This window comes from Callospermophilus lateralis, chromosome X (assembly GCF_048772815.1).
Source record: "Callospermophilus lateralis isolate mCalLat2 chromosome X, mCalLat2.hap1, whole genome shotgun sequence".
Lineage (NCBI taxonomy): Eukaryota > Metazoa > Chordata > Mammalia > Rodentia > Sciuridae > Callospermophilus > Callospermophilus lateralis.
In genome coordinates this window covers 109381071-109453159 of record NC_135325.1, presented here as the reverse complement: position 1 = coordinate 109453159, position 72089 = coordinate 109381071, and the positions used below count along the sequence as shown (strand labels likewise).

At 37.9% G+C, this 72089-nt stretch overlaps 1 protein-coding gene across 2 annotated transcripts; it reads right to left on the bottom strand.

Annotated features, from left to right (window-relative positions):
• Window positions 1-31058: 31058 nt before the first annotated feature.
• Window positions 31059-71856, bottom strand: Hprt1 (hypoxanthine phosphoribosyltransferase 1). Of its 2 annotated transcripts, XM_077106777.1 has the most exons (10): window positions 71668-71856; window positions 60444-60550; window positions 58655-58838; window positions 52967-53038; window positions 51370-51435; window positions 47571-47588; window positions 44331-44413; window positions 32792-32838; window positions 32538-32614; window positions 31059-31683 (listed from the first exon to the last, which is right to left on the bottom strand). In XM_077106777.1, exons 1-10 carry the CDS (start codon window positions 71692-71694, stop codon window positions 31636-31638), a joined length of 729 nt encoding a protein of 242 aa, XP_076962892.1. In that variant the 5' UTR covers window positions 71695-71856; the 3' UTR covers window positions 31059-31635. The 2 variants fall into 2 exon arrangements, with proteins under 2 accessions (XP_076962892.1, XP_076962893.1); XM_077106778.1 differs by lacking the exon at window positions 52967-53038.
• Window positions 71857-72089: the final 233 nt, after the last annotated feature.

The window sequence follows — 72089 nt, the reverse complement described above, 5'->3', positions numbered from 1 at the left end:
TTTTGAAAAGAAAAAAGTGGTATCTAATGAGTTAATCATTAAGGAGCATGCACAGTGCCGGCCATTTCAGGACGTGAGTTTCTGTGGAACTGCTTGAGACAGGAAGGAGTGATTTGACATCAAGAATTTAAACTTTTTGATTTGTGTTTTGATGGGTGACATTGATAGGTGTAAATCACTTATAAAAAGTTTGAGTCCCCAGTTTAAAAAATTATCTCTCATTCTTTGCCATTAAAAAATAACTCAAAGTAATTATCGCTTTTAAATCATCCGTGTTTATTTTCAATAAATTAAATTTATTAAATTTTCAATAAATTAAAATGGGGCTTTTTTAAAAATGAGGACAATTAATGAGAAATAATATGCAGCAGGAAGAAGTTTCATCAAGACCTTGAAACTGGCAAGAGTTAATGCAGATGTTGCCAAATTGTCTCGATTTATTTGATCTTATCTTTCGTGTATTTTTCAGAGGTAAGATTCTCTTCCATCCTAATTCCCATCACCCATCGCTCTGCATTTCAGCGCTGTATTCATCCTCCGCGGGTCGGGAGGGAATCGAGAGCCACACCCTTCACTCTGCCTGCAGATCCTGGAAATCAAACTGCGAAGTTATTAAAAGTACGTTAATTGGAGGGTCGTGTCTTAGTCTTTTACTTCATCCTCCCAATTGGGCGGGGCAGGGTGGGGCTTCTTTCCTGTCACCTATTTTTTCTTCACCTGCAGGTATCCCAGAGCAGTCCCCCTTCGTTGACTCCGAGGGGATGCAGCAGCAATTCATGTTTTGAAGTGCTCTAAATGGTTCAAAACGTGAGGCGCTGCTATACCCCCTCGCGGGGAAGGTTGAAGGTGGGGATCTGCTGGATATGACCAGGACCCGTTCCCTGCAAGGCAGCTTTCAAAACAGGTAGGTGGGGCTGGGGGGGTGGGTCTTCTGGTCTGCGCCCTTTGCTGCCCAGGCAGCACCGCCTTAGTCGCCTTAGTCGGGGGAGGACTACACTGTTCTGCCAGACTGGGAGGGGCAGCAGGTCGGGGGTCGCTTGTACGCAGGCAGTTCACGTTGAAAAGGAACCTGGTGCCCCGCACTCAGCACTCAGCCGTGCCCTAGCAGCGGGAACAGTACTGCAGTGATCCATTGGTGCCCTGGAGTATTGTTCCTGCTGCCAGGATAAGTCTGGGACTTTCTACGGGCCCACCACCCAGGTAAGTCGCCTGCAGCATCTGCCCTGGGAGCAGCGACGCACTCTCTTGGGACTAGCCAGTTTGTCCTCCAGGAAACGTTTGCCTGCCTGTCTTTGAATACATGACTGGGTGTGACAGGCTTTATTTTAGCAACCTTTTTGCCTGCCCAGGTAAAGAAAGCTGAAATGATGGGGGGGGGGCGGGAGAAAGCCCTTTCTGATGACCTATTAGAATGCCACCCACTGAACATCGAGGAAAGCTCATCTTAAGGCCCCAACAAGGAAACAGGTGGGGATGTGGGAAAGGAGTACGGGGAGGCAGAAAGAGTGACTGCCAGCTACCCCTAATTCTTTCAGCGGTTCCTGGTAAACTGGCTCATGTTCTTGTGTGGAAAGCATTTTTGACTTCAGGAAAGATTATGGGGCCCTATTCCCGCATCTCCCCTTCCTTACCTCTTTTGTGTTGCGGGGAGCTTTCCTGGACTTCAGGTATCCAAGAAGGATCAAGCGAGACCTTTCTGGAGGGCAGGTGAACCCAAGGCGATGTGGAGGGCAATGACCCTCCCCTAGGAATCTGAGTCTGCAGCCAGCAGCGACTGCAGTGACCTGAGGACATGACCCCGCAATGAGGCTCTGTGTTTCTAACTTCTTTTTTCCGCCTCTCCCCAAATCGGGCCCCAGATTTCTACCCCGAAGGTGTGACACCAACCACACCTTTGTCACCCTAGAAAAATCACTGGAGGTCCCACTGGAAAGGCATTAGCTTCACAGCTCAGGACAGCACCTGAACTGTCAATTCAGGGGCCCTTCGTGATTCCAAACTTGTGGGCAGGTGCTATCGCTAATTAATGCTGCACATCTGCACCTCTACCCCTCATTTGGCCCATTAAGCCTTAGTTGAGAAAACGGGGGAGGACGGTTTGTCACCTAGGAACTTCACAATTGACCTAGAAAAGAGGGCTATTCCTGTGAGAATCACTTTAGATCTGATTTTTTTTTTTTTTTTTTAATCTGAGGCCTGGTCAGGTAAATGACTATTGGCAAACAACGAAGGGAGGTGTGGAATCTTTTCCCACATCTTTTTGTCATCTTAAAGGACAAACCCAAAACTTGCACACGCACACACGTAACCCTCTTGTTGCTATGAGACACCTTGTACTAGTCTTCCCGAGGGGCTGGGCGTGGGACCCTAATTTCCAGTTTGGGGGGAGACCCGAGGTTCCGAGTAATCCAGAGCAAGTAGTCCAGAGCGGAGAGTCTGGCTCCAGCCCCGCGAAACATTTGCTCTCCCAGACTCCCTTGCGCCTGAGCAATGCAGTGCGCGAGGGAGGCTTGGGTCCCTTCCGGCCAGCGGGGTCCCTCAGGCTCCCAGGGGCGCTGAGACCTTGAGACCTGCAGGCTCTTGACTCCCTTGCCGCTGTGCTGCTATTCCCGCCCCCAATGGCCAGGACTCCTCCAGCCCGCAGTCCCCAGGCGCGAACGGCGAACAGGTCCGCCTTACATTGCACTGGGTTTTGGAATGGGGCCACCATGAGATTCCCCTTCTGCAGCTAACCAGCTTCCCTTTTTTTCCTTCCCGTTCTGTATGGTTCTCCTTCGAGCCAGGAGAGAGTGCCGCCCAAACTTCCTGGAGGACCTTGTCCACGCCATCCGGCTCCCTCCAGAGGGCGCCTGCAGGATCCAGGTGAGGCACCGGGGTCAATTGCGATTGATTGCGATTGCGGACCAGGAGGGGAGTAGGGCGGGGGAACAAGGGATCCTAATTTGGGGGCGTTACCTTCCAGAATCTGGGCGGCCTCTCTCAGGGCTCCCAAGAGGTGCCCAAATTGAGCTCGTCCACACAACCCCCTGATAGCATGGTGCCATTCTGACTTAAAACATTCCTTCCACCTTTAATTACACAAAGTTGCAGTATGCCTAGATTTTCCTCCAAGGACAAAATTCTGAATAAAACAATATTTTAGCCGAACATTTCTGTGTCAGTTAAGAAAATAGCAATTCATTCCAGATTATAAATTCTCTTTAACAACTCCCTAAAGTATTTTTTAAAATTGTTTTGTTTTTCAACATTGCTAAATGTGCAACATAATGTATGGGAGACATATAAAGTGAATCAGTGTATAGTCAGCTGATTAATTGATCCAGCTTTACCACCCTCAACTAGACACCTTTCCATTGTTTGCCCAATTTTTCCCAACACATGGTATTTGTTAGTGAGGAAGCTGCTGGACATAAGGCATTGTATAAAGTTTATTAGACAAACGTGCTTCTTAAAACAGGAAAAGTTTGGCCTAACTCTAAATCTACATAGACATTTCTATAAGTTGGGGGACAAGATATACAGGTTACTTTGATAAAGTAGAATTAAACATAATTTTATAAAAACTTTAATCACAAGAATATTTTTTGAAGACATCCAACATCTCCAGTTAGCAGTACTGATTTTTTTTTTCCAATCAAGGAACACTACATCAACACTCTTGGCGGGGATCTGGACATGGAAGACTCCTGTTTCAAGAAAATATAATCATCTTTCAGAGGCTGTAACTTATATGCATTTCTAACTCACTAGGTATTGAAAACCACCCAAGTGTCCCATTATAGGGGAGTAAAATAGAATCAATCACTCAGTGTAATATTATACATCTTTAAAAATGTTATTGGAAAATGTTATATGATCTGTAAGTCAAAAGAATCCTCTCCCCTCTTCTTGCTGTTCCCCCATACCCATGCTTCTTTGTAACAGTTGGCATGTAAATTTGTTTTTCCCACCAAATGAGTCAGTCACAATGGGAATGTCAATTGATTTGAACAGATGTGTGTCAATGTTATGTGGAAAAATAGATGCCAATAACCAGGGCCACAGGAAAATACAGTGGTTCCAACTCTGTAACAATTATACCTACACACAAACAAGGACAAATGTGGAACCCCAAACAGGAAAACATTTGCATATTCTCCAGTGTGGGGAGATGGAAGGATTGTATACTGCTTTTGATTTCAGTTAATACAGGCAATGTCCAATTAAAAAAACCCTAATAAGGACTCTGCATTGCAAATTATTTTGCTGAATGTTTTAAAAAACACCATGCCTGTCAACCCATCCAGGCAGAAGGAACCACAGGGGACTGGGTTTGTTCCATGAATCCTGGACTGTAGAGCTCAGGACAACATTGGAAAAAACATGATCCTATTAGATGGGAGTTAACAGGCAGCTTTCCTGAGAGACTGTGCAAGAGGAAAATAAAAATAGGTTCAAAAAGCATGCTTGAAGCCAGACACAGTGGCCCATGCTTGTAATCTCAGCAACTGGGGAGGCTAAGGCAGGAGAATGGCTCTTTCAAGGATAGTTTCAACAACTTAGTGAGACCCTGTCTCAAAATGAAAAATAAAAAGGGCTGGAGATGTAGCTTAGTGGTAAAGCACCTCTGGGTTCAATCCCAGTAAAACACACACAAACACACACAGCATGCTTGGGGAAGATCAATGAAAGTTTATTGACATAAGTTAAAGACTAGGACTATATCCAAGTTGGCATAAATTTCTAAAGATCTGTCTTTCCGTTGGCCTGCAGTATTAGTCTCATAACCCTAAAGCTTCATATACGCTTTTATACTTTAAGTTATTACATTATTCTCAAATGAAAAACAGTGTATATACACCAGTTGCAGAAAATGTGTATCTCCCTGCCCCTGTACCCCCACTCATGCCCACCCATTAGTTAGTTACTTCTTACTAAATGAAGAAGGATCTCTAGATTCTTTCCTGATAGCCACCTATCCCTGGCTCCACAATTGATCTCTTTAGCAAATTCAAAAGGGCTTAAAACCCATGAGAATAGTAAATTGAGTCATTAGGGAGGAGCCCAGAAAGAATTCTGCTTCCTGTGGTTGCTGCAGCCCTGGAGCACTCCCCTTAAACTATTGAGCTCTAGAAACTGAACAACTGGTCGGAGTGTGGGGTGGTGGCCCTGCCTTCAGCACTAGAGTCAGGAAGCCAAAAACAGTGCATGCAGCAGGCTGAGACTTGGTTACTTTGAACTCTAGCTCTCCTGAGGCAGCACCCTCACCTGTTCTCAGTCCCCAACTCCACTCCTGGCCAGACCCTTGTGGCAGAGATACAATCTTCAGATTCATCATAATTCCAACATCTTGCTTTGTATGGTACTTTTACCTACTTTTCCAGATGCTTTCCTATCTGTTATTTGCGGCAACCTTGAAAGATAAGTAGAGTAAGGTGGAGAAAAACAATTACAAACAGAAAACTAGGATTCCTGGAGGTTAAGGACACATCAGAAACTAGCTTCTAGGACCTTTTCCTCTAAATCTGTTAATCAGAACTGACTACACAGTAGTGACTGGAGTTGAAGTAGTTAGTATGTTTTGTTAGAAAAATTTCAGGTTAAGCTGATTAGTCCAGGTGAAACTGATGATCTGGACACTTTCTGGGTGAGGCCCATGATTAGCCTCAGTATCACTAACTAATGACTGTAAATTACGCAGCTGTGTATACAAGTCAATGGGCACAAGCCAAAAAAAAGTATGATTTAAATTCATTTGAAATCTTTAGCCCATATTTAATATTTTCTATAGATTCAGCCAAATTGAGGGAAAGCAAATGGAATGTCCAAACATAATTGTTAATTTAGTCCTCACTCAATAGTACCTTTTATGGCTGTGATAACTGTAAAAATGACCTAGAAGCCTGGAAAATGCTTACAAAACAAGTTTTAAAAATCAGGGCCAGAAAATCCCACAGACTCCATTAACTGAAAACTAGGAGCAAAAACTGGAGGGAACGTACAAAACAAATATTCTTGTTGCTTAATGGTTGTAGAATAGGACCAAAAGTTTCTTCTTTCTGTACTTTTCCATGTATTTTTTGTTGTTGTCATTGTTGTTGTTATGCTATGTTTTTTTTTACACTGTCAAACATAATTCTCTAAAAAGTCTTTAGGGGTCATGGGCATACAGCAATTTTGGGCCAACGATGCAGAGACCTCAGACATCTCGGGGATCATCATGTCACGAGATACCACTGTGCACTTGTGACAGATTGATAACTGAAAGGTCTGGGAGCCACTCATCTTCATAGCAATATGTATTGTAAGTATTACAAGATCAATCTATGAAAAGATCAGGAGGAAATTGGGTGCCATGCAGTGGGGGCCTGAATGGTATTCTCAAAGGAGTTTAGTGGAAGTGTCCTTATCTTTTAAATTTTTATTTAGTGAATTGAAATTTACACAGGGCATATGATTTTATATTCAGGCTAGGATGTTAAAACGAAGAATTTAGGCTCAAGAAAACAACTAGAAATACATTAGCTGTAAGTATTATAGACACAAGGTCATCTTTAATGTGTTGACTCCATACAAGTAGCCAAGAAAAACATGAAACTGGTGAACAGAAAGTCATAAAACCAGAAAAATATTTTCATTTCAGTATTTTTAAGGATGGAAATTGAGACCATCCTGAATGGCCAACAACAGAGGATTGACCAAATAAAATACAGTGTATTTAATACAATGGAATAGGGTGCTTTCATCTAAAATAATATTTCTGAAAATAACTTTTGTGACATTAAAAATGTACTCATGGGCTGGAGATATAGCTCAGTTGGTAGAGTGCTTGCCTCACATGTACACAAGGCCTGGGTTCAATCCCCAGCACCACAAAAAAAAAGAAGTACTTATGGTAAAATGTTTAGTGATAAAAGAAACACATTTTTTTAGTTTTTTCCCTTCTCTGAAATATAAGTACATACAGAGCATTCTATCTTCATAGTTTTGTATTAATCTCCAGATAAAAGGCTAGGGGGAAATACATCAACACTTCATAGTGGTTATCTCTGAGTTATGATCTAATGTGTGATCAAAGAAAGATGTGAGGGGCTGGGAGTGTAGCTCAGTGGTAGAGTGCATGTGTGAGGCCCTGAGTTCAATCCCTAGCATGGGGGAAAAAAAGATGCTGAACTATTTTTGCGATGTGTTCCTAATATGTAATAAGAATGTATTGGGAACATTTTGCATTTGTAGTTTTGTATCATAATATGGAAAAAAGGCCAGGAAGAAGTAAACCTAAAGTTTGAAGGTGGTTACCTCTGAATTGTAGCACTATAAGAGATCAAAGAAAGATGCTAAACTGTTTTTGCGATGTGTTCCTAATATGCACTATGAATATATTGGGAACATCTTGCATGTATAGTTTTGTATCAATATACAGGCAAAAGGATGGAGGGAAGAAACAAAAAATAAATCTAGCAGTAGTTATCTGTGGATTGCTTTCATACTAAAAGTAAGGTGCAGAATTATTTTTGCAATATGTTCCTGAATATGTAATATAAGTATATATTGGGGACATTTTGCATGCATAGTTTTGTATCTCTCTATGGAAAAAAGGCTGGGAAGAAATATAACAAAATGTGAACAGCAGTTATGCCTGAGTTTCTAGTATTATAAGTGATGCTTGTTTTTCTTTTTATACTTTTATATATTTTCCAAGTAATTCTTGTATAAACAAAATGTGTTACTTCTATAGCAATAATAAAGCTTATTTTATTTTTAAAAAGAGTTTGTATTTAAGTTCTCTTAAGAAGTCTGAATCCTTGACCTGGGGATGGGGGAAAATTCCTGTTTGAGCATCAGTGAACCTAGAATACATTTTCAACCCATCTTGGAAAACCTTGCAAAGCTTCAGTTGTATTTACAAGTACAAATGTGTCTTTCCATTTGCTCTTGGCAAAAGAAAAAGTCTACTTTAAAAATATAACCATGGGCTGGGGATGTGTCTCAAGCGGTAGCATGCTCACCTGGCATGCGTGCGGCCCGGGTTCGATCCTCAACACCACATACAAACAAAGATGTTGTGTCCGCCGAAAACTGAAAAATAAATATTAAAAATTCTCTCTCTCTCTCTCTCTCTCTCTCTCTCTCCCTCTCTCACTCTCTCTTTAAAAAAAAATATAACCATGAATAACAATAGTAATATTGCTAAACAGACTGCTATCTCTTGTCTAATCAAAGGAACACTTTAAGAAGTAAAGAAAGTTAAAACAAGCTCCTTTTCCTCTAGGAGCAATTCAGGAAGGCAGTGCTTGCATACTTGCCCAGGGCCTCATGACACACTTGCCAGTTTGGGACACGGCCTGCATGCCCCCTGCATTTCCCCACAAATTATGTCAAGCTCCATTAAACTGGGTTGGAGGGCACATGTGAACTCGCCCCCGCCCCACTTGCCCATTTTAAGCAGTCCTTGCTCTGGTAAGAGATGAGACAGAACTATTTGGTAACATACCCAGCCCATAATCTGACAAGGCACCTACCAAAGGTTTTAATAACCCTCAATTGCACCACATTAGAAGAGGAACTAGGGTTCCCCCCAGCCTTCTAAAATCACTCTGGAGGAACTGTTTTCCCCCAAAGAATCATTCCTGCTCTAGCAAGTCCATATCACTAGACATTGTTTTCAAAATATATCTGTCATGCTCCTTAAAGCCAAAGTCGCACTCGTGAGGCAAAACTATTCAATTAAAGAGATATTCAGGGGCTGGGGCTATAGCTCAGTTGGTAGAGTGTGTGCCTCACATGCACAAGGCCCTGGGTTCAATCCCCAGCACCAAAAAAAAAAAAAAAAAAAAATCAGACCATTCTTCCTGTGTCTTGATGCTATATGCCCTCATTCTGCTTAGCAATAAATAACTACAGCTCAACTTGTCCTTTTGCTGAAATGTGTACTCTTCTCTTTTAAGTTTTTCAAAAGCATTTTTCCCTATCACATTATATTAGAGCATATTGACTTGGTACCTAGCTCTGTACTCCTTAACTTGTGGGAAGAGAGAAGGATGGGAGAGAAGCAAGGGTTAAGGCAATCCTGAGCCAGAGAGGCCTTGAATAGTGGAATTCCTGCCACCTGGTACTGAGCAGGAATCTGCTGGGGCTTTGGCCTTCTGAGCCATGTCTGATCACACAGAAAACTTGCTTTGCTAAGCTCAGTGATCCAAGTGGCCTCCTCTCCCCTAGGCCTCATTTTGGTTACTGGTAAACAAAGTGTGTGAAACAGGGGTAGAGTATGGGTGGGACCCTTTCCTAAAGGACAGATCTCATTTCCAGGCCTGAGAAAGAGAGAAATCCCCTGACTTGAGCACTGATCTTAACCCTTCTCATTTACCAGTGGAAAAAAAGATCCAGCTCCTGAATTTCTGAATCAATAAAAATTTCTAGAATTTGGTCAGTGCAGAAATGCACTCCTCCTAGTTGGGAGTATTCCAAGAGAGGCTGGGGGTGGGGGAGGCAGGAAGGTAGGGAGAGCTTCCCTTTGCTAACAGATCAATCTGACCCTCATTTTACAGAAGAGGAAATCTAGTTACACAGAGGAAATAACTCACAGAGAGAAGTCATGCAGAGAATTGGTGGCAACGATAGAACGTGACCCTTGGTCTTCAGTATAATACACTGGGTCTAAAGGACAAAGGGAGCGACCCAAGACAAGGATGTGGGACTTGATGTGGGATGCGAAAAGCAGAGAGGACAGGGGAGAACAATCCAGGAAGGGGAGTATAACATGAATACAGCACAGGCAGGAATGGATGCTATCTGTCACCAGAGTAGTTAGAAGATAGCCTGGAGGAAACTTGTCAAGGTCAAGTCTTGCTTCTCGCAGTGGCCTTTGCATACTTTTAAGGGTATAACAGGGTTTCAAGGGGTACAACAGCCCCTCCTCCCCCAAATATGGCATGATTTCTTAGGGCACAGGTTTAATTCAGTAGTGAAAATTTTAAAGCATTACTTTTCTGTTAAAGTAAGCACAGATTTAAAAAGATAAGACTGAGACCTTAAAGTCATTTCAAGCTTGTTACAGGCTCCTCCAGACTGTCCTAGGACTCACACTCCAGTCTCATGCTGACGGAGCATTTATGCACTAGTCTCCAGACATTTGGCTTTTTGTTTTTCCTGCCAGTACCAGATTCTCCACGTCTTCCGATAACAGCACCCCTCCCGGGTTCTTTCCTTTTGGGGAACTGCCCCTCCTCCACTGCAATCAAGGGCTTTTGCAAGGGCTGCCAATCACAGGAAACGGTTGAGCCTCCCACCAGGCACGTGACCCAAGGTTGACCAATCATAATATTCCATCCTCCTTTCCCTGGTGATTGCCCTAGAGAAAATTCACGTGACCCCAGCCTAATCAATCAGAGTACTTGCCTGAGATTTATTTCCTTTTTTCAATACTGAAATGGATGGAGTCTCTCTTCTGAAGTTTCTAAACCTGGTGTTGTATCAAGCTAGGCCCTCCCTTACCCTGTTCTACCATGTCCACTATGGGAGGTCCCATACCAGGAGAGGGACAGAGACAGAAACACAGGATGATGTTGTTTGTGTCCCTGGACCCACACTGTTCTGTGTCCAGCATCTCTTCCTTCCCTCTGTTACCAGAGCACATGTTTTCCTTTTTAAAATTTAAGCCATTTTATTTAGTTATTCCACAAATACTTAACCAAAGTATTCTAAGTGCCAAGCACCATTGCTGGACCTAGAAATAGAGTGGTGAATGAAAGAGGTGTTTGAAGACCCTGCTGTCCTGGGTTCAGGTGCTAGATTGGGCCATGCTTCTGTCACTTGCAATTGAAACAATGCTGCCTGCCAGATCAGGGAAGACTTAACATGCTAGCTTAGAGACTATTACAAGCAACAGGAGTCTGAAAAACTTTTGAGCAGACGAATCACATGCTCTAGATTTGAGGCTGAGCCAGGTTGGAAGGAGTGACTACTGAAGGGTTGAAATGTGGTGGTGGTGGGGATTCTGATTTGCTCAATTATAAAAAAAATACTCTCATGAATCAAGGTATCTGGTGTGAAATCTAATTCTGAAGGAAAAGAAGCTCTCAGTAAGTGTTCCAGGCCCAGCTCCTGCCCTCCCTCCCCTCAGTGGGTCATTTGTTCCAGCCTTCCCTGGTTTGCTCCATTTTCTTGTCCTTTGCCAGTGCCCTGGACTGACACTGGGGTTTGGGGCCCACTTAGCACTGGATTCCCGCCCCCCCCCCACACCTACACCTATCTGCACGTGGAGTCCATGTGCCACTGACAGTAACTTGTTAGCTGAGGGGAAGGCTGTTGTCTCCCTGCCCCAATCTACTTACTTTTATGACCCAGTCCAAGTGCTTCCTTCTTCTGAACCTTCTTTTAACTCTTGCCAGTGTCCAGTGTCCAGGTATTTGCTCAGAGAATATGATTTTTTTCAGGTGTGCTTTCTGCAATTCAGTAGGGTTATTCATACTAGCCAAAAGGTAGAAGCAACCCAAATATCCACTGATGGATGAACAAATTATATCTACAATAGAATACCATTCAGTCTTAAAATGTGCTATGGTTTGGATAAGTGTCCCTCAAAGGCCCATGTGCTAAAGGCTTGGTTCCCAGCTTGTGGTACTATTGGGAGGTGGTGGAGACTTTCAGAGGGAGATTCTAGTGGGAGAAAGTTAAGTCATTGGTGGCATGCCCTCAAAGGGGATTGTGGGGCTCACAGTCTCTTCCTTCTTCTCTCTCTACTTCCTAACTGTTATGAGGCAAGCAGCTTCATCTGCCACCTAGTTCAGCTATGATGTGCTCCCTCACCACAGACCTCAAAACAATGGGGACAACCTACTGTGAACCGAAACTTCCCAAACTATTAGCCAACACAAACATTTCCTCTTTTTGAATATCTTAGGTATTTATTACAGAAGTGGAAACCTGACTAACACAAAAAGGAAGAAAAGTCTGACACATATACTACAAATGAACCTTAAAGACACTATGCTAAGTGAAATAAGCCAGATACAAAAGGACAAATATATAATTCTACCTATATGAGTTTTGTGGTTGTATGAGTATTCAAACTTTTACAGACAAAAAGTACAATGGTGTTTGCCATGGGGAGGGAGTAGGAGAGACAGGGGTGTTAGTCATTATGCCCAGAACTTCAGTTTTGGATGATGAAAAAGTTCTGGAAATGGATAGTGGTGATGATTGCACAACAGGGTAAATGGGTTTAAAGCCCCTGAACTGGACACTTAAAAATGATTAAAATGGTATTTTTTTCAGTGCTGGGGTTTGAACCTAAGGCTTCATGAATGCTAGGCAAACAAACACTCTACCACTGAGCTACATCACCAGCCTGAAAATAGTCACTTTTATGCTATGACGTGTATGTTACCACTATGTTTAAAAAGCGCAAGAAACTCTCTAAGATAATAATAACTAAAATTGGGGCAGGGAGGGCAGATGTGGCTTAGCAGTAGAATGCTTGCCTAACATGTATATAAATAAGGCCTTGGGTTCCATCTTTGCACTGCAAAAACAAATAATAATAATAACAATAATTTAAGAACTCATGTTTTCATGAATTTTTTTCTACGTATATGTGCACAGATAAATGTGTTTTTTTCTGATTTTTGTCCTATAGACGCCCTATTAATTTAAAAATATTTTAAGATATTTTGAACATAAAGCATATAAAATAATAATGCAGATGTGTACATAACTACTCAGCTTTAACAAATTTTAACTTTTTTCCACATTTGCTTGATATATTTCAAGTCTTTATTATGTAATATTTTGTATATATAATATTATTTAATTTGTATGTAACATTAAAATGCACACTTGAGAACCCTTCATAACACCCACTTCAAATGTAGGGTCCCATACCCATATTTTTGAATGTACCTGCGTCCTTCCCCAGGTTACTGCCTTTTGCTATTTGCATCTCCCTCCCCAAGAAACACTATCCTGACTTTTGTGTTACTCTTCCCTTGCTTAGAAAACATATTCAGCCACACTTGTATGTACCTCTATTCTGGCTACTTATTGCTACTTCAAAACAACCTCAAACCTCAAAGTCGCTTCAACAGCTATTTAATTATACCTCCCAACTTTCTGGGTTAGGAATTTAGGTAGTGTTCTCAGCTAGGTAATTCTGGTATTTCACAGGGCAGATGGGCTGGGCTGGATTGTCTCCCTAGAGCCCTCTTATAGGTCTGGAGCCTTAGTGGGGAGGGTGGAAGGTGAGACTGTTTCCTGGGTATAGCGCCCACAATGACTGGGTGGTACAACTTCTTTTTTTGGTAGCTCAAGACTTCCAGAGTGTTCTAAGAGAGCTAAATAGAAACACAGAGCTATTTATGACTTTACTCCAGAAGCTCTGGAACTTCACTTGTGCTATTATCTATTGGTCCAGCAAGATTCTTAGGCCAGGATGGATTTAAAGGGAGGGGACTTAGCTCTGCCTCTTAATGGGATGAAAGAATTTCTGGTCATCATTATTCTACCACAGTCCCACACAATAACTTTTTGATGCCAGATGGTGACAGGGGCCCTGTATAGGCTGAGCATTCTATGACAAATGCCACCTTATCCTGATATCTTCTTTTTAAGCTTATCCTGATATCTTCTTTTTCTTCTTGTTCTTTTTTTAAACGTTTTTTATTATGGAAAATCTCAAATATAAAAAGAAGAGTGTGTGAACCTCACATATCTCACATATACTCATCACTTCAAAAATTACCCATTGATGGTTCCTCTTGTTACAACCATATTCCCACCTACATCTCCCATTCCCATATTATTTTGAAACAAATCCCAGACATTAAGCCATTTTATAAATATATTTACTATGTGTCTTAAAAAGAAAAGGACACTTTAACAAAAACATAACCACAACACTACTATTATTATTCCATATTTTGTAAAACACAATAATTCCTTAATATCAGTGGAGATTCAACTAGTGTTCAAATTTCTAATCATCTCCCAAGTGTCACAGATGTGGTCATATTTTAATGTTTATTTGATTGGGATCCAAATGAAGTCTAGATATCACTACTAGTGGATATTTCTTTAAGTCTATCTTAAACTATAGGTTCCTCCTTTATGATATTTTTCCTTGCAATTTATTTGTTGAAGATATCAGGTTTTCTGTCCTGTAGAGTTCCCCCCTAGTCTGGAGTTGGCCATTTGCATCCCTGTGAAGTCATTTAACTTGTTATTCAGTCTCATTCATTGCCTGTAAATTTTTACTTGACTGTATGGGTTCGAATAAATTCCTGTTTGATTTTTTTTTTGTCAAGAATACTTCATAGGTAGAATATTCTGGGCTGAATACTCTCTCCAAAAGTCAAGTCCATCTGGAACCTGTGAATATGACCTTATTTGAAAATAGGACCCTTGTAGATAAAAATCAAATTAAAGATGAGGTCCTATTGGATTAGGTTTCCCCAAATCCAATGACTGCTGTCCTTATAAGATGAGGGGAATTTGGAAACAGACACATATGGAGAGAAGACCATCATGTGAAGATGGAGACAGAGATTGAAGTTATGATGCCATCAAGGAAATCAAAGATTGCCAGCAGTTGGGTTGAAAGTGTAGCTCAGTTGTCAAGTGCTTACCTGGCATGCACAAGGCCCCGGGTTCCATCCCCAGTGGAAGGAAGGAAGAGAGGGAGGGAAGATGAAGAGTTAAAGAAGGATCTTCCCCTAGAGACTTTGAAGGGGCATAGACTGTGAGCACCTCAATTTTGGATTTTTAGCTTCCAGAACTGTGAGAGAATAAACTTCTATTGTTTGAAGACACTCGGTTTTATGATACTTTGTTACAGCAGACACAGGAAATTCATACAGATGGTAGTTTCTTTGTCCATCCAGAAGCATATAATAGACAAGCATGGTGGTGCACACCTGCAATCCCAGTGACTCTGGAGGCTGAGGAAAAAAGATCTCGAGTTCAAGGCCAGCCTCAGCAACTTAGTGAGACTGTCTCAAAATAAAAATAAAAATGGCTGGAGGTATAGCTCAGTAGTAAAGCACCCTGGGTTCAATCCCCAGTACCAAAAAAAAAAAAAAAATGCACATAGTATCTGGTTACATCTCTTTTTGTGATGCTACCATTGATGGTTAATTCTATTATTATTTTCTTATTTATTAGTCAAAACATTTATATAAGGAGAAATATCTCCTCCTGTACAAACAGTGCCACTGACTATTCGAGTAGTCAGTGGTGCTGTTTGAATAGGAAAAACAGTACAAATGCTTGCTTTTCTTATTTTTCCTCTTTTAAACAATGAATTGCTTTTCTAGTATCCTCCAACAGTGAATGATAAACTGAGTTTGTTTTTATTTTATCCTTTTGGTACAACAAAATGTTCCATTCCAGTCTCTTTTGTATACTTCTTGACCCAGACCTTGAATTAGCAATTTCTCCAAGGAGCACTGTTTCTTGCAATGGGAACTGATATTTCAAGGTCACCATCTGACCCTTGCATACCATATTTCAAATTACAACCAGGCCCTTACATCTGCCTCTCAATCCCCTTTACCTTGCTGTTTTCCATAGTACTATTCTCCTCATGATACACTGGATAACATATATATCTTTTTAGTTGTTGTACACCCCACAAGAGTAGAGATTGTGAGCCAGGCTCGGTGGCATGGGCCTGTAATGCCAGTGTCTTGGAAGGCTGAGGCAGGAGGATTGCAAGTTCAAAACCAGCCTCAACAAAAGTGAGACACTAAGCAACTCAGTGAGACCCTGTCTCCAAATGAAATACAAAACAGGGCTGGGGATGTGGCTCAGTGGTTGAGTGCCCCTGAGTTCAATCCCTGGTACCTCCCCCCTAAAAAAAACCTATTTGCTATGGAATTTTTTTACAATGCATAATGAATCCCATGTATCCAGTACCAACAATTAATCATAATATCATAATCATAAACATAAGGGCACTGTAGTTTATTCTGTATCTATCCTATTCCTCCCATTTCATTGGATTATTTTCACAGAAATTTTAAATTTCAACACTTTATAATACATATTTAATATGGCCCTCCCTCATGTTTGCTTCATGAGGGCATGAAGGACTGTTTTCACTTCACTGCTGGATTCCCAATCTCTAACTGTGCCTTGCACACAGTAGGTTCGGTAAATACCCATGGAGTGAACAAATGAATTGGATATATAGAAACGTAAGTGAAGGGGAACAGGAAGGTATTCAAAATACAGTAAGATAAACCGAAATCTATTTCCATGCATGTATGAGCTTGTCAGAGTGAACAGAACTACTACATGTAACTATAAAGCTCCAATTTAAAAATGAGAAGCTGGTGAATAAAAAAAAAGAACAAACAAGTCAACAAATTTAAGAAACACCCAATAAGATTCCTTATTTTCAGATACAGACTGCAGAGGAAATATTTAACTGAATTTCCAACTTTTCTCTCAGGATTCAATATGAAAATATTGTATTTACTATGACACATATTTTTGAAGATTAGATTTCCCCCCCCAGTGCTAGTGATGGAATCCAGGGCCTTGTGTGCTAACAGATACTCTACCACTTGGCCACACCCTCAACCCCCAAAGGATGATTTTGGTTCCACCTTAAGAGGCTAACCCTAACAGCATTTCTGTGTGTGTGTGTGTGTGTGTGTGTGTGTGCGCGCACGCGCGCGCTGGGGTTTGAACCCAAGGCCTTGTGCATGAGAGGCAAGCACTCTATTAACTGAACTATATCTACAGCCCCTCTTTTCTCCTTGATTTTAATTAACAAATATTTGTCAATGAAATTAATGCAGGAAGGAACAAAGTAGGAAGTACAAGTCCTGTGTACCTGAGGTTAGGGACAGAAGAAGGGCAGGCACATTTTCACTGGGGCAGCTGTGGCACACCGATACATCATAACAGCTGAGTTAGTAGGGCTCCTCTAAATGTCCCCAGGGATATCTTGGCCACATCAAAGTGTCTCGCATCCTGTTTACGTCCTTTAGCCTATTATTTTTCTAGGAAAATACCTTTGCATATGCATTTTGTTTAATTTTTAAAGCTATTCATGGCTCAGCACAGTGATGCACACCCATAATCCCAGTGACTCAGAAGGCTGAGGCAGGAGGATCATAAGTTCATGGCCAGCCTCCACAACTTAGCAAGACCTTGTCTCAAAACAAATTAAAAGGGCTGAGGATATACCTCAGTGATAGAGTACCCCAGGTTTAATCTCCAGAACCACATAAATAAATAAGTAAATAAGTGCTCTTTGTGTATTAAATTTTCTTGCTTGTCAAATATGTGACTTTTTTTTCCTCCAAGTTATCGCTTGTGTTTCCAGTTTTGTGGTGATTTCTGCCATTCCGGAGTGATCTTTACTGTGGTCAGTTCTATCAATACTTTGCCTATGTTTCTGCCTTAGATATCATGCCGAGAAAGGTCTTCTTCACCCCAGGATTGTAAAAATGTTCACCTGCGTTTTCTTCTGGGCTGTTTTGGTTTGATTTTGTCATGTTTAAACTTTCAGGGCACTATCAACTTTTTTGGCAATAATACACATTTATTGAGTGATTATAATATGCCATATTCTGTTCTAAGCACCTTACTTTGAGCATCTCATCTGAAAGCGCAGTAGCTCCAGAGGTAGGGGCTGCGGGAGCCTGTTTCACAGGTGGAAAACGTAGGGACAAGGAGTTTGTGTACTTATCCAGAATTAAACTGCTGGGGAAACCCAGTCATGTAGTGTTGCAGCCTACAAGGGTTAATTGTAAAGGTTTAAGTCAGTATATGTAATGTATCTGGAGTAGGACAATCAATAGAAAGTAGCAGATTCAAAATTATTACTGCATTGTCCTCATAAACATGATTTCTGATGGCTACATTTATTTGAAAAAATGCATCTTTTAAAAGTTTATTTCTTTTTAAAAAATATTTTTAGTTGTATATACCTTTATTTTAGTTATTTATTTTTTATGTGGTGCTGAAGATCGAACCCAGTTTGTCCTCACATGTGCTAGGCAAGCACTCTACTACTGAGCCACAACCTGAGCCCATTAAAATTCATTTTTAAATTTGTGATTCCTTCACAAGCCAAAAAAAGCCTTTAGAATCCCATGGGAATACATAAAACCATTAAGAAAGAGTTATCAGTGAATTTTGGAAGGACATACACCAACATGTAAAAAATTTTGTTGGGTAGTGGAATTCCAGAGTATAAAACAACCTTTGTCTCCATTTTTAGTTTTCTAGAAAAAGTATGTCTTTATTTCCTGATGAGAAAAATAGCCACAGTAACTGCTATATGTATGTTTTTAAAAGTCTGTCAATGGGAGGAATCAGGCAGGATCTAGAGGGTGACACAAGGTTAGAAGAAAAATTTATTTTTCTTCCTTCTTTCTTTCTTCCCCCTTTGGTATTGGGGAGTAAACCCAGGGACACTTTACCACTGAGCTCTATCTCCTGTACTTTTTACTTTTTCAGACAGGGTCTCATTATGTTGCTGGGGTTGGCCTCAAACTTGTGATCCTCCTACCTCAGCCTCCTGAGCCACTGGGATTATAGGTGTGCGAAACCATGCCTGGCTCTTTTTCCTTTTTCTTTTGATAACCTGGGAAGAACACAAAGCTGATAGAAAGGGTCAATAGAGAGGGAGATTGTGGCTCTCAGGAGCAGCAAAGGAGAGTTGGGGAGGAAGCAAGGTCTGCCAGGAGGCAGCAGGTAAGATGAGATATACTCTGTATTCATACTATTATATGAAACAGAAAGATTAGAAATAAAGATGTAGAAATGTTAATACTAGTGTTGGCTGCATTTTAATTCTATTCTGTATTTTCTGTCTCCTTGATTTTTCTTTCTTTCTATATATTCCTTTGCTCTTGATATGTGATTTTTAAACCAGGAGGAAAATGTTTTTTAATATGAAAACAAAAGTAGAAAATCTGTTTCCTAGTGCAGAAGTGTCATAAGTTGGAGGTAGCTGATGGAGGCGTGAGGCACCAGATTCTAGGCCAGAGGCTGCCCTGGAAGAACATGTGACAGGAACACACATATAACACACAAATTCTGGGGCTTTCCACTCTCTAGTGTTCTATCTTTCCAGGTGAGAGGAAATACTCAACTAAACTCTTAACTTTTCTCTCAGGATTTGAATATGCAAATATTGTATTTAATATAACAAAAATTCTGTATAAAGATGATTTGGGTTCCTGCTTAGAGGCTCACTCTGTCCAACAGTTTTTCTTTTTTTCCCCTGATTTTAAGTAACATGGTTATAAAAGAAGATTAAACAGTGCAGAAAGGAAAAAAGTAGAAAGTAAGAGTCCTCCAGACTGGAGGCTGCTGCTACTTTCTGTCATGCCCACCATTGAATAATTTCATAATTTTATCCATTTCTTCTAAGAGGGACATTTCCATTTTAGTTTCTCAGATATTGGGATACCCATTACAATTAGTGGTGTGGTGTGGTAGATGATCTGCCCTGTCACCCACATATCCCCTTCTAGAAAGATCTTTTTTCCATGGTGGCTGAGAATGTTGCCAGAAAATGGCCCTCTGTGAGTGGCCAACTTTCTTCAGAATCACCTCTGTTGAAAAAAGCCACTTCAGCAGAAGAGATACCCCAGTCAACACAGGGTTATAATATGTCAAAAAAACATTCTACTGTCATGTATATTTAAAATGAATTTAAAAAGAACTTAAAAAAGAAGCAATGCACTCACAACAATGTAGAGCTATGCTGAAGGCATGTCATCCTAACTTCTGGACTTTGCTGAAGGGATGGGGGAAGTTTTTGGTGTGACTGCTTTGCAGCTCAACCCCTAGATGTGCCTCATCAACCCTACTTCCTTCTGCCCTCTCAAAAGGATCAATTTCAAAAGCACTTTTTTGGTACCAGTGATTGAACCCAGGGGCATTCAACCACTAAGCCACATCTCTAGCACTTTTTATTCCTATTTTTTAAAAATTGCTGAGTCCACCTTTAAACCCGCAATCCTCATGCCTCAGCCTCCCAAGCCACCAATGTGCCCAGCTCCAAGGGTACTTTCTTTATCTTTTTTTTTTTTTTTAATTTTTTTAGTTGTTGATGGACACAATACTTTTATTTTTTTTATTCATTTTTTATGTGGTACTGAGAATTGAACCCAGTGCCTCACACATGCTAGGTGAGCACTCTGCCACTGAGCCACATCCCCAGCCCTCCAAGAGCACTTTCTAATAAACTTCCGGCATCCTCACCTTCTCAGTGCTTCCTGCCCAGAGGACCTAACCTGCAACATATCCCAAATTAACCGGCAGCATTTTTCATTTTTTTATTGGTATATAAAATAATGATATACCATGTGATTGATAATATCTTAGATTTGATGAAACATAGAGATATTTATACTAAATATGTGAGTTTGTTAAAACTAAATTTCCCCCATGATCCTCACTTTTACCTTAACGAGCACAAAGCTTCACATTCTTGGCACCTGAGAGTAGACATTATATCTGGCTGCTTCCCCAGCATCAATTTCTCACTTCTTCCTTCCTCATTGAATCCTGATTTTGTTCCATGTGTTCCAGGGGAAATGGGCTCTAATCTTAGCTCTAGCAGTGGGTTGGACTGGGCAAAGGGCAGTCCAGCCCCAGTTGCCAGTGACAGCTTAAGAAATGGGCATGTGAGTCCATTCTGTCCAGTGAGACTGCAGAAGAGAGTTTCACCACTTACAATAGAGTTGACAGAACTGGGCATGGCAGTGCATCCCTGAAATCATAGCTGCCTTAGAGTCTAAAGCAGGAGGATCACAAGTTTGAGGCCAGTGCCAGCCTCAGCAACTCAGCAAGATTCTGTCTTAAAATTAAATAAAATAAAAGGGCTGGAAGTGTAGCTCAGTGGTAGAGCACCTACCTAGCATGCACAAAGCCATGGGTTTCATCCCCGGCACTGCAAAAAATAAATAAAACAGTTGACACAGAAAGCCTTTCTTGAGGAAACCTTACACACATTACTACTAGTTGTTCTCATCTAACCACAACAAGGACCACCCTTTGTTATTTCCTTTTTGCAGAGGTGGGCCTTTGTGCATGCTGTGCAAGCACTCTACCACTGAGCTGCACTCCCAGCCCAGGACCAGCCTTTAAAAGAAGAGGGCACTCTGGACAGCAGAGCCACAGGATGGCAAACACATGGGTCCTTGGCATCATATTGAAGCAGTGGATCAAACTGATCAGGACTGAGCTACCTCTGGACATCCTGCTTATGCAGCCAATAAACTCTCTATTGTCCAAGCCAGTTTGAGCTAGGTGACCTGACTGGAAGATCTGTAACATCCTAACTGGCAGAAAGATCCTTACAATAACCCCAATCTACCCATCTAGCTTTCTCCCTTATCACTACATCTCTGTCACAACCAAATGAGGCTACTCACCATTTACCCCATTGCCCTGTGATTTTTTTACACCTCTCTGTTGGCCCAAGTAGACCTGCTGGCTGAAAGCTTCCCCTTGCCTGCCTTCCTGTCAACCTTTCCTAAAGTCTCCCTTGGAATGTTGTTTCTTCCTGGATGCTCCAGTCTTCCCCTTCCTGTTCCCAGCAAGCACTAGCCATGCCTTTCTCTTCCAGGCCTGAACCTCAGCTTTGTCTTACATTAGAGTTACTTGTATACTTGACCCCAAGCCCCTTGAGGACAGGGACTGTGTGTACTCATCTTAAGCCTGAGACAACCAGCACAGAGCCTGAGACACAAAATTATCTACCAAATTTAGTCACTCCTTTAGCCCATATCACCCTAGGCAATTAGACAATCATTTTCTATTCATAGAATTGTTATCCCACATTTTGAAAATGGAGTCAGAAACTGACTGAAGGCTACATCTCCCCCCAAGTTCTAACCAAAGATCTGTTGGTCCCTTATGGACCTTTTGTAACCACACAGAACACCTGAATAGCTAAAACAAGGTTCCCACAGTTATCAGAATGCTTGCAGAGTGGTGACTTCAGAAGTGCTGAGCTTCAGAAAGACCCAGATTGAGGAGGGCTTTGACAATTTTAAGAAAGATGAGGGGGCTAGAAGTGTAGGTCAGTAGTATAGTGCATTTAGCAAGCACAAAGCCCTAAACTCAATTCTCAGCACCAAAAAAAGAAATAAGAAGAAGGAAGGAAGGAAAGGAGGGAGTGAAAGAAAGAGAAAGAAGGAAGGAGGGAAGGAAAGAAGGAAAAAGAAAGGAGAGGTGAACAACATGGTGGTTTACACACTGACCCTAGCATCAGAAAAATCTTAGACGGAGTACTGGTTGTCTACCAAATACATCTGTTCTCTGGGACTCAGCTTCTTTATCTAAACAATGGGGGTAATAACAGTACCTTTCTCAAGGGCTTGATGTGAACCCTGAATGAAGCAATACATACAAAGTGCCTATAGGAATATTTGGTCAAACTATAACTGCCATTCAAAATGAGCCTAGCAGCTACTGTGGTGTATGCCTGCAATCCTAGTGGCTCAGAAGGCTGAGAAAGGAGGATTGCAATTTTGATAGCCTCAGCAATTAGTGAAACATTGTCAAAAAATAAAAAATAAAAAGGTCTGGGGATATAGCTCAGTGGTTAAGTGTCCCTGAATTAAATACCCAGTATCAAAACAAAACAAAGAACCCCCCAAAAACCAATAACAAAACAAAAACAAAACAAGGAGAATGAAGCCCATAAAATGGATGGAAAAAAGACTGGAAAGTAGGGATAGTGAGGAGAGGATGGGAAGGATAAGGAGGGAACAAAACTCCTCTGGGTAGAACTTTCTGTATACCTCTTATTTATTATGCTTCACTGTAATAATGAATGAAAACTAGGATATGGAGAATTGGGGCCTAATTGAAATACAAATACTAACAAACCAAACTGCACCATAGTACCATAGCCACTTTAAAAGAGATAAAGAAGAAAACAACAATGATTTTGAAAAACAATGTGCTTGATTGGATACTGAAAGCTTAGGACCAAAAGATCTGTGTATAATGAATTCTGGCTAAGAAATCTGTTACAGGTAAATGTAACTACTTTATAATACTAGAGTTAAACAATAAGGGACAAATGTACATAATGAGAGCCACTTTTTCCACTATTGTAGAAAGAAATTCTTCAAGAAGAAATAAGGAAAAAGGGAAGGCTAGAATGAAACTGTTGGTGTGAATTAGAGTGGATGGCAGTATGAACTCATTTGTATGTTAATGTTTATGATAAATAGGCACAGAAACAGAGATGCATATATGCATGGCTTGGTATGCATGCTTTTATTTCCTAGCTTTATCCCCTGGGAGTATCTAGAAGCAATGACAACCCAATAGCAATGAGCACACTCAGTGCCCAGATCCTGGGTTCTAATACCATTCCCCAAGATTCAGGACAAGAAGTTCCAGGCAGAAGAATCCACATGCAAAATAACTGAACCTTTGATTTCAGCATTCTCAAATATTATATAATTAAAGAAAAGAAAAAAATTTAGGAAAGGAAGTTCTACTGAAAACTACCAAATTTGAAAGTCACTTTAGCCCTGAATCATAATAAGAAAGTCCATTAGGAAGTATGTCCTTATTGTACAAAGAGAAAACTTGAAACTTAATTTGACAGTTTATCAATAATGTTTGAAGTTACAAATAATAATGAAAAAACATTAAAATGTCATTATTTTAGCTGAATGCAGTAGTGCATACCTGTAATTCCGGTAACTTGGGAAGCTGAGGCAGAAGGATGGCAAGTTCAAGACCAACCTTGGCAATTTAGCAAGACCCTGTCTCAAAATAAAAAATGAAAAAGGAACTGGGGATGTAGCTCAGTGGTAGAGTGCTTATCTAGCATGCTTGAGGCCCTGGGTTCAATTCTCAGCACACTAAATGAGTAAATAAGGGCAAGAAATGTAGCCCAGTGGTAGAATACCTGTGGGTTCAATCCACAGTACCACAAGAAAAAAAAACTATTATTTTTTTTAAGTAGTTTGAAGGGTCTATAAAATTCACACTTTAAAATGGTAAAGAGTGCGACCACTCTGGAAAGCAGTACGGAGATTCCTCAGAAAACTTTGAAAGAACCACCATTTTACCAGTCATCCCACTCCTCGGTCTAAACCCAAAGGACTTAAAATCAGCATACTACAGGGTCATAGCCACGTCAATGTTTATAGCAGCTCAATTCATAATAGCTAAACTACGGAACTAACCTAGATGCCCTTCAGTACATGAATAGATAAAGAAAATATGGCATATACACACAATGGAATATTACTGAGTCATAAAAGAATGACTTTATGACTTTGCCAATAAAAGGATGGATCTAGAGACTTGTTCTAAGTGAAATAAGCCAATCCCCAAAACTCGGTCAAATGTTCTCTTGGATTTGCGGATGCTAACATACAACAAAGGGGGGAAAATAGAAGTCCAGTGGATTAGACAAAGGGGAATGAAGGGAAGGAAGGGAAATAGGAATACGAAAGACAGTGAAAACAGATTTTTAAAAAGGTAAAGAGTACACACAATCATTCATGCTAAAAAATCTTTTTTTTTTTTTTTTTTTTTTGTCTAAAGTTGCCCACAGGATTATAAAATAAGTCAGAAAAAAAAAAACCTGAAAAGCACATTGGAGAAACTCTGTAATAAGTCTTCGCAATGTTGTCTAGTGCCAGAGGAAGGCAATTTACATTCTTAAAGATCAGCTGTGACCTCAAAAAGCTGTGTTTAATATAAGTCATTTGGAATTATTACCTCCAATGAGCCTAGTGCTTTCCTCGATGTATCAGTGTATGACTTTCTACACAAGAGTTGCACATTATAGGTTAAGCAGAACTGAACTAAGAGGGCAGATTCTGGAATAAAATTGTCTCAATTCAAATTCCTCATCTGCCACTTATGAGCTGTATGATCTGGGAAAATTTTGCAACCTTCTGGACCTGCTTTTCTTAATCTATAAATATGGGACAATTGAAAAAAATAAAACAAAACTTCTTTATCAGAGTTCTCTTAAGGATTCAAGTGTTTAGTACAAGCCAGGCATGGTGATACACACCTGTAATCCTACTGATATTGAAAACTTTCCTTTCATCTATGTAGGTAGTTTTCAAACTTTCAAGTGTACAAGAATCAGTTGGGGGCTGGGGATTTAGCTCAGTTGGTACAGTGCTTGCCTCACATGCACAAGGCCCTGGGTTCAAGGATCAATCCCCAGCACCACACACACACACAAGTATCAGTTGGGTTGGGGGTGTGGCATACATCTATAATCCCAGTGACTTGGGAGGCTGAGTCAAGAGAGTCACAAGTTCCAAGGCCAGCCTCAGTAATTTGGCAAGGCCCTCAGCAATGCAGTGAGACCCTGTGTGAAAATTTAAAAAATATTAAAAGGGCTGGGGATGTAGTTCAGTGGAAAAGCCCCGGAATTCAAACTTCCGTACCTGCCCTCTCAAAAAAAAATTACATCTGTAGTAGATCTTTTTATCATTATTCCATAAACAATGCAATCCAACAACTGGTTGTGTGGCATTTCTGTTGAGCTAGAACTAGGCATTATAAGTAATCTGGAGATGATTAAAGTGCACAGGAGGATATGCCATGGATGTCTGCACATAGGCCTCGTAGATAAGGTCAAGTACAGCCTGGCTTGTCTTGGAGCAATGCCCCATGATCTTCACTGAAACATGATAACATGAACAATCTTGTGAGCAGCTGTCCCAAGGCCATTTGTCACCCACCTCCCTATCTTGTGGGGGCTGTCATGAGGCAGTTTCTCATCTGTCTCCCTGGTTCTTAAGGTATGGAACTTTTGATCTTGCCTTTCCACATAGGGTACAGCTGCAGGCCATAAAATCATTAAGCTGGAGTCTAGAGCTGACTCCCCCATGACAGAGCAACCCACCACTCTCGTGGTCCTCTGGGACTAGAGATATGGGGAATCGACACTTTGCTTTTCTTGGTCATACTAAGTAGTAAACCATCTGTATGTACTTGGGCTTGTTTCTTTCCCAACTGAATCTATGGCAGAATGGCAAGTCCAACTGAGGAGCTATAGATGTTGCTAAAGACCACTTGACGGTAATAAAGACTATTAGGAAAATTAAAGAGGCAATTAATGGAGAGAGACTTTGAGGCTGTTAGAGAGGGAGGTCTGAACAGGGTTCACCAAGGTGACATAACTGTGAGCCAGCCATGTTGATGGGGGGCAGGGAGGAGATTGGAAGGAGCAGTTACAGAGGCCCAAGGCAAGGGGGAGATTGCCAAGTTTAAGGCACTGAAAGGATGGCAGTGTGGTTGAAGTGAACAGGAGAAGGATAATTAGTTGAGGATTATAGAGAAGCAAGCAGGGGCTAATTAACACATGGGTCTGCAGGCCATATTTGTTTTTTCAGTTAGTAGTTTTCTTAGGTGATAAGCAAGTGATGTGATCACATTTATATTTTCAAAAGATTATGCTCCTCCCAAAAGAAAAAAAGTTATTAAAAATTAAAGATCACGACCACTGCAGGGCAGTCTGAATAGTAAGGAAGAGTGAAGGGGGGACCAGTTGAGAGTGCTCTGGCTAAAGCTGTGCAGTGAAAGAAAGGTAAGAGGAGGGATTACAGAGCCTGCTCAGCAGGCCTGTGGGGCAGTGATGTGACCAGGGTGAGAGGCAGGGAAGAGCAGATTCTCCATCAGTGAAAGGACTTTGGAGTTGGGCACGGTGGCACACACACCTGTAATCTCAGTGATTTGGGAATCTGAGGAAGGAGGATTACAAGTTCAAGGCCAGCTTGGGAAACTTTGCAAGACCCTATCTCAAAACAAAACAAAAAGGACTGATGATGTGGTTGAGATAATGTGCCTCTGGGTTTCATCACCAGGACTGGAAAACAAAAAAGACTTTCCTTGCAAAATGGGGAGCTATGAGAGCAATTCTAGCCAAAGAGTGATTCAAGTTTGACCATTTTTTTTTTATTTTTTAGTATTTTTTTAGTTTTCGGCGGACACAACATCTTTGTTTGTATGTGGTGCTGAGGATCGAACCCGGGCCGCATGTATGCCAGGCGAGCGTGCTACCACTTGAGCCGCATCCCCAGCCCTTGACCATTTTTTTTTGAGATGGACACTTGCTATGCTATCCATGCTATCCTTGAGCTCCTGGGTTCAAGAAATCCTACTGCTGGAGATCAGGACAGAGGCCACTATAACAATCCAGGTAAGAAACTATGGCCAATTTTTCATGGCAGCTTCGCTTCACTCAATCTCTTCTCTCCACTGATTTGGTCATCAAACATGTGAGATGGTCTCGACCTTCTCTGGGAAATGTGCTGTAAATAAATTAATGTGCATAAAGCACTTAGCATAACATGTGATATATATTAAACATATTAAATAATTATCACTGGTATTACTAATATTTCTGAAGCCCCTGCTTTCAGAAGAGCTCTTAGAGGTTCTTATGCCTTTAAAAATGCAAATAAAATCTGCTTAAAACCCCCAGGGCCTTCACATTGTGGAATGCAGAAAAGTCATACTCTGCCATAGCCTTCAAGGTCACCCATGGTCAGGATCTGGACTTCCTCTCTGGTCACAGGTTCTACCACTCTCCTGTCAAGTACCTCAGATGGCTTGTCACTATCTCAGCTTCTTTTGCTTGGCTATTCCTACTGCAAGGAACTCTTTTCTCCTAGCTTTTCCCTATAGCTGGTTTCTTCTCTAATCCCTTTTAGCCCAACCATGACCTTACCTAATCACTCTGTTTAAGGAAAGATGCCACTCTTCAGGACTTAGCACATTGTTTTTATAGTTTCTTTACAGCCTGTCACTATTTGAAATGCTTTTGTTTACTATTCCTTTCACCAACCAGACTTAATCTCCACAAAACCAAAAACTTGCTTGTCTTCTCTAGTACTTGGAACACAAAGGGGGCTGTGTGTTTCTAGAATCTCAGATGCAGGGAAGGACATCAGTTGACTTTACAAGCTAATGGTAGAGCAGTAGGTCAGGTTATCACAAATCATTTATACCTGGAATTAAAAAGGAACCCACCAGTATGTACTACAGGTCATCTTCTCTCTTTTGTTTTCTTTCTTTTGCAGTACTGGAGACTGAACCCAGGCATGTTTACCACTGAGCTACATTTCTACCTTGATGCAGGGTCTCACTAAGTTGCTGAGGCTGGCCTTGAACTTGAGATCCTTCTGAGTCTCCCAAATACCTGGAATTATGGGTGTGCACCACCTATGCCTTCCTACAGGAATGATTGGTAATATTCCTAAAATGTACAGTTTTCTATCTCCCTAAATAGACTTAAATGGAATTTCATTTTCCTTTATTTATGAACACTCCGTCTACAGGGTTGTAATGAAAGGGAAACCCTAAGGGATTACTAAGGTGTGATATTTTTTTTAAATATTTATTTTTTAAGTTTTTTAAGTGGACACAATATCTTTATTTTACATTTATGTGGTGCTGAGGGTGGAACCCAGTTCCTCGTGCATGCCAGGTGAGCACTCTACCGCTGAGCCACAACCCCAGCCCCAGGTGTGATATTTTTAAAGGGTTTATTTTACTTTATTTTGGTATTGAGGATTGAACCCAGGGGTGCTCAACCACTGAACCACATCCCCAAAACTTCTTTTATATTGTTTTAGAGACAGGGTCTCACTGAGCTGCTAAGTACCTCCCTTAGTTGCTGAGGCTGGCTTTGAATTTGCACTCCTCTTGTCTCAGCCTCCTGAGCCACTGGGATTACAGGCGTGCGCCACCGTACCTGACTCTAAGGTGTGATATTTATGACCATTTGCTCCTATATTAAATGGCCCTGGGAAAATAATTTTTTTCTAATTTTACTTTTTCTTTCCTCTGGACTATCAACCTGAAAATGACTCTGGCTCTTTTCAGCATGTCCTTTCCCCTAATTTATAAATTTGATCTGTTCAAAGTTGATTAAAGAAGCTGGGCATGATAGAGCATACCTGTAATTCTAGCAACTCAGAAACTGAGGCAGGAGGATTGCAAGTTGGAGGCCAGACTGGGCAACTATCAAGATAATCTTGAAATAAAATCAGCTGAGGATGGAGCTCAATGGTAGAGCTCCCCTGAGTATCCGTAGTACTGCAAAAAAGGTTAAAAAAATAAATTATTAAAATTGTATTCCTAAAATTCATGTTAAGAAAAGGTCTAAGGTGGACATGTGATGCATGCCTATAATCACAGTAGTTCAGGAGGCTGAGATAGGAGGATCACAAATTCAAAGCCAGCCTCAGCAATTTAGCAAAGCCCTAAGCAACTCAGTGAGATCCTGTCTCAAAATAGAAAATAAAAAGGGCTGGGGAGGTCACTCAGTGGTGGAGTGCCCCTGGGTTTAATTCTGGTATGAAGAAAAGAAAAAAAGAAAAGGAGGTCTGAGGAATGGTGTTTTGATAAAAAGGGAATTCATAACGGTTTGGTAAAGATGCTTTTCTTCCTGGTAGTTACATGCATTTTGGGTTGGATTGGATTGGGTCACCAGTTAATCATTATACTTAACTACAAACTAGAGTTTGAATCAGAAGGGGAAAGTTTAGCTTCTTCATGATATTGACCCAAGAATCAGGCAAATTTTTTTTTTTTTTTTTTGAATCAGGCAAATTGAGGTTTAAATCTTGGTGTTGCCACTTGCTAGCCATGTACCTAACATCCTGGAACACTCATTTGATTTCCAGCAATGATCAATGCTGATAAAGCATTTGCTATGTGAGGCCACTGTCCTGTTTTACCTGCACCGCAGCAACTAATTAATGATCAGTTATTCACTGTAGCAGATAATTAATCCTTTACTATTCACTCATTCAATAATCCATGAGCTTCTACTAGTCGCAAAGCTCTGATCAAGGCACTAAGTATACATTAATGAATAAGACATATGACAGTATCTGCATCTCCTATGGGATTTGCATTCTAATAGGGGTGAGAGTGGAGTATAGATAGTGAACAATAAATGCAAATGTAAATCATATGCCATATTATTGGGTTATACCACTCAAAACTGCCAATAGTTTTTTACCTACAAAGATGGTAACTTCATATGGTTCAACACAGTAGAAGGTAACAGTATGATCAAAAGGAGAGTAAGGAGGCTTAGCAGTGGGAGCGGGATGCACTATTAATGAGGTGACATTATTAATGAGTTGACACTATTAATGAGGTGACATTTGCAGGGGGAAGACATAAGTCAGAAGTTATTTTGTGTATTGCCATCACATTTCTTAGATTTTTTTTTTAAATTTTGATACCAGAGATTGAACCCAGGAGTGCTTAACCACTAAATTACATTCCCAACCCTTTTTGTTTTGAGACAGGGTCTCACTAAGTCTTTAGGGCCTCCCTCACTAAGTTGCTGAGGCTGGCTTTGAACTTGTGGTCCTCCTGTCTCAGCCTCCTGAGTCACTGGAATTTCAAGGTGTGCACCACCATGCCTGGTTGATTCATGTTTTAACATTGATCTCAACCTTAAAGGTTATAAAGGTCAAATAAGATAATAGAATTGAAATATTTTCTCAACAAGAAGTTCTAAGACTAGAGAAAATTGTTATTTAACATTATTTAAAGCTCCCTACTTTATTGCTGGGAATTACAGCAAATTTTGAAAGGAATAAATATAGCCAGATGGCTCACAAGGTTGCTAGTTCATACCTCACCTGCAATAGAAAAGCAAGTAGGAGTTCTGGTGTAAAACTATTCCCCTGCTCCTAGAAAACAAAGGAGATTTTGTTGTTGTTGTTCTCTAGTCAATGATTATGATTAGGTATATGATTAGGTTATAACAGGACATGTCTAAAAACAATCTGTTGAGATGTCGGTGAGATCACAGTCTGAACAACTTCAGAATTCCAAGAGAAAGGCATGTTCTGTTGGCAGAGTCAAATGTGTCTGAAATTTAGTCTCTGAAGGAGGTAGGAACTCTGCTAGCTCCACCAACCCATTCCATCATAATCAATCAATACTTGCTGTTTGGGAAAGATAACCATTAAACTAGCTACTAAAACTTAAAAAGGTAACTAATAGAAACTATATTAAGTTAATCTACAGAGAAAAGATAGGTATGTATAGGTTATCTTAAAGACAGTCCTTGAAAAATTAAAAAGTGGTACATTTTTAAATTCATTTATTTGCATTTAAAAGGAACTGTTGACAAAGATTCACCAGAAATAATCTGAACAGGCGGGAAGATGTAGTCAACACTACTGAAACAGGTTTATTAGACTGAACAAAGCCTCTTAGATGCTGTCATTGATGTGAAAACTGCTTCTTACTTTTCTAATATACATATGGTAGTATAATTAACAATATTCAATCACTTCTGTTCTTTCCTGAATATATAAAAATTAAAATACCAATTAAAAAACTAATATATCTTCTCTTTCAATGTTTCTTACAGATACAATTTCAATATTCTCATTTAATAGTGGTGTAGTTTAAGAGATTTTTTTCATTCACAAGTTAAACAACAATCCATCAACCGATAGTCTCTAAGCCCATAGTGCAAATTAAAAGTTCAGGAATGCAGCAACCAACATTTCTAAAATACAAAACAGATAAAATTCATAGAAGGTTCATGCAAAGAGCTTTACTAAGCAGATGGCCACAGAACTAGAACATTTGATGATTTTACTAGTGATGTCAATGGGACTCCCGATGTTTCTGGACCCAACTTGAACTCTCATCTTAGGCTTTGTATTTTGCTTTCCCAGTTTCACTAATGACACACACATGCTATAAAATAAAAATTCAGAACTTCACATTAGAAAAGTATTCTGAAATGAAAGGCAAGAAAAGCATGCTGGGTTCTTAGTAAACAAACAAAGGTAGTACTATTGTATGTTAGGCCAGTAACTTAGGAAGAGTGGCTTTTGGAAACAAAGCAGTAGTCTGTCCCCTTAGTTTGATTTATTTTTTCATCTTAATATGTAACTGAAAAACAAGCATGGAATTATAGGTATATTGATCTAGGGGCTAGGGCAAGTGGTGAAAAAAGATGAAATAAAAAACCTGCTCATTGGGGCTGGGGTTGTGGCTCAGTGGTAAGAGTGCTCATCTCGCACATATGGGACCCTGGGTTCGATCCTCAGCACCACGTAAAAAAATAAATGAGTGAAATAAAGGTATATATATATATATATATATATATATATATATATATATAACCTGCTCAAGATAGTGTCCTTGGAGCAGTCTTCCTAAATCTTTCTCAATCACGTTCATAAACAGATCCATGGGACATCTGCCTCCAGAGGTGGAGGCGGGTATATGAAGGAGAGTGAATTAAAAGACTTAAACTTGAACATTTATTTCTTATTTATAACTACATTTATCATCTGAAATAATAATGAGACAGTTATTGTATATTAAAGCTGTTCAACTATTTCAGCCAGCAAGAATTGTCACCCTAGCCTGGCCAAGTTCCAGTTTGAAGGACGTCTGTACTTGACTACAGCTTTATGTGACTAATGGGAAACATCAGTCTGTTCAAATTACAAGGTGCTGGAAGGAGAAAACAATTCTTCTCTTTCCTAAATTTTTATGTGGGTTTTGAAAAATGAGAGTGAGGGAAAAAAAGCATTACTTACATTCAAGTCCCTGAAGTATTCATTATAGTCAAGGGCATATCCAACAACAAACTTGTCTGGAATTTCAAATCCAACAACTAAAAAGAATCATAATTCATCATTTAGGTACAGAAAATATCACTTTCAAATTTAATGCTTGCAAATGTTCCTTGTCTAAAAATTTTCTCTAAAGCAACTCTAAGTCACTACATGTACAATTTTTTTTTTTAGGTTAAAGATAGCTAAATGTTTGATAAAAAAAGTGATCCACTTACAGTCAGGTCGATATCCAACACTTCTAGAGGTTCTTTTCACCAGCAAGCTGTTAAATACAAAGTGTGACATGTGGCATATGGAAACACTATAAAAGGGCACTACAAAAGAGGACATTAATGTTCCTAAATAGTGTTTAATTTGCATTTAGCATACCATGTTAGTTTTAACATATATATTAAAAAAAAAGACTATAAAATGCAGCTGTCCACCTGGCACCTCATAGGCAGTTCTGAGAGTTGCATCCTACCCACTCATGTGTCCAGTGAAGAACAGCTAATCAGGAGGACAAATGTGTGGGGAATGTCAATAAGCAAAGATAAAAAGGGCTCTGGGTCCTGAGTTCCTGGAAATATAATCCCCACAATGTAAAGGGTTTAGGAGAGCCAGATGCAGTGGCACATGCCTATAATCCCAGCATATCAGGAGGCTAAGACAGAAGGATAGTGAGTTCAAAGCCAGTGTCAGCAATTTAGCAAGGCCCTAAGCAATTTAGCAAGACTCTGTTTCAAAAATAAAACATAAAACGGCTGTACATATGGCTCAGTGGTTAAGCACCCCTGGGTTCAATTCCCGGTACCCCCCCCCCCCAAAAAAAATATTGGGCTTACAAAGAGGAACTTTAGGCCAATAACTAGCATGCTAAAGGAACCAATTCTGGGCAGGGAGAAGACAGTGTGGTGGATTGAACCCAGGGCCATGCTCATGCTAAGAATGCATTCTACCACTGAGCTATATACCATCAGTGTAGAAGTTAATTAATTTATTTTTGAGACATGGTCTCACTTAGTTGCCCAGGCTGGTCTGGAAATCCCCATCCTCTTGCCTCAGTCTCCCAAGTAGCTGAGAGCCATACCCATCTTAGAAGTAAAATTTTTTGGGGGGGCGGGGGGTACTGGGGATTGAAACCAGAGGCACTTTACCATTAAGCTATGTCACTATTCCTTTTTATTTTTTATTTTGAAGTAGGGTCTCACTAAGTTGCTAAGGCTGGCTTTGAATTTATGATCCTCTTGCCTCAGCCTCCTGAGTTGCTGGGATTATAGACATGTGCCACCACACCTGGAAAAGTAAATTTTTTAAGTAATTAAAACTTTAATTGTTTGAATCTTGCTGGAAACATAACAATTTTAAGTGATTTTTTAAAAAAAAATATTTGATTACACTGCTATTATTATTAGGTATTTATAGAAATTGCTAACCTATATATATGATTTGATACAATTTACAAAAATAAGCCATACTTGAAATGACTCAGCAAATATAAAGTTAAATGTTAATTGCTTTTCCAAAATTTTTTTATCTTCAGAGGAAGTTGCAAAAAAATACACAAGGGTGATCCCTAGGGCTGGGGATGTGGCTCAAGCGGTAGCGCGCTCGCCTGGCATGCGTGCGGCCCAGGTTCGATCCTCAGCACCACATACAAACAAAGATGTTGTGTCCGCCGAAAACTAAAAAATAAATATTAAAAATTTTTCTCTCTCTCTCTCTCTTAAAAAAAAAAATTTAAAAAAGGGTGATCCCTAGTATCCCTGATTCAGTTTCTTCTATTGTTGACATCTTTTTTAACTACAGAAGATTATTACAACAAGGACATGGATACTGGTGAACAAACTGAATCTGTCCAGATTTCACAGGTTTTCAGGTACCACTTGTATATAATTTTAAGGCAATTTTATCACATGTGTGGATTCAAGTAATTGTTACCAAAATCAAGGTAACACAAGATTCCTTCTTGTACTCCCTAATGCCTGACAATCACTAATCTGTTCTCCATTCCTATAATCTTGTCATTTCAAGAAAGTTGTGGAATCATAATATGCAACTTTGGTACTGGCTTTTATTGGCATAATTCTTTGGGGCTCATCTAGTTACTCTGTGTATCAATAGTTGATTTCTTTTTATTGCTGAGTATGATGGTATGGGTGCATTACAACTTTGTTTAACCATTTACCTTTCATTTTAATGATTTACCTATCACAGATGTTGCCACTATGAGCATTCATGTACAGGTTTTTATGTGCACATAGATTTTCATTTTCCTGGGATAAATGCTCACTAGCCCCCTTAGGTTCTTATGGTACTTATATGTTTAGTTTTTAAAGAAACTGCCAAACTATTTTCCAGACTGGACATGTTAGATTATATTCCTTATCAGGTAACTGCTTTTTACTTTCTAATTTAGGTTAAACAAATTAGTCATTCTTACCCCTGCACTGAATAAAAAGAATAAGCTTTATACTTACTCATTTTACATAAAGTAGATATGCATATAAAATGTAAACAGATATATAAAATATCTGTAATAATAAAATCTCCTGGTAGGAGAGGGATTAGAGAAAAAAGTTGAGAAACACTGATGTGGGCCACCTATGATCTAAGTATTCTTTGAGCACACAATATCTCCAGCAATGCAAAAATTCACTAACATATGCTTGTACCAGCAATTAGAAAACCTCTAAAGATAAACTGCTGGCATATGACTCATTAGTAGGCGTATTCTGATTCAGACACTCAACAGATATGTTGATCTTTCAAAACAGGTTTATAAAAACAAGTTATATCATTCAGGAAAAGAGAAAAAAGATCACTAGCTGACCCCATCACAAAAATTACATATTGGTTAAAGATTTAAAAATGAAAAAGGTAATTGTATAAGTTAACAAAAAACCAAAAATGGGCTGGGGATGTGGCTCAGTAGTAGAGCATTTGCCTGGTATGTGTAAGGTCCTGGGTTTCATCCTAAACACCACCAACATTACCACCACCACCCCTGCCGCCGCTGCTGCAAAAAAAAAAAAAAAAAAAAAAAAAAAAACAAAAGATGTTACTTCTAATAAAAACTTAAGTGGCTGGATGTGGTAAGAGCCTAAGGCAGGAGAATCACAAGTTTGAGGCTAGCCTTAGCAACCTAACAAGACTCTGTCTCAAAATAAAAAATAAAGGCATTGAAATGCAGCTCAATATAGAACGTCCCTGTGTTCAATCCCCAGTACCGCAAAAGAAAACAACAAACTGTACAATTTAAGGTAGTAAGAGCATTAATTGTGCCAGCCCTGGGTTTGAATCTCACCTCTATAGAATACTAGCTGTATCCCTGGGCAAATCATTACACCTCAGTCTCCTTATATATAAAGTAGAAGCAATGTTACCTCAGAGTTGTTGGAAGACGGAAACTATAAAGTAGGGATAGACAGAGAATCATAAAAGCGAAAGAAAATAGCATGGATATGGCCAAGAAGTGATGCTGGCTTAGAAAAATGAAGTAGGAACTGTAAAATTTCAATGTGGACTCCAAAACAAGATGCAGCATATATCACTCAATTTTAGAAGTTCCAGATCTCCAAGGCCCACTCCTTCTTACTACTTTCTCACTACTCTTTGGGATTCTTGGTCTCAATTTTGCAAGGAGGCCACAAAATTTCTACCTTGCTACTCAGGACAAGTTGATACAATTAGCATGTGGAAAAACCAAATGTTAATAATACAAACAGCCCTACATATCTATGGTTTCCAACAACAACAACAAAAAAAAAAAAACAGGAGGGTAGATGGCAGGTTAGAGGAAGTATGCATTTCCCAGGAGTTCCTCAGCACAAGATTTAAATGGTAGGAAAACTGCTCTTTACCTAAGGAAATTCACTGAAAATCAACACTGGATAGCAAAATAATCACAGAAATACAAAAGTTGGAAACTTTGAACAAAATATAAAAACTACACATTAGAGACATGCCAGCTCACTGCAGATGGGAAGGGGAATAGAGTAGATGGGAAAATAATATAGCAAAAAAAATGGGCTTGAGGAACCATTGAATAGAAAGCTAACCTTAACTAATCCAGAGATGGTGGGGAAAGATATTTTGAAAAATAATTAAAAGTCAGTTAGCAGGCTGGGGATGTGGCTCAAGCAGTAGCGCACTTGCCTGGCATGCGCGGGGCCCTGGTTCAATCCTCAACACCACATAAAAACAAGAATAAAGATATTGTGTCCACCAAAGTAAATAAATAAATAAATAAATAAATTTTTTTAAAAAGTCAGTTAGCTAAGATCCCCATAGTCCAGCTGGAATCAGTGCTGTGGCAGCATTTTTGAGTGGCTGTGTGGTATAAAGTAGAGGCTGGAGATTGGGAATTCATAGAGGAAGTTGACAGCCTGACCCAGAAGACACCCATTGTGAGGGTCATATTGTATCTGGACCAGCATGACTGAAACAGGTGCAGAGGTCTGTGCCTAGGACAGTACAGGCTGGGGATACTGAGTAAAACTCCCCTTGTTGCTAGAACATCTGGAACATCTGGAAAGATGGCAGTTAAACAAGTCTGTATTCCAGGTCTGACCCTGGGTAAATCACAACCATGGGGATGAAATATCTGAAGCCAGTCAAGGTTTAGACTCCTCATGCTAAAAGTGGAAATTCTGGGAGGGCTGAGACCCAGATGGTGCAGCCAAGATAGGCATTTGCCCAGCAAGAGGTAGGTGTGAACCAAATCTCAAATACCTACCAACAGAGTTCCAAGGGTAGGTCAAGATGAATCTCTAGCTACTGGAATTTACAATTTAGAACTCTAGACCAGCCCCACTATGGGAATACACAGTTTTCAGCACTCCCCAGTCTATCCCCTATCTTCTAAGGGAACAGGATGCTGAGAGCTACTACAACCAGCTTTGGAACCTAGCAAAAACAGCTGGCAGCCTGGGGGGAAACACAAAGATGTGAGACTTCACACTGTCCTAGACCTAAGGGTTAGTCTCCAAAACTAAATTTAAATATTGCACATTAGCATAAGAAAAATATATCCATCCTCACCATAAGTTTTGACGACCTCAGTGGAAATCCTTTTCTTTTCTCAGTAAGAATTCTTTTCCTATTCCCCCCTTTTCTGCTTTTTTTTCTAATTTTTAATTTTATTTTTATCCTATTTTTTAAAAAATTACTTTTCTATTCTTTTACTTTTTTCCATTCTGTGTGATTATGTTTGTGTGTTATCACCATATATGTGTGTGTGTGTGTTATCACTACACAGATAGGTTTGAATATATATGTATATTCATATAATTTCCTTTTTCATCCATTAATTATATGAATATGTATATTCATATAATTTCCTTTTTCATCCATTAGCTTTGATTTGACTTTGGTTGGGTAAAATTTTACATGGGTTTGTTTTAATCTTTTACTTGTTTGTTTGTATACTTGGGTTTTGTTCCTTATTAGCTCTTCTTCACTCATTTCCCCCATTAATAAATTTTCCCGATCCCCTTTCCTCTCTTTAGTTTATTACTTTTAGTTAGTTTTTTAATTCTCCATCTTTATAGCCATCATCTGCTACCTACCTTCTACTTCTCCTCTGTTCATTTTTAAATATTTCAAACATTTCTCTAAATTTCCTACCATATTTTCTTTTCACTTAAAGAACTTCAATTCCATTATCTGATAGAATTATGTAGTTTATAATTTCTGCCTTATTCCTGTTGTTATTTTTAACACAATGTATGACATAGAAGACACCTGTTGGTTAATGTCTGACCTAGTTCATGGCTGTTCATTGTTGGTGTAAATGTTAAATGCTGACTCTACCATTTCTCAACAGATGGTAATCAGTGTTATAGATCTCAAAGTAGACACTGGACATTTATTTTAAGGCTATACATCATTTGTTAACATTATTGCTAGTCCTTGCTCCCCCTTGCTCTGAGAGTTGAAAAGTGATTGGGATACTTCATGCCCACAGAGTAGAGATCCTGTTGATGAGCAACACTTACAACTCAGCCAATAACAGCAAACCTCACTCTGTAGACAAGCTAGCCCCACTCAAGCCTCAACAATACTTCAACATATAGAATAGGGGAAAGAAAAATCCTAAACCAACAATCAGATCCCAAATACAACAAATAGAAGGGGATCTCATTCCTACTCCAGGACATCTACTCATACAGAAAAAATAAAAAGAGAGAGAGAAGTCTCTAGACCAAAAAAAAAGAGATAACAACCAAAGGACACACGTATAAGAGAAATAGTAATCCAATACACCCGATGTGCAACTCCAAGACCTGTGAAAATATGAGGAAATAGGCAACCCCCCCACAAATTCAGTCCCCCCAAAAATGAACCCACTGAAAGAGAAGTGGATGAAATTGCAGAGAAAGTTGAAAAAAATATTAATTGTTAAAATGTTCAATGAACTAAAAGATCTAAGGAATGAATTAAGAGAGCAAATACAGGAGATGAAAAATCATTTTGAGGGCTGGGGTTGTGGCTCAGTGGTAGAGTGTTTGCCTAGCATGCATGAGGTACCGGGTTTGATCCTCAGCACCACATAAAAATAAAGATATTGTGTCCACCTAAAACTAAAAAATATATTTTAAAAAATCATTTTAATAAAGAAACAGAGATACTGAGAAGAAACCAATCATAACTTCTGGAAATTAAAGACATAATGAAATCAATTTAAAAATTCACTTGATAATATCACTAACACTATAGGTTGCATAGAACTTCAAGCCTCAAAGACTGAACTTCAGATCTAAAAGAGTGTACGAACTTGAATACTTCATATTCAATAAAGAAAAAAAAAGATCATGTGACTCTGGGACAACATCAAGAGATTAACCTGAATCACTGGGACAGAAGAGAACATGGCTAAAGGCATTAAGAACCTCTTCAAGGGGCTGGGGTTGTGGCTCAATGGTAGAGTGTTCGCCTAGTAGGCATAAGGCACTGGGTTCGATCCTCAGCACCACATAAATATAAAATAAAGGTATTGTGTCAACCTAAAACTAAAAAAAAAAAAAAAAAAAAAAAAAGAACGTCTTCAATGAGATAGTAGCAGAAAAATTCCCCCACCTTAGAAATAAGACATCCACATACAGGAGACATATGGGACCGCAATATATAAGATCAAAAAAGACATATATATAATCAAAATGCCTAACATAGAAAAAAAGGACATATTAAAAGCTGCAAAAAAAAAATCAAGTCACATTCAGAGGCAAACCAACAAGGCTCACTTCTAACTTGTCAACTCAGACTCTAAAATCAAGGAGGGCCTGGAATGAGATATTCCAAGCTCTAAAAGAAAACAATTGCCAGCTAATATTGCTATATCCAGAAAAGCTCTTTCAGATTGATGCAGAAATTTAAAAATTCCATAATAAGGATAAACTTAAAGAATTCATAACCTCTAAGCCAGCACTATAAAGAAAACTTAATGATATATGACCCACAGAGGCACCCAAAAACAATCCACAAAGCTCCCAAATAGATGAATAACACTAGAAGAACAACTAACTAAATGAAAATCAAAACAATAAAATGCTTATAGCAAACTAATCAAAATAGCAAGAAATAATGATTATTTAACCATAATAACACAGAATGTAAATGGTCTCAAGTTCCCAATTAAAAGACACAGATTGGCAGAATGGATTAAAAAACAAGACCCAACTATATGCCATTTCAAGAGATTCATCTCATAGGCAAAGGAATTCATAGGCTGAAAGATATTTATGCCCCAAATGTCAATGCATCTAATTACATAAAAAAATGCTTCTTGACATTAAATCCCAGATAGACACCAATACAATAATACTGGGTGATTTCAACACATCCCTATCACCAATAAACAGATCATCCAAACATAAAATCAATAAAGATATGTCTGAAAAAAATAATACTATAAATCAAATCTTTTCTAGCCACATTTCTGACAGGGGAATTAATATCCAGAATATATAAAGAACTCAAAAAAACATGATGTCAAAAAACCCAAATAACCCAATTAATAAATGAGCAAAAAATAAACAAAAATAAAAACTAAACAAATATCTCAGAAGAAAAAAAAACACAAATGGGCAACAAATACATGAAAAAATGTTCAACATCTTTTCAGTCAGGGAAGCGAAAATCAAAATTAAAGATATTTCATCTCATCCCAGTCAGAATGGCAATCATCAAGGATATAATTAATAAATGCTGGCAAGGATGTAGAGGGAAAGGTATGCTCATACATTGTTGGTGTGACTGCAAATTAATACAACTACTGTGGAAACAGTATAGAGATAACTCAAAAAACTAGGAATGGAATGATTCTATGACCCAACTATTCCACTCCTTAGTATTTATCCAAAAGAGCTAAAATCAGCATACCATAGTGACACAGCCTGCAATGTTTACATCAGTGCAACTTGCAATAACTAAAAATGGAAACAGCCCATGTGCCTGTCAATAAATGAATGGATTAAGAAAATGTGGTCTTGGGCTGGGGATGTGGCTCAAGTGGTAGCGCGCTCGCCTGGCATGCGTGCGGCCCGGGTTCGATTCTCAGCACCACATACAAAGATGTTGTGCCCGCCGATAACTAAAAAAAAAAAATAAATATCAAAAAGTTCTCTCTCTCCTCTCTCACTCTCTCTTAAAAAAAAAGAAAATGTGGTCTATATACACAATGGAGTTTTTCTCATAAAGAAGAATGAAATTCCTTACTTCATAAAGAATGAAATTATGACATGTATCAGTAAATGCATGGAACTGAAGAATGTCATGCTAAGTGAAATAAGCCAGACTCAGAAAATCAAGGGTTGAATGTTCTCAGTCATATGCGGAAGCTAGAGCAAAATAAGTGGGGTGTGTGTGTGTGTGTGTGTGTGTGTTGAATATTATAAAGAAAGAGGGAAGATGAACAGAGTAGGAGATTGAGGGGGAGAGAGGAAAGATGAGAAAGGTGAGAAAATGCAGAATGAATTTGACAAAATTACACTATCTGCATGTATAAATATAATAGTGAATTCCATCTTTAAGTATATTTATAAAGCACCAATTAAAAAAATATATATATATATGGAAGATACACCAATGGAGTAGAAAGGGAACAGGGAGAGGGTGGAGGGGAGGGAAAGGGGGTGCACCAGAGACTGAAATGGAGTAAATTAAATTCCATGCATGTATGATTATGTCAAAATGAGCCCAACTATTATGTACAATTATAATGCAACAAAAGCAAAAAAATTGAAATTGCATCTGTATTAAATATACAGATTTAATCCATCAATATCCCCTATACAATGCAGCCAAACAACTATTTATGTAGTATTTACTTTGTATTTGGTATTACAAATAACCTGGAAATGCTTTATTATTTTTATTTTTTTCCATTTTTCATTCATGCATTATAATTGTCCACAATGGGATTTGTTGTTACATGTTTGTACATGCACACAATATAATCTTGCCAATATAACTCCCCAGCACTTCCCTCACATCCCTGACCCTCACCCCAGCCCTTTCCTCTACTAATCTCCCTTTGATTTTTATAAGACCCCCACCTACTTTTCCATTTTCTTCTTTAGCTTCCAAGTATGAGAAAATATACTACCCTTGACTTTCTGAGTTTGACTTATTTCGCCAAACATAATGATCTCTAGTTCCATCCATTTTCCTGCAAATAAAAATTTCATTTTTCTTTATGGCTGAATAAAACTCCATTGTGTGTGTGTGTGTGTGTGTGTGTGTGTGTGTGTGTATATACATATATATATGTATATATCACATTTTCTTTACCCATTCATCCATTGATGGGAACCTAGGCTGGTTCCGTAACTTGGCTATTGTGAATTGTACTGCAATAAACATGGGTACACAGTTATCCTCTATGGCATGCTGACTTTAATTCTTTAGGGTAAAGAGTGGTAGAGCAGAGTCATATGGTAGTTCCATGTCTAGTCTTTTTTTTTTGGGGGGGGTACCAGGGATTGAACCCAAAGGCACTTAACCACTAAGCCACATCCCCAGCCCTATTTTGTGTTTTATTTAGAGACAGGGTCTCATCGAGTTGCTCACAGCCTTGCTAAGTTGCTGAGGCTGGATTCGAACTCATGATCCCCCTGTCTCAGCCTCCTGAGCTGCTGGCCATGCCTAGTCTTTTGAGGAACCTCCATACTGATTTTCATAGTGGTTGCAACCAACAGTGTAAATGTGTTCCTTTTTCTCCACATCCTCTCTAGCATTTATTATTATTTGTATTCTTGATGACTGTCATTCAGACTGATGTGCGATGAAATCTCAGTGTTGTTTTGATTTACAGTTTCCTAATTGCTAATGATGTTGAACATTTTTTCATATATTTGTTGGCCATTTGTAGTTCTTTTGAGAAGTATCTGTTCAATTCATTTTCCCATTTATTAATTACATTATTTGGTTTTTCTGGTATAAAGTTTCATGGTTTTTTTTTTTTTTTTTTTGGTACTAAGCATTGAATGCAGGGGTGCTTAACCACTGAGCAATATCCCTAGCCCTTTTAATTTTTTTTTAAATTTGAGACAGGGTCTCACAATGTTGCTGAGGCTGGCTTTGAGCTTGTGATCCTTCTGTCTCAGCTTCCCTAGTTGCTGGGATTATAGATGTCCATTACTGTACCTGGCTGGTGTAAAGTTTTTTTGCATTCTTTATGTATTCTAGATATTAATCTTTTATCAGAAGAGTAGCTATCAAAGATTTTCTCCCATTCTGCAGGTTCTTTATTCACATTCCTAACTGTTTCCTTTGCTGTGCAGAAATTTTTAAATTTGATGCAATCCAATTTATTAGCTCTTGGCAGTATTTCCTGAGCCTCAGGAGTCCTATTGAGAATGTCATTCCCTATGCCTATAAGCTGGAGTGTTGACCTTGTTTTCTTCTAAGAGTTACATAGTTTCTGGTTTAATTCCTAGATCTTTGATCCATTTTGAGATGATTTTTGTGCAGGGTGAGAATTAAGGGTCTAGTTTCATTTTATATGGATAACCAGTTTTTCTAGCACCATTTCTTAAAAAGGATGTCTTTTTTTCCAATGTATGTTTTTGGCACCTTTGTTAAGGATCACATGACTAAATAATGTGGGTTTGTCTCTGTGTCTTCTATTCTCTAACACTGGTCTATGAGTCTGCTTTTAATGCCAATACCATGATGTTTTTGTTTTATAATTCTGTAGTATAATTTGAAGTCAGGCATTGTGATGTCTTCAGCACTGCTTTTTTTGGCTTACAATTGCTTTGGCTATTCTGAGTCTTTTATTCTTACAAATAAATTTTAAGTCTGTTTCTTTTTTTCTAGTTCTGTGAAGAATGACATTGGAATTTTGATTGGGATTACACTGAATCTGTACATTGCTTTTAGCAGTATGGTAATTTTAACAATATTAATTCTGCCTACCCATGGATATGAAGGGTCTTTCCATAGAGATGCTTTAAAGTATACGGAAGGATGTGCATAGGTACCATGCATATACTATGCCATTTTATATAAGGGACTTATGTGGACTTTGTTATTGGAGGTCCTGGATTTAATCCCTATGAATACTGAGGGATAACTAGGCAAGAAGGTAACCATAATGAAGGGCTTTATTAACACAAAACAAAACTATTTAAAAAGGCTATTTTCTGAGTCTTATTTGAGATTACGTGGCATTGTGAAGAGAAAATGACAGCTGAGAACATTTACCCTGACAAAGAAGTAATCAATCCTCCAAATGAAGAAAAAATACTTATTTCAAAATGTCATACATACCTTGCAACCTTAACCATCTTTGGATTATACTGCTTGACCAAGGACAGCAAAGTTTGCATTGTTTTGCCAGTGTCAATTATATCCTTTTAAAAAAAGAAAAGATATTTAAATGGCAAATAAGACCAGGATAGTTTTAAATTTAAAGTCACTGTTCAAACACCAAATACCATAACCTTAATGTTCTGGTACTTCCCCATAGCATAATGCCATCTTTTCTTGTTTTAAAATTATTTATTTATTTATATATGACAGAGGAATGCATCACAATTCATATTACACATATAGAGCACAAATTTTTCATATCTCCGGTTGTATACAAAGTATGTTGACACCAATTCATATCTTCATACATGTACTTTGGATAATGATCCCCATCACATTCCACCATCATTTCTAACCCCATGCCCCTTCCATTCCCCTCCAACCCCTCTACTCTACCTAGAGTTCGTCTATTCCTCCCATGTTCCCCTCTCCCTATCCCACTATGAATCAGCCTCCTTATATCAGAGAAAACATTTTCTTCAGTGCAATAAGTCTCACCAAAATTTACACACTAGGATAATCTAGAAACTGTAAACCATATTGCCTTCAGAAAGTAGTGGGAATATCATTCCCCAATATTGGATTCTCTAGGCATGATAAAGAGATCAGTGACAGCAAGTATAATATATACACATATGCTTCATTAGAAAGTTATGATGCTGTCATTCTTTATAAAAGATATTTTAGATTTTACTTCATAAATTCAAGATAGGGATTTTTTCCCCAATATTCTGATACAGTTTAGTTCCACTTTGAGAAACATTGTATGTACCATCTTTAAAGGTATTCAAATTAATAAGGTTTTACTATACAGAATGACTTTATGTTAAAGTGAATTTTAGGTATTTATCACAACTAGAAGATTTTTTTGTTCTCTCTGATATTGAGGATGCTAACACACAATAAATGGAGAGGGAAGAATAAAAGTACATTGGATTAGACAAAGGGGAATGAAGGGAAGGGAAGAAGGATGGGAATAGGAAAGACAGAATGAATTGGACCTATTGTTCCTATGTTCATATATGAATATACCACCAGTGACACTCCACATTACGTACAAGCACAAGAATGGGATCCTAATTAGAATAAGTTATACTCCATGTGTGTATAATATGTCAAAATACACTATACTGTCATATATGTCTAAAAAAAACAAAGTAGAACATTTTTGCTGGGAGTAGTGGCATACACCTGTAATACCAGTGACTTGGGAGGCTAAGGCAGGAGGATTGCAAGTTTGAGGCCAGCCTCAGCAACTTAGCAAGGCCCAAAGCAACTTAGTGAGACCCTATCTCAAAATAAAAATAAAAAGGGCTGGGGATGTAGCTCAGAAAAGAAAATGGTCCCTCAGTTCTACAATTAAAAGAAACTAAATTCTGTCAACAACCTAAATGAACTTGGAAGAGCATGAGCCACAGGTGAGACAGATACCTTGATTCAACCTGATGAGACCCTGAGCAGAGGACCCAGATAATCTGTACTTGATAAGTATATGAATATATGCATGAGAATATTTATCAACATTTCCAGTTAACATACCTCTGAAAATGAAGGGAAAGTGAAGAAATGGGACTTCAGCTGTATTATGTATAATTTCTTTTATAAATTTTTTGTGGTACATGCATGGGTTTTGAACATACACTTTTCTGAGTTTAAAATATTTCATAATTAAAAGCAAAAGGGCCCAATGCAATGAGGAGGGAAAAAGTGTCAAAGAAGGATTTGTGGAGGTAATTTTTGAGCTGGGTTTTAAGGATTTAAAGATGGCATAAGAAGGAAGAGAATAAATAAAAATTTAAAGGGAAGAAGAAAAGTCTGAGGTGTAAGAAATAAGGAACAAACCGTGAAAACAATGTAAATGCCTATCAATGATGGATGGATTAAGAAAATGTAGTACATCCATGCAACTGAATACTATCCAGCAATGAAAACGAATTGACTACTGACATCCCACAACATGGATGAACCTTGAAAGCACTGAGCTCAGTGAAAGAACCCAGAAACAAAACGCATATACTATGAGAGTTCATTTATATTTAAAATACCCAGGATATGCCAATTTTCAAGACAGAAAATAGTTCATCAAATTGCTAGGGGATGGTTGTGGGGACAATGGGAAATGATAGCTAAGGAGACTGAATTTCTTTGTGGTCAAATAAAAAAATTCATAAACAGTTATTTAAAAATAAAAAACAATCAAGGGCAGAAAAATGGTGGTAAAGGCTCTAGGAAATGGTGCCAAGTACAGAGAAAATGAAAGGAAGATATTGGAGAATTAGGTTGATTATGTATATTGAGGCTACAAAAAGAATTCAGTCTAAAGACTAAAGAAAGGGTGAACAGGCTCTGAATATGAGGCATGATTATTTGTAATCAAGTGGTTTGCCACATTAGAAGTTTGTAGAATTCAGTAAGGCAGAAAGATCTGAATAGGGAGACCAGAGATAAAAAATAAAGAGGTGTAAATACAAGTTGTTAAACAGTGATAAGTGATCAGGGGGAAAAGTACTGAAGGATAATAAATTGAGGGGGTGGAAACATGAGATTTTTATACATGATGGCCAGGGAAGGCCTTAATGAGAAGGTAAGGTTCTTAAAGCTTAGCATGCAAAACAGAATCACCTGAAGACTTGTTAAAGCATAGCCTGCTGGGCCTCATCACAAAAGTTTTGATTCAGTAGGTTCCTGGCTGATGCTTTTGGTCTAGGGATTATGCTTTGGAAAGTGATGATATGAAATTTCATTTATTACTGGTAACCTTAGGAAACTACTTAAACTCTCTATGCTTATTTCTTTAGCATACAGAATAGTGCCTGGCAATGTAAACAATGTATAAATTTGGCTATTATTACATTCAAATGGAAAATAGAATATAAATTACAAATATTCTTTTGTACATTCAAAATGTTGCTTAAGAGGAAATTTAAGCAAGACACTAAAGTTAATATGTATATATATACGTGTATGTGTCTGTATGTATACTTGTAACATGTTTACAAAAAAAAATTCACAACAAAAAGAGGAAATATACTATGTTTTTTTTCCATTACCAGTAAAAATTCACTTAGTCTTTACAAAACACAAGCCAACCATTAAAACTAATAAAGAGGAATTTCTTTCCCTGACTTACCTTTAGGATGATACACAATAACTTAGAAAATCATAAACACTATATTAAAAATCAATGTAAAAACTTACTTCAACAATCAAGACATTCTAGAAGAAAAAAAGAAAAATCAGTTTAGTGAATCAGTATTTCTAATAGTAAGTGAAATTATATGGTAACAAACTCTTAGGAAATTATCCAAATTCTTGTTTTTAATGATTGCATCAAGCCCTTCCTGAAACCATTTGGCCATCTATTGAAATGTGGAAGTCCTTAACACTGAATTTTTTATAAATAAAATTTGACCCAAGTGTTCATTTTTATAAAATCCTTTCCTTACTTAATGCAAGGTCTTGGGCAAGTCATGAAATTTCTCTAGGTCTGTTTTCCAAATGTAAAATGAGAAACTTGAACTAGTTGACTTCTTATTTGTCTTCTGATACTAATATTCTAGGACCTGTAATTTGTACAAAAACTCCAAAATTGTGTGTTTAACTTACCATATAGAATATAATTCAGAATTCATTTTCCTATTAGACTTATACTAATGTGGATTCATCCATATTTTTGGACTACACTAAAAAAGATATCAATATTTCCTCCCACTATAAACCTTCACCCTACTTTCTACATCTCAGAATTTTATAGCTGGAAGAGTCCTTAAGAACATACCATCTAATGATCATTTCCCAAAGTAGAGACACATTCTATCTGTTCTTATAGAAACGAGGAAACATTACACATAATGGTTATAATCATCGCCCCAAGAATATCCACACCATTTTATTTGTCATTGTCATTGTACTCTGTCACACAATTATAGCATCAGAATTTTAATGTTCTATATTCTTTTCTAAACTAGTGATTACCAAGGAAGGGCACACAACATCCACTGTGTTACATGAAAAATTGGAACTTTTTAAAAAACTTTACCTTGATGGGAGATGCAAACAAAAGATTAGAGAATCAGTGCTCTAGGTATTAAAATTATAACCAAGTAAAGCTTCAACATTTCTATATCTCAAAGAAGTTTACCATTGCAGACAATATCTTTCACAAGCCTGAATAGGTCCAAGCACAGAATGAAGTAAGGCTAGCCTGTTAACTTTTGGCAATTCACACTACTTCTCTCACTCTGATCCATCCTCAGTGGAGCAGCTAGTAGAGACAACTGCAGCCTATTTCCTAGCGTGTTCAACAGGTAGGAAAAATATATTTAAAAGCTATGTTCAAATGAATCCCAGTGTAGTATAAGGAATACAAACATTGGAGTTAGATTTTTTTCCTGATTCAAACTATGGCTCTGCCACCTAACAGCTGTATGACTTTGAGTTTCAACATCCTTCTTTACAGAAAGGGACAATACCTCCTTCACAGGATTGTCATAAGGATTAAATAAAATAATAAATATAGTACTGCAGCAGTAGATGCTTAAGAAGCTAGTTCCCCTCCTTTTCTCTTATCACAACTAATCCGTCTCTTCAAAGACACTATAATTTAAATCTCTAGGAAAACTGAACATAATCTATGACTGGACCAATAACTTTCACCACTTAATATGTGGTTCTTTCTCAACATTTCTCTACCCTAGATAGCATATTTGAAGGATAACACATTCCCATCAGTAACTATGGCTCACTGTGGCAGTGATTTGCACAGTGGGATAGAATCATGGTTTGAAAAACAGCATGGAATTATAAAACAGAGAAACTGAATTCTAGCCCTTAGTTCTAACACTAAGTCACTTTACAACTTGATTAAGTCATAATCATACTTTCTATAATAGTTTATACAAGTCAAAGTCCAAAGGGATTAAATATTTGTCCAATATAAAATCTGTAGTAGAGTATGATTCCAATATGTCTCACAAAGAATGATAATTGCCACACTAAGAGCTTACTTTATGTCAAAAGCTTCATCCCTACTTAATAAATGAAAATAATGAGGCTAATAAGTCAAATGACTTGTTTAAAGTTATAACCATAGGCAAGTGGAAGAGAAGGATTTGAACAAGGTATATTTAGGGCCCAGAGCCCATATTGTCAAACATTAACTAGAGAAAAGGGGAAAAATATATACATATGTATCTGTATACTGTATAAATTTTGCCAAAAGAGATGAAGCAGAAGTTTTAAATAACCCCATTATCTCACCACCAAGAAATAACGTCACTCAATTTGTATTTCTTGATTTTTCCACAATAAATATGCTTTACTGCAACTATCACAAAAAGTTATTTTAGAAACAGACATATTTAAGATCACAGAGCTACATAGTGGGACAGACCCATTAAGTGGAAAAGGCAAGGTCAAACTCAATCACTGAAGGCCCTGAAGGCTAGATCTTTTATAGTGCTAAAACTGATTAGAGAAGTAAGGGTTTCAAATGGCTTTTAAATAAGGACAAAGCATGCTAAAAGGGGAAGGAGGCAGGACTGGCAGTTGTATACAGAATGAAAAGAGGAGGAAAAGCATCAAGAGATAACAATTTCTCCTCTGAAGTTTTCAAAAGATGCTGAGGACAACAATAGATTGGCATAACCCTGATACAGGACCACAGAATTTCACACAAGTGTGTTATGTTAAAGTTTTCTTACAGATATTCAGTTAAATAAGCAGTGACCATTAAGATGTACAAGACAGGGACTGGGATTGTGGCTCAGTGGTACAGTGCTTGACTAGCATGCATGAGGCACTGGGTTTGATCCTCAGCACCACATAAATGTAAAATAAAGATATTGTGTCCACCTAAAACTAAAAAATAAATATAATTAAAAAAAAAGATCTACAAGACAGAGGAAGGAAAGAATTTCAAGTGTTTGCATTAAAATTCAAGCTCTATCACAGGTTGTGTGACTTTGGAACTATGAGACAGTTTTTCTGTCTCCTAATTCCATACTGCTTCAAACTATGGCTCCATCCCTTAATTCCTTATATGTAAAATGGGGATAAAATCTCTTTTACTGGGTTGTTGTGAAACTTTTCCAGGACTGATGTCTTTATATTTGGCACAGGTCTTATAAGCAAACAATAACTGGCAGCTTTTTAAAAAGCAGCATTCCATCACTTTTCATGGATTACTCAAAAATTTTTTCAATGTATAAAAAGAATTAAAGAAATCAAAGGGGAAATTCAAAAATACCTTGAGGCAAATGACAATTGACAGCAAAATCAATACTGGAAAATATCTGAAAGAATTTTCATGTATTAATAAAACTCTTTGAACTGTAATCCTCACACACCTCAGCTAGTAGGGAAGCTGAGGCAAAAGGACTGCAAGTTTGAGGCCAGCCTTGACAGGCAAGACCCTGTTTCAAAGTGAAAAATAAAAAGGGCTTGGGAGAAGCTTAGTGGTAGAACATTTGCCTAGTACACATGAGGCCCTGGGCTTGATCACTAGTACTGCCAATGATTAAAAAAAAAAATAGTTAAAAAAAACTTTTAAATTATGTCTGAATCTATGTAGTGTACTTTTTACTTGAAATTGTTGTAAAAGCTCAACATATATCATTTAATCCTTGATTAACCCCTACCTACCTATCTTTGGAACACAGACAATTTAAATAACCTGTTGCTTCCCCACTTGTGGGTTTTCCCTCCAGTGCTGGGGATTGAAACCAGGGATTTGAGCATGCTAAGCAAGCACTGAGCTAATAACTCCAGCACTCCCATCTATAATTTCTGAAGGATTCCAAATTAGATTCCTACCAGAGGTAGAGAACAGTACTTGGCAATATAGGGGAAGATAATTAACCTAGATTGCTTCCAAGGGTTAAATAACCCTTGTTTAGTTGTATTATGTAAATTGCCTCTCAATATATGATTGAAAGCACAGTGTTATTAACTGACTTTTGGAATAAAGTACTCTGTTCTTCCTCTTCAAGATACATACCTTTCCAGTTAAAGTTGAGAGATCATCTCCACCAATTACTTTTATGTCCCCTGTTGACTGGTCATTCTAGTTTATAAAAAAACATATATGAATATGTGTATCTTAAGTATACATAGACTTCAAATTATCAAATGGAAGCTAGAAGATTAAGAAGTTAGCTATGTAGCTATGTAATGTCCACAGCATTATGATATTCTAAATGATATGAATTATAAGAATTAAGTTTCCAGAAATGAATGACTAAGTAACTTTAAAGTAGAGATTAGTAAAAATTAAAAAGTCCTAATTGGCCATTACTGATTTGATGTCCTAAGAGTCCTAAAAATAGGCTACACCCATTTTTGAGGGGACAGTATTACAGCAGCCACCCATCATCAGTTATGGTCATTTCTGAACCAAAGGGAAATTATTAGCATGACAGGTATCTGGTTCTGGCCCTGTACCATCACATGAGTCAAGCAAGTTGTAAAGGTTGGTCTATTATTACATCTAAACCCAAGAATATGTCCTGAAAAGTCTAGACCAGGCCCAGGTCATCTTCAGCACTGTCTGGGAAACTAAGACTTAGTCCTTTAAGGCATACTGCTTAGGCTCTCAGGAGTTTCAAAGGGGGGGGATATAGTTGGTAGAAATAACCAAATGTGGATGTGCTGGATTCAAGACAGAAAACTTGGGTAAAAGAGTACGGGCTTGCCCAATCAGACAGCAAACCATACCAAAAAGCTATGGCAATTAAAATGGTGCAGTACTAGCACAGTAATTGACAAGGAGATCAAAGGACAAAGTAGGGTCCAGAAACAGACCCAGAAATATATGAGGATTTAGTATATGATAAAGATAGTATTTCGAGTCAGTAAGGAAAAGATGAATTATTCAATAAATGGTGTTTGGTCAGCTACTTATCCATTTGAAAAAAATAAAGTATGGTCCCTACCTCATAGCATTCACAAAAATAAATTCCAGATGGATTAAAATCTAAATGTAAAAAACAAAGCCATAAGTGGACTGGAAGTAAATGTAGGAAAACTTCTCAAATTCTTAGAAAAGGTAAAAACCTAGGCATGACATGTATCCAAACTGAAAAAAAAAAAAACTAACAGATATTGGGCTCCAAAATAAGAACCCACAGGAAGATGAAGAGTGAACACAATTAGATACTTTTTAAAAAAAAAAACAAACCCAGAGTATAGAAAATACCTGAGAAACAAATACCAAAAGAATGTGAGTCAATTACTCATCCATGCACACAAAATCAAGCCTGATGATACACTGAGGAGAAACAAGCAGTTTTGTCATTTGTGAGAGTATAAATTTGTGCAACCTCTTTTGAAAAGGATATGGCACTACCTATTAAAATTGTAAACATGCGGGCTGGGATGTGGCTCAGTGGTAGAGTGCTTTCCCAGCATGTGTGAGGTCCTGGGTCATAACTCCAGCACCACAAAAACAACAACAACAACAAAAAAAAAAAACCAGCAATCAACACTTCCAGAAATTGATACAACAAAAAAATTCACAAATATGCAAAGGTACATTCAAGGATGTTCACTGTAACAATTATTCCTTAAAGAGAACCAACAGGCATAGTGGCCCACACCTGTAATTCCAGCAACTCTGGAAGCTGAGGCAGGAGGATCACAAGTTGCAGGCCAGCCTCATCAACTGAGATCTGTCTCAAAATAAATAATAATAATAATAACAAGGGTTGGGGATGTGGTTAAGTGGTTAATGCCCCAGGATTCAATCCTTGGTTTAAAAAGAAAAAAGAACCAACATGTCTGTTAACAGAAAACACACACACACACACACACACACACACACACAAAACAAACAAACAAAAACAACAACAAAAGTGACCGAGTAGTAGACCAGTGTGTTGCCTATGAAACCATTTTTGTTTAAAACTACTCCCTGTTGGGCCGGGGGTGTGTAGCTCAATGGTAGAGCAGCAAGCACTTGCTTAGCATGTGTGATGGGTTTCATCCTCAGCACTGAAAATATAAATAAAAATAAAACACCATACAATGCTAAGTGCAGTGGCACACGCCTATAATCCCAGCAACTCAGGAGGCTTAAGCAGGAGGATCGATTGCATGTTCAAAGCCAGTCTCAGAAACGTAGGGAGGTCCTAAGCAACTTAGCAAGACACTGTCTCAAAATAAAAAATTAAAAGTGCCAGGACTTATACAACTCAGTGATTAAATGCCCCTGGGTTCAATCCCTGGTATAAAAAAAACAAAAACAAAAACAAAAAACCAAAAAACCCACCATATAACTATTCCATGTTGTAAACTAAATGCATGACTTTACAATATCAAAAGACCCTTGCGTTTTACCTCTCATCTTAGGGAAATTACAGATACCCTTTATTCTAACTAACTTAAAAACAGCATTTCAAACATACAGAATTGACTAATAGGAAAAAAAAGGAAAAAATTGAAGCTTTAGATGAGAGTCCATAATATTAAATAATTCCTACTATAAACTTGTTAAATACTGCCATCTTCTGTAGGAATGTGGTATTACAGTCCAACTCCAATTGATTATTTTTTAAAGAGAAAAGGATGAGAGTAAATATTCAAGAACTATAGTGCAGAGTCCTAGAAAAATACCCATGCTCCAAAGACTGCAATGACAAGGCAAGAAACAACAGAATTCCAAGCATGCAAAACACTGGTGTTCCATAACATCCAAATCTCCACACTTCTGTTGGACCCAAGGTTTTTAACTTATGTTTCTCCTGAGGCTTTTTTCATGAAAATATAGCTACCCTTTAAATAGAGTTTAATAAAAAATAATTATTTAAGACTAATGGTACAGTCCACTTGCTGGAAAATGGGTATAAGTGACCAAATTGCATCCATGAATCAATTATCCCATGTGGCTGGCCGTGGGAACTGCACCAACTTTCCTCCCTGACAAGCTTCCCACTGCCTTCCTTTACTGGGTGCCTCATAAATGCCTCATCTTTAAGTATGGTGCAGTCTGAGATGAAAAGACTGGGATGGGTGAGGAGAAAGCCCCTGACTTTCAAAGTTGCTTTATCTACCCTAAACATCCTTTCTTGTCACTTCTCTCAGCCAAAGTCCAAGTTATCTTTAACTCAGGATGCCACCATCAACTACCTAACCTTCATTCCCCTTAGGTCTACAAATACCCTTAGTGCCTGTCTTTCTTTTCTTTTAAACTTTTTTTTAGTTGTAGATGGACACAATACCTTTATTTTATTTATTTATTTATTATTATGTGCTGAGGATTGAATCCAGGGCCTCACACATGCTAGGCAAGCACTCTACTACTAAGGTACAAACCCAGCCCCAGCATCTGTCTTCCTATGTCATTTTGGCATCTGAACGAAAAAAATGAGGATAATAGGAAAGAACTTTGTTCCTGTTTGTCCATCCCTAGGAATTTTGAAAACTTTACGGTAGCAACAAGAACTCCAGTTTGGGGACTGGGGATGTAGCTCAGTGGTACAGCACATTCTTAGCACATGCAAGGCCCTAGGTTCAATCACTAGTAGCCCTGCAAAGCTCTTCCTCTAAAGGTGTCATTATTTTTATTCAATTATTTTAGTAAAAAAATACCACAGAAATTCCTCAAAGTAGAAGAAACACATCTGCATACTATGGATTGTTTCATTTTTCTAATACCACAGTCGTAGGATCAAAAAAGGCCATCAAGGGCTGGGGCTGTAGCTCAGCGGTAGAGCGCAGGCCTCTCACATGTGAGGCACTGGGTTCAATCCTCAGCACCACATAACAATAAATAAATAAAGATATTGTGTTCATCTACAACTACAAAAATATTTTTAAAAGGCCATTAAATATATAGCACTATTTTTCATTGTCCTAAGATGCACATTTACATTTTAATACCCCTAAAATCAACATTATTATAATTGATGGCACCATAAGCGTAACTGGAAATGTTTTATTTTTTAGAAGCACAAAAAATAGTAGTAAGTCTTAACCAACATCGACTTTAATTTAATCAAATATGGTATTTGGAATCCCAGGGTACTTCTCATCTAGTTCCTGGGCAAATAAAATACTACCTAGCTATTCTAACTACAAGTATATGAAGTATAATAATATGTGTTTATACAGAGAGAAAATTCTTTAAAATATTAGAAAGTTATGATCTTTAAAATAATATTTTATTAATTAGAAAAATAAAATTTTTATTTCAAAGAAAATACAGATAATGTATGGACATTTTAATAGATATTTTTATATTCTGGGAATATTTAATAATTCATGAAGCATTTCTTTAGGATTAATACTTATCAGGCAGCCTTTAATTCATTGTTTCAAATTGGTCAAGATCAGCATATAAAATCATACTAACATCAATGTTACTAACGCTACAATTTAGCATTTCAATTTTATTGTTTTATCAAATTAAGTTGTCTGTTTTTTTATGTGTATGTGAACGCCTTCTGTGGCAAGCTGCTGAATTATTAAATAGGTTGGAAACGTTACTTCCAATCAATAGAGTATCTGAATCGCTTTCTTAACTTCTACTGTTTAGTAGAAAATCTTACAGAATTTCACATAAATTATAATGGACTTTTTCTATGCAAAAATTAACATAAAATGTCTTGAGGCTGGGGTTGTGGCTCAGTTGTAAAATGTTCACCTAGCATATGTGAGGCACGGGGTTTGATCCTTAGCACCACATTAAAAAAATAAATAAATAAACAAAATAAAAGGTATTGCGTTCATCTACAACTAAAAAAGAAATTCTTTTTAAAAAAAAGTCCTACTTTTTTTCCCTTTCCCCTGAAAAAAAAGCAAGACTTTTTTTTAAAGAATAATTTTTAAAAAGTCTTGCTTATATTTAAGACTTCATGCTTTTTTATTCATTAAGGAGTTCAGTTTAATAATCCTCTAAGATCTAAAACTAAAAGTAGAAAAACATTAAATGTAGAAAATAGAATTAGAATTTCAGTGTTTCTACAGCTCCAAATTGCTTTTATAACTATAACATTTTAAAAAATATGAAACGCCCCTAATTTTGCTTTGTTTTTGCTTTCCAAAGAAAGAACATTTTGCACAAATCCCCAAATATGAATCATAAAGTAATGATTTATTTTGCATGGTGGGGGGAGGCTAAACAAGACCAAAAACATAAATCGTATCATGGACTGTAAGTACATGTTTTGACTCTTAGCAACAATGTTATTAAAGGCTGGTCAGCTATAATGCCAGCAACTATACTGACAGAAATTAAGTCCTAGTGCAAACTATGAACCAATCAATTAGTAATTTCTGTTGAATAAGAATTCACATTTTGTTTAATAAGTCATTAATTCAAGCAAGGCTTTGGAAAGTTAAAAGTTTACAAGTAGGAAGTAATGTCATGATGCATGGGTATAAGGGATTTGATAGAATAGAGAAGAGGTCTATGATAGTACTTAAATGGTTGACCAATTACCCATAGAACTGATAAAAATGTGGAAAAACTTTAGTTCTTGCTTCCAAGATGGCGGAAAAACAAAAAAGATGAAGGAGCATGCAGCCTATTCACTGTACAATCTGTGCTTGATGTGTGCCCAAGGAAAAGGCTGCTAAGAAGTTTGTTATGTGAAACACAGCAGAGGACACAGCTATAAAAGGTCTCTTGGAGACATTTCTGAAGCTAGTCCCTCAGTGCCTGTTTCCCAATCTGTATGTGAAGCTACATTACTGCATGAGCCCCACCATTTACAACTAGATGACCAGAAACTGATCTTGTGAAGCCCAGAAAAGATCAAAACCCTGCCCCAATGTCTAAACATGCTAGTGCTGCCCAATGATCTCCACCAAAGCCCATGTAAGGAGCTGAGTCACTGAGGACTGAGGAAAAACTATCTTCTAGGAAAAAAAAAGGAGATCATACCAAAAAACTGTGGAAAAGGCCAGACTTGAGTCAAATAAATGATCAATGGAGAGAATGAAGGTTGAAATTCAAATGAAGGAAGTGCTCTTACTCTCTATAAAAGTATGAACGAAAGGTGAGTTTCTGTAAAGATGGACTACAATACTAATTCATGAATCAGCAAACACTGGAGTTATTCTAATTTTTGAAGAAGTTAGGAGAAATCTCTGTAAAGGAAAAATTTAATTTATAGGAAATAAAATCCCAACATGAAACCAGAAGCAAAGTAATAGTCGAAAATAATAAAAATCAAAAATCCACACAATCCAAGAAATTGTGAATTATAAAATTAACACATAAATATCATACTGATTTTGTTTCATCAGTGTTGATACTGTAACATATTTCAGATTCTGTACACAGGTAGACTAATTACAGGTCAAAATTGGTTTCTGCCACCCAGGAAACAATTGTTAACCTTATTAAGCAAACCTAGCTCCACATGACTTACGACTGCCCCAAACCAATCTAGTTCTGCATAAGATATATATTACAGTAAGCAGTCAAAAAACATTCCTTGGGGCTGGGGTTGTGGCTCAATGGTAGAGCACTTGCCTAGCATGTGTGAGGCACTGGGTTCAATTCTCAGCACCACATATAAATAAACAAATAAAATAAAGGTCCATCAACAACTAAAAAAAAATATTTTAAAAAAATCCCGTTAAGTCTCAACAGCAATTCATTTTTTTTTTTGGTCCTGAGGATTGAAACTAGGGGGTGCTTTACCACTGAGCTACAACCCCAGTCCTTTTTTATTTTTTATTATGAGACTAGGTCTGGCTAAGTTGCCAAGACTGGTCTTCAATTTGTGATCCTCCTGTCTCAGCTTCAAGTTATTCAAAATACAGTTGTGTGCCACTGTGACTGGCTCAGCAGCAGTTCTTTTTTCTTCTCTCTTTTTTTTTGGGGGGGGGTGATGGTGCTGAGGATTAAACCCAGGGCTTTGTGCATGTGAGGCAAGCACTCTAACAAATGAGCTATATCCCCAGCCCCTCAATAGCAATTCTTTAAAGGATTAAAAAAAAAAAAAAAAAAAAAAAACTCCAAAACAAAACTGGGCTTAGTGACCCACAACCATATTCTCAGCATTCAGGAGACAGAGGCAGGAGGACTGCTTGAGCCCAGGAGTTGGTCTTGAAAAACAAAACAAACACACAAAAACTATAAAATACGTACATAGCCTCTTAGGTGACTAGTTTGAAAAAGATAATACTTGCTTTGATGTAAATTACCAAGGGGTATATTTGAAAAATACCACTTTAACCAAGTGAAATGAATATATAAGTATAGTCTGCAGAGCTTTAAAGAAAATACAGGCAAACTAGAGCTGTCATTTTTTTTAAATCATATCAAATATACTTACACAGTAGCTCTTCAGTCTGATAAAATCTACAGTCATAGGAATGGATCTATCACTATTTCTATTCAGTGCTTTAATGTAATCCAACAGGTCAGCAAAAAATTTATAGCCCCCCTTGAGCACACAGAGAGCTACAATGTGATGGCCTCCCATCTCCTTCATCACATCTCGAGCAAGTCTTTCAGTCCTATGGAAATAAAATCAGGGATTTAAAACAAAGTTCCATGTATTTAAGCTTTGTAACAAACATCTCTTAAGCATTAAACTTCCATAAAACGCATCCATTGTCCCATGAAGTATACCCTTACTTTACAAAGCCAAATTAAAATTTGAGAGCTTCAAAAATCAGATACACTGAACATCTATTATAAAATTTAAAAATGCATAAAAAACAAGGTAGAATTTTCACCTATTAGATTGGCAAATTCTGATTAAATGATATTTGTCTAATATACAACATTAAAAGAGATTATGGGAAAAGGACACTGTCATATGCCACAATGTGATACAACTTTTGGGAGGATAATCTGCAGTACCAAAATGTTTGATAAGCCAAGGATGGTGGGTGGCACATGCCTGTAATCCCAGTGGCTCTGGAGGCTGAGAGAGGAGGATCAAGAGTTCAAAGCCAGCCTCAGCAATTTAGTGAGGCCCTAAGCAACTCAATGAGACCTCTGTCTGTAAATAAAATACAAAATACGGCTGGGGATGTGACTCAATGGTTATACACCCCTGGGTTCAATCCCCAGTTCCAACAAAAACAAAAACAAAAACAAAAACATCTTCCCCTTGACCCAGAATTTCCACTTGGATAAAGCTAAGCAAGTGCCAAAACATATGTAAAAGAATGTTCCCTCTAGTATAGTCTGTAAGAGCAAAATAACGGAGAGATCTTAAGTGTCCATCAATAGTGGACTGGTTAAATCAGTTATGGTACATTCATAAGCAGAATGCTACACAATCTTTAAACTAGGAGATATTAAAACAAAACAATGATAGCTATAAATGTAATAATATTAAAAACCCAATCAATTTTAGTACTGTACAACAGTGCATATACATGTGGCAAAACTCATTCATATATAAAAAATACACACACAGCCAGTATCTAGAGGGAATGCATACAGGTGGCAGAGAAGTCTTTACTCTTTCCATTTATAGTCTCCATAGAACATTATATACCATAAATGCATTGATATTATACTTTAAATAAAATTTTTAAAATAAAAAATAGCCACACACAAAAGGCAAGTATTTAAATACAAAGAAAGGTTGTTCATTACAATTCATTTGATGGGGGGCTGGGGTTGTGGCTCAGTGGTAGAGCACTCCTCACATGTATTAGGCACCAGGTTTGATCCTCAGCACCACGTAAAAAAAAAATAATAAGTAAATAAAGGTAGGGTCTACAACTAAAAAAATTTAAAAAAAAACCCAATTCATTTGAGGGGAAATTTTCAAGCTAGATATACATAATAATCAGACTCTGATCTTGCCTTTATATGATTCAGTCCCATTACTCTGTTCAGGACTAGGAAATCAGACTCTGACTAAAGTTCATTCTTCCAACCTCACTTCAATGTTGATTTTACTCTACTCCCTACAGATTCCCACTACACCATGACTTATACTGGATAACTAGTAAGTTCTACTATTTTTTTTTTTTTGTTTAAAAAGTGTTTATTACTTAACAAGTTGGTTTAGTTTATATCCAAGTATGAACTACTAAACAGTTGCTGACACATGAAGTTAATATAAGAAAAAGTAAATTTCAACTTGAGATCTTACTAACCTGTCCATAATTAGTCCATGAGGAATAAACACCTTTTCCAAATCTTCAGCATAATGATTAGGTATGCAAAACAAATCCAGGTCATACCCTGGTTCATCATCACTAATCTAAAAAAGAAATAAGAGATGTTTTAAATGATAACATTAAAGAACACAAACATCCAATTAAAGATAGATGATAAACCTTAGTTTGCCAGAGAAATTTAGGTATGAGATAATAACAAGAACTTTTAATTTTGTAATATAATACATTGCAGTTTTTTAAAGAATTTAACCTTTATTTTATTTGTTTTTAATGTGGTGCTGAGGATCAAACCCAGTGCCTCACACATGCTATGCAAGCACTCCACCATTGAGCTTCAACCCCAGCCCCATTATAGTTATTTAAGAAAACCATATATCAAAAGACATGAATAATGAAGAATGTATTTTTTGTGTGTGTGGTGCTGAGGATCAAACCCAGGGCCTTGTGCATGCGAAACAAGCTCTCTACAAACTGAGCTATATCCCTAGACCAAGAATGTAGAAGTAAAAAAAAAAACATGATGTGAAATTTCCTTTAGGTCACAAAGTGAAAAAGAAAAATTTTAAGGAGGTAAGATAAATGTGGCAAACATTGGCAATATTAAATGAGTGATTCACTACATTATTCTCTTCACTTTTGAGTCTATTTGAAAATTTATTTTAAAAATTTAGCACACTATAGTCTAATAAGCTAATATGCCATACAGAACAAAAACTGCTGTGTTCCATCTCAAATACAAATAGCCTCTTTTATCTCAAAGTAGAGGAAAAACAAATACCAAAAAAGCTAAATGATTCTTTAAAAACTCAAATCTGAGATTATAATCAAATTATGAGGTGCCTTTAAGGTAGATACTCCAAAAGTTTGAAAGGAACACATATTGGTTGTCTTGATATGTCCCAGTCCTCACATACAAAATATTAAACCCCAATAATGTGGTACCTGTGGTGGCAAAATGTACTCTGATTTTTTACAAATATTGTATATACACCTATACACCTCCCCCCCAAAAATACAACAAAATTATAAAAGTTGTTATCTTTGGAAAGGAGTTATACTGATTTTATTTAGTTCTTTTACACCTCAAAAAGTATAGGACACTTTAAAAAGATAATTTAAATTGCTGGGCACAGTGGCATACACCTGTAATCCCAGCAATTTGGAAGGCTGAAGCAGGAGGATCACAAGTTAGAGGCCAGTCTCAGCAATTTGGCAAGACCCTGTCTTAAAATTAAATGGCTGGGGATATAGTTCAGTAGTAAGGCATCCTTAAGTTCAATCCCTAACCCCTCCCAAAGAAGAAACATTAAATTAAAGTGAAATATTCAAAGCTTATTTGGGGAAATAAATCAAGAAGGATTATAACACTATATATCCCATGATATTCAAAACTACCATATTTAAGTAGCTGGTGATATGGCAGCTTTCAAGAAATACTGGCCAAATCATAATGAAATCTCAATCTATCAGTTAATACCTATCAAATACTTCTTCCTGAAGTTAGCACTGTATTAGGTGCTTAAGGACAAGTAGTTTGACTTTTAATAAATCTAAAAATTACATATGTAAGGTTAAAATATTATTCACATAATCCAGTTAGATTCTGAGTTTTCTACTACTGAAAAAATGAGTTCCATGTTGTCTCTTTTTCGAGCCTAAAAGCTCCATTTTGAGTTCAGACTTTGGTGGGTTTTTATATGTTGTCAGCAGTCAATATTTATTTGTTTTAAAACACACATTTTAATTAATAAGCAGAAAAATTTTCTATTTGGGGGAAAAAGGATTATGCCAAAACCTCTAAGATTAAGTGCTAATATATTTGCTAAACATTCATTTCATGTTTACATCAGAATACATTTACTAAAAAATTCAAAATGGGACATTTGGGATATGCACAAGAGCATTCTAAGAACATTTTACAACATGTACTGAGTTTATAAATTTTATAAACTGAAATTTAGTTCAAGTTTTGAACTAAACTTGATAGAAGACAGACTGTTTGATTTTATAAGATAATACAATCAATATTCATGTCAGGCTCATCAGAATATATCTGCATCACCTGACAAGAACAGAAATATACCACTTCATATTGCCTTAAAATCAAGATCCAGAGTACCAAAATAACTCCCTTGAAGCTGACTCACCCTTTTCACCCAATTACTCACTGCCACAAGTCCAAACTAAGACTCACTCAGGATTCTTTTTTTTTTTTTTTTTAGAGAGAGAGAGAGAGAGGAAAGAGAGAATTTCAATATTTATTTTTCAGTTTTCAGCGTACACAACATCTTTGTTTGTATGTGGTGCTGAGGATCGAACCCGGGCCGCACGCATGCCAGGCGAGCGCGCTACCGCTTGAGCCACATCCCCAGCCCCAGGATTCTTCAAAGACTACTGTATCTATAAAAATGGGTCAATGCCTGGCTACAGGTTCTACAAGTAGTCTAGGAACTTGGGAATCTGGTTTCAAAAAATGAATGTGAATTCTAACATTCATCACAGACATATAGTTGAAGAATATAGACAGATCAGCAGGGATATACTCCAAAATAGTAATTCTATCTCTGTCAACACAACAAACTGATTTCTTAGTAGTTTTTGCTTTTTGGTGGTGCTAGGGATCAAACCTAGGGCTTTGTGCATGCTAGGCAAGCACGCTTACCAACTGAGCTATTTCCCCAACCCCCAACAAACTGATTTCTAATTCAAAGGTTTTGACCCCAATCAAAATGGACTTACATGTCAAAGAGTGGATTTGTTGTTTTTTACTGAATCCTATATATTTTTAAAGATTTATTTATATTTTTTTGTTTCAAGTATAAAAAATGTTAATAAAACTCTTCCCAAAAGGCAAGAATAAAATGTATAAAACATATATCCCTTGAGGGGCTGGGGTTGTGGCTCAGTGGTAGAGTACTTGCCTAGCATGCATGAGGCATTGGGTTTGATCCCTGGCACCATATAAAAATAAAAACAAATAAAATAAAGGTATTGTGTCCATCTACAACTAAAAAAAATGTATCCATTGAAATTCTTTAGTCACAATTTTGTTTTATAAATGGATATTTGTAATAACTAGGCACTACAAGAAAATCTATATATAGGGGTGTATATCCTCTTTTTTTTTTTTGGTACTGGGGATTGAACCCAAGGGTGCGTAACCACTCAACCACTGAGCCACATCCCCAGCCATTTTATATGTTATTTAGAAACAGGGTGTTGCTGAGTTGCTTAGGTCCTTGCTAAACTGCTGAGGCTGGCTTTGAACTTGCGATCCTCCTGCCTCAGCCTCCTGAGCTGCTGAGATTATAGGCATGCACCACGGCACCTGATGTATATTTTTCGTGTGTGTGTTGGGGAGGGGGTGGTAATGGGATCTGAACCCAGAGGCACTCTACCACTGAGCTACATCCCAAGTCTCTTTAAAAAAAAAAAAAAAAAAAACATTTATTTTGAGACAGGGTCTCACAAAGTTGCTGAGGCCTTGAACTTGGCAATCCTCCTGCATCAGCCTCCCAAGTTGCTGGTATTACAGGCATGTACCCCGGTCCAGATATATGTATGTATGTATGCATGTATGTATGTATGTATGTCTGTCTGTCTATCTATCTATCTATCTATCTATCTATCGCTGGGGATTGAACCCAGGGCCTCTTGTATACTAGGCACATGCTCTACCACTGAACTACAACCCTAGCCCTAGAACATGTATTCTTTGTACTTACAGAGTATATACTATATCATACCTATGAGAAGGGATTAAATTTGACACAGCTAACCTCAATGAGCTTACAGCAGATTAGATGACAAGATATGTATATGAATAACCATAGCCTGCTATTAAAAAAAGTTACAGGTAGTATTGTGATAGTGTAAGAGAAATCAAACTGACTTGGGAGCCTAACATGCACCTGGACCACTGCTATGAAATAACATATAAGAGATAAAATAGAACAAATAGAACCTCAGTTTTAATCATCCCAAACAGCATAACTTCATGTTTAATAGGTCCAAGAACCTCAATCTCTATAAAAGCTAGACAGAAATATACAAGGTAACCTATAATCTTATTAGCTAATGTGACATTGGCTAATATATGATATTAATCTCATCTTATATGGAACAGTTAAAAATCTAGTGGCTGCTTTGATAGGAAGGGTTAGAACTGGGGATTACAATATAATTACACAAAAATGCATTCCATTCACCTTGATTAGGCACAGTGCAATAGGTTTTGTGGAAGATACAAAGATTATTTTATATTTACAGCCCTTCAAGAATTTATAATCTAGAGGGAAAAGCATAATACAACTACACAGTACAATAAAATTATAATCTGTAGCAAAATCTGATAAGCACACAGATGTAAATTATCAAATGTAGTTATATATGCACTAAACATAAACCTAGGACCCAAGGTTACTCAGCACTGACAATTCTCTCCATAACCAATACTAAAGTTTTGTTGTTGTTCTTTTGGTACCGGGGATTGAACTCAGGTGCACTTAACCACTGAACCACATCCCCAGCCCTTTTTTTGTATTTTAGAGACAGAGTCTCACCAAGTTGCTCAGGGCCTCGCTAAATTGCTGAGGCTGGCTTTGAACTCACAATCCTCCTGTCTCAGCCTCTCAAGCTGCTGGGATTACAGGCATGTGCCACTCCACCTGGCTAGCAATCCCAATCTTAAAGTAGTCTTTATATTCTGTGGCCTTGATTGTAAATAGTAAAGACCATCACATGGCTAATGTTGAATCAGCATGGCCTTCTAAATAAACTAAGTGATAGTAGTGCCAAACTTTCTATATGAATAGAAATCACATGTTTTATTATGTGTAATGTGGTGTTGCCTGTGGTTATTACCAACATCTTCTAAAAGAACTATTAGTTTGCATAGGCATCATAACAAAATACCATATACTGGGTGGCTTAAACAATAGAAATTTATTTCTCATAGTTCTGAAGACTGAGAAGTCCAAGTTCAAGGTGCCTGCAAGGTAAGAATCATTCTGAAGCCTCTTCACTTGGTTTCTTTCTGGGCCTTCTCACTGTGTGTTCACAAGATCTCCTCTATAGCAAGTTCTCTGGTGCCACTTCTTACAGGTGCACTAATCCCATCAAATCAGGGCCTTATCCTGCTCTAACCCTAATTACCTCCCCAAGGCCCCATCTCCAAATCCACCACATTGGGAGTAAGGGCTTCAATATGTGAATTTTACGGGAGGGGGAAACACACAAACGCTCAGGCCTTAACAAGCACCCATCATAAAAATGACTACAGAAGAACACAAAAAGGTCTTGAATAACTTTGAGGGAAGAGCCCAATTCAAAATATTTGGGGAGTACTCTGGAATAGCCGCAGTAGTAAACATGGAAAGGTGGTTTTCCCCCAGATCATTTTCCCACTATGGCCATTTCTGGCTACACTGGAAATAAAAAAAAAAAAAAAAAAACAACAACAACAACAAAAAACAACAACAACAACAAAAAAACAGGTTATGACAGCTGAGTTGTTTACCATTATCCACCTAGTTCAGAAATCTAAATGCACCTCCTTGAAGCTCTAGAACATAGCTTTCACATTCTAACCTATTTGTGTTACACTTGTCAGTGATAAAATCTGCACAGAAACTTTTCTACCTTTTGTCTAGAATTAAAATCAATATTTTTGGTATCATAAATTACTGAAATCATTTTATTTTCCAGTAAAAGTGGCACTACAAATTCTTAATAATTATGTTTGTCACATTTGTAATAATGACCTTCATGTGAAAACTCTTGTGGTTCACACATAAAATTTCTAATTACAAAGATATATTACCTTAAATTATAGTAAGCAAGGAAATTAACCCAAGCTAATATAAACCTTGCAATATTAATTTATCATCTGTGACAAGGACTGCTTAAATCTCTTTGTGGTAAAAAAAAAATGACAACGTTTGTGGTTCTGAACAAGACAAAGCAGAAGAGAGGAAGTGAGTCTTAAGTTACATGAGTTAAAAGATGTACACTAGATAAAATACATTTGATTTTATTCCTAATAACCAACATTACCTCCAAGCTTCTAAAATGACAGAAACCACCAGGTGGCATATTTTTTACCTTGTAGTGTTGCCTGTGGTTATTACCAACACCTTCTAAAAGAACAATTAGTTTGCATAGGCATCATAACAAAATACCATATACTGGGTATAATTTTCAAAAACCATCAAAACAGATAATATGTCATTCCCTTGGGATAATCTGTGTTAACTTAGGTATCATAAACCCAAAATTATGACTTACTGATGCAGATACTCCTAAATATAAAAATAAGCTAGTAGTATGTTGATCTTTCAATTTTATATCATTTTTACAATATATGTGTGTGTACATACATATACACACACACACACACACACACACACACACACACACACACTTATCTTCCTTGTGTTCCCTCCTAAGGCTTAAACCACTATACATTATTTTTTTTATTAGAGCATTATAATTATACACAGTATTTGGGTTCATTCTGACAAAATATTACATACAGGGAATTTGATTTCAATCCTCATTCTTTTCCCCTTTCCCACCCTCCCCCATTCTTTCTCCTCTCCTCTATTGATCTTCCTTTCACTCATTTATTTTTCATTGGTATTTTCTTTTTTTTTTTTTAAGAGAGTGAGAGACAGAGAGAGAGAGAATTTTTTAATGCTTATTTTTTTAGTTTTTGGCGGACACAACATCTTTGTATGTGGTGCTGAGGATCGAACCCAGGCCGCGTGCATGCCAGGTGAGCACGCTACCGCTTGAGCCACATCCCCAGCCCCTTCATTGGTATTTTATACATATACATAAAAGTGAAATTACTTTCAGTACATTTATATGTTATGTAACATGATATAACTAAATCCTTTCCATATTTCTTCCTTTTTCCCTTCCTTCCTCTCTCTCATTCTTCTTCAACTTCACAGATCTTCCCTATATCTTTATGATATCTGATTCCCTCCCTAACCACCTTCTTTCCCTTATTTTGCTCTAGCTTCCACATGAGAGAAAACATTAGGCTCTTGATTTTTTTTATTAGAGCATTATAATTACACATAGTATTTGGGTTCATTCTGACAAAATATTACATACAGGGAATTTGATTTCAAGTATGCCTTACTTCACTTAGCATGATAGTTTCCAGTTCTATCCATTTACCATCAAATGCCATTATTTCATTCTTTATGGCTGAGTAAAACTTCATAGTGTTTACATACCAGATTTTCTTGATCTATTCATCTATTGATGGGCATCTGGGTTGATTCCATAATTTTTTCTATTGTGAATTGTGTTGCTATGAACACTGAAGTAGCTATATCACTATGGCATGCTGATTTTAGTTCTTCTGCATAAATATGGAGTGTGTCATATGATGAGTCAGTCCTAGTTTTTTAAGGAGTCTCCAAACTGCTTTCTACAGTGGTTGTACTAATGTGCAGTCCCACTATCAAGATTATGATCATAGTGTCATGTCAAACTAAAAATGTCACCACTATTTTGGCTGTTGAGAATATTTAACTGGGAATGTGATTTTCTTTAGCTATAAAGGTGATGTAGTAGCAGTTTTTATTGATTCATTAATAAATATGTGGAAGTTCTGAAAAAATTATATACCACATAAAAATGCCAATTACTACCATTAATATCAATATTGACACTCAGTTGTTATTTTTCTGCCAGTGCTACTAAACTAACGTTTATTAAAATAACGTGTTACAAATCAGAATTCAAACACTTCAAATTGTTACGGAACTACAACTATCTTCAACTTTGTGCCTCTGAAAATTGATACATATATATACATATATATATATATATCCAAAATGAACATGTTTATTATTCCACCATGTACATTAATAAAAGATTATGGTATTTGGGTAAATTCATGTTCTTATACATGTAGTAGTTATGGGTTCATTTGCCAACGTGGGTAATAATGTATTCCTGAGTCAAGAATTGATTTCAATTCTTTTCTTGGTAGTACTGAACACAGAGCCATGAACATACTAGTTATATACTCCCCAGATCTTTTATTTTATTTTGAGACAGGATCTCACTAAGTTGCCCAGGTTGTCCTTGAACTTGTAATCTTTATGCCTTCTGAATTGCTGGAATTATTGGCTGTACCACCATGCCCCAGTTTGATTTAATTTATTATTCTTATTATTATTGCAATAGTGGGTATTGAACCCAGGTGGGCTTTATTGCTGAGCTACATCCCCAGCCTTTTTATTTTTTATTGTCACTAAGGCTGACTTTGAACTTATGATCCTCCTGACGCATCTTCCTAATTAGCTGGGATTATAGGTATGTGTCATTCTGTCTGGTTAAAAAATAAAATTTAGGGAAAAAAATCTTTAATTAAAAAAAAAAAAACCCAAATTCCAAGATACCTCTTTTTCTGCTGATCTGGTGGGTCCTTTTCTCACCTTTGCCATTTTGCAGATACAAACAATAGACAGAAAACAGTTAAGATGGAACTGTATGCTAGGCACTGTGGCACACAACCGTAATCCCAGTACCTAGGAGGCTGAGTCAGGAGGATCACAGTTCAAGACCAGCTTTAGCAACTTAGTGAAACCCTGTTTCAAAATAAATAAAAGGGCTGGGGACATCACTCAGTGGGAAAGCATCCCCAAGTTCAATCCCAGTACCCAGCCACTCCCAGTAAGATGGATTTGTAGTGTGCATGGCACAGTACTCAATTCATAGCAAAAAACCCCTAAGTTGGGCTGGCATTGTGGCTCAGAGGTAGTGCGCTTGCCTAGCATGTGTGGGGCACTGGGTTCGATCCTCAGCACCACATAAAATAAAAAATAAAGATATTCCTATTTAGATTTCAGGGCTATCTTGGGACCTTCAGATAAATGTGACTCCCCTCCCCAACAGCTTCAATTATTGATATTCAAAATGTTCATGATTTTTAAGTTAAATGTGATATTTTCAGCAGAAAGAATGTTTTTTCCTTTTTAACTTATGACAAATTCTATTGAATATTTAAGTCTAGAAAAAAGATGTGGTAGTATAAAAACAAGGGGAAATTGTAGCGAAAGAATTAAAACCACTTGCAAAATAAACATATTCTCATGTGGTATTTGAAAAAAATATATCGTGTCCACCTGTAACTAAAAAATAAATACTTTTTAAAAAAAGAAGAAAAAAAGAAACCCCTAAATTGATTTGCTCCATTTCTTCATGATCTGAAAGTCTAATTTTGGCCTACACTTATAAACTAATGTTAGTATAAACCCTGTTGATAGTAAAGAGACAACTGTGGGTAAAAAAAAAATGCACCATTTTACTCATCCTGTAAAAATCACTAGCAGATGACTGGAGGTATAGCTTAGTGGTAGAGCATGTGCAAAGTCCTAAGTTTAATCCCCAGTATACACAGAAAAAAATCAGTAGCAGGGTAAGATTTACATTCAGTTAGTACAATATTACATTTCTAGTACTACCATCCTGAAGCTTAGAAGATATAGGCATATAAACTATATATGATGTTTCACATTAATTTACAAAAATCCAGAAACTCCTTCTGAAATGAAAAAAGTAACACAGTTTCTATCAGGCAGGTCCAGGGTCAATTTCATCAAAGCGCTGTAGGGCACTATCATGTGTGTCCAAGGTCATTACTAGTTACTGTTTATCTACCTAATATGTAACTTTAGGGCATTTACATTAGATAACATCAGCAAAATATTTATTACAATGCTTAAGAGATGCTAAGTATTTAATAAATATCTATTACTGTCACTCCTAACTTAATTTTTTAGAGGTTAAGAACAGAATCTGGGGCAAGATAAATAAATTTCTTGATTTTCAAACAAAACCATTAATAGCCAATTTTAGCAATGATAACTAATTCTCTGTATACTGGTGCAGGCATCATAGCCCTAAGCTAACTTAAATCCATTAAGAACACTCCTCTTTATGTTAAGTCACAATGCCTGATATAAAACAAAGTCTTCTTTCTTAGGGTTCAAGTGATTATTTATTCACTTAACAAACCATTACTGAAAACTTCCTACTACTAAGGCACTGTATATGTTGGAGGTATAGTTGTGATTCCTAACTTTATAATGTTTGTTTAGGGGCTGAGGTAGCTCAGTGGTATAGCATTTGTCTAGCATGCCCAAGGCCTTGGGTTCCATGCTCAGCATCACAAAAACAAAAAAAGTTTAAATGGGAGAGACAAACAACAGGTACCTAGGAAAGAAACTGCTAAATCAACAATGACAATAATCATATTAAAGGAGGCTAAGGCATTTAACTGTCAGGAGGACACAGAGCTTTGGCTTTTTAAATAATCTTGATCAGAAAGGTTGGGAAGAGGTGACAACAATTTAGCTAGATAAAAAAAAAGAACCGATTAAGGTGAAGACAAGATACTAGAGGCTAGTTGTGGTAAGAACGTCCTTGAAAGCAAAGACCAGGTTCGTATTTTTAATCTACACAGCATCAAAAGAGCACAGGGTCCGGATTCAAGTATATCTGAATTCAAGGCCTGCTACTTCTGGGCCGTGGGAAAATGACCTGTTTTTTCACTAGCTTCGTGGTGTGTAAAACAGGCTCGAAAACGGTTACAGGGGCTGTTGGGAGGATCCAATGAGGCAATGCGCATTCCCACAAATATGAATTATAGCATCTGCAAAATGAAATGTAAAGCCCAGTTCCCTCCACGCCCTCCCAACGGGCGTTTTAGGGCTGAGGCTCCCTCACGAGATGCTCAAGGACTTCACCACCGCCCCCGCCCCCAAACTTCCAGGGAAGGGCTTCTCTAGAGAAAGCTCCCACAATCCCACCCCGCCTCATCATTCCAAAATCAGCCCACGGCTTCTCCCCACAGCACGCTCGCAGGCGGCACTTGTCAACCAAAACGCCATTTCCACCTTCTGTGCCCACACGCAGCCCTCTTTTCCAGGGCTCAACCAAGAAGGGACCCACCCCAAACCCCGCCATTCTGTCCTCCCTGCCGCCCTCAAATGACGTAAAGCCAAACCAAGGAACCTGTGATCGCCTCCGCCCCTCGGGGTTCCCCCCTACACCAAGGCCCCCAACGCGCATTGCGGGCCCGGCGCCACAAGGCTGGGCCGCCGCGCCTCCGCAGCTGGTCGCGCTGGCCAGAGCCGGGCTGGGCCGGGCTGGGCTCGCGAGCCAAATTGCTCACCACGACGCTAGGGCTGCGAGTCGCCATCACGGAACCGGCTGACGTGCGGCTGACGGCAGTCTGAGAAGGAGGAAGCCCACGGAGAGGCAGAGGAGGCGGCGGAGGCGCTGCAGGAGGTGGCGCAGCGCGGGAAAGCCAAGAGGTTTGTCCTAAGCTCTTCGCTGACGCCGCCGAGGCAACCGCTCAGAACGAGGAAGAGGCAGGCCCCGCCCTAGCCCCGCCCTAGCCCCGCCCCGTCCTGCGCCGCCCGCGCGCTCGCCAGCACGCCTCCTCCGGTGGCTACCGGTTTCCACGCTTACGAGGTGGCCGTGGGAATTTTCTTCCGGAAGAACCGGCGATTGCTGCTGTGCAGCTTCTGTCTCTCTTTCCCCCAGCCTCCCATTCAGAAGATCCCCAAATTCTCAAACCTACCTCTGCCCGCA

Excerpts from the sequence above, each read along its gene's own strand:
- Hprt1 (XM_077106777.1), bottom strand. The coding sequence starts at position 71,694 with ATGGCGACTCGCAGCCCTAGCGTCGTG. Across the intron at positions 53,039-58,654 it reads TCAGACTGAAGAGCTACTGT|ATCTCAGTTGATGAGGCTGG; the intron begins GTAAGTATATTT and ends ATTTTGAGACAG. Across the intron at positions 32,839-44,330 it reads AAGATGGTTAAGGTTGCAAG|CTTGCTGGTGAAAAGAACCT; the intron begins GTATGTATGACA and ends TGTATTTAACAG.